The sequence below is a fragment of the Giraffa tippelskirchi genome, chromosome X, assembly GCF_054371585.1.
Source record: "Giraffa tippelskirchi isolate mGirTip1 chromosome X, T2T-mGirTip1v1.2.pri, whole genome shotgun sequence".
NCBI lineage: Eukaryota > Metazoa > Chordata > Mammalia > Artiodactyla > Giraffidae > Giraffa > Giraffa tippelskirchi.
Genome location: NC_137289.1, coordinates 17,634,866 through 17,706,954, shown reverse-complemented (window position 1 = coordinate 17,706,954; position 72,089 = coordinate 17,634,866). Strand labels below are relative to the sequence as shown.

The 72,089-nt window shown below is 40.6% G+C and overlaps 1 protein-coding gene across 10 annotated transcripts; it reads left to right on the top strand.

The window, feature by feature from the left end:
• Positions 1–15,839: 15,839 nt before the first annotated feature.
• SLC9A6 (solute carrier family 9 member A6) lies at positions 15,840–66,963 on the top strand. 10 transcript variants are annotated; one of them, XM_081564991.1, is made up of 17 exons: positions 15,840–15,877; positions 16,014–16,238; positions 25,120–25,319; positions 26,907–26,984; positions 27,259–27,335; positions 27,640–27,752; positions 29,993–30,098; positions 37,056–37,197; positions 39,054–39,159; positions 39,459–39,547; positions 41,869–41,982; positions 44,446–44,557; positions 45,490–45,643; positions 51,907–51,937; positions 54,158–54,237; positions 59,785–59,890; positions 64,279–66,963. In XM_081564991.1, the coding sequence occupies exons 2-17, from the start codon at positions 16,070–16,072 to the stop codon at positions 64,549–64,551; spliced, it is 1,950 nt and encodes a 649-aa protein (XP_081421117.1). In that variant the 5' UTR covers positions 15,840–15,877; positions 16,014–16,069; the 3' UTR covers positions 64,552–66,963. The 10 variants fall into 10 exon arrangements, 9 of the variants coding, with proteins under 9 accessions (XP_081421117.1, XP_081421120.1, XP_081421119.1 ...); XM_081564994.1 differs by adding an exon at positions 50,658–50,747 and having other exon boundaries at positions 15,840–16,238; XM_081564993.1 differs by lacking the exon at positions 51,907–51,937 and having other exon boundaries at positions 45,490–45,656.
• The last annotated feature ends 5,126 nt before the right edge of the window (positions 66,964–72,089 follow it).

Here is a 72,089-nt window from a genome sequence, read left to right as displayed (position 1 = left end):
GCCTTTGACTGTGTGGATCACAATAAACTGTGGAAAATTCTGAAAGAGATGGGAATATCAGACCACCTGACCTGCCTCTTGAGAAACCTGTATGCAGGTCAGGAAGCAACAGTTAGAACTGGACATGGAACAACAGACTGGTTCCAAATCGGGAAAGGAGTACGTCAAGGCTGTCTATTGTCACCCTGCTTATTTAACTTCTATGCAGAGTACATCATGAGAAACGCTCGGCTTGAGGAAGCACAAGCTGGAATCAAGATTGCCGGGAGAAATACCAATAACCTCAGATATGCAGATGACACCACTCTTATGGCAGAAAGTGAAGAAGAACTAAAGAGCCTCTTGATGAAAGTGAAAGAGGAGAGTGAAAAAGTTGGCTTAAAGCTCAACATTCAGAAAACTAAGATCATGGCATCTGGTCCCATCACTTCATGGCAAATAGATGGGGAAACAGTGGAAACAGTGGCTGACTTTATTTTTCTGGGCTCCCAAATCACTGCAGATGGTGACTGCAGCCATGAAATTAAAAGACGCTTACTCCTTGGAAGGAAAGTTATGACCAACCTAGACAGCATATTAAAAAGCAGAGACGTTACTTTGCCAACAAAGGTCTGTCTAGTCAAGGCTATGGTTTTTCCAGTGGTTATGTATGGATGTGAGAGTTGGACTATAAAGAAAGCTGAGCACAGAAGAATTAATACTTTTGAACTGTGGTGTTGGAGAAGACTCTTGAGAGTCCCTTGGACTGCAAGGAGATCCAACCAGTCCATCCTAAAGGAGATCAGTCCTGGGTGTTCATTGGAAGGACTGATGCTGAAGCTGAAACTCCAGTACTTTGGCCACCTAATGCGAAGAGGTGACTCATTGGAAAGGACCCTGATGCTGGGAAAGATTGAGGGCAGAAGGAGAAGGGAACAACAGAGGATGAGATGGCTGGATGGCATCACTGACTCGATGGACATGGGTTTGGGTCGACTCAGGGAGTTGGTGATGGACAGGGAGGCCTTGTGTGCTGCGGTTTATGGGGTCGCAAAGAGTCGGACACGACTGAGCGACTGAACTGAACTGAGTCGCTCAGTCGTGTCCAACTCTTTGCGACCTCATAGACTGTAGCCTGCCAGGCTCCTCTGTCCATGGGGATTCTCCAGGTAAGAATACTGGAGTGGGTTGCCATGCCCTCTTCCGGGGTATCTTCCCAATCCAGGGATTGAACCCAGTTCTCCCACATTGCAGTCAGGTTCTTTATGGTCTGAGTCACCAAGAAAGCTCAGTCCTCTGTCCATGGGAATTCTCCAGGCAAGGATACTGGAGTGGGTTGCTATGCCCTCCTCCAGGGGATCTTCCCAACCCAGGGATCAAACCCAAGTCTCCCAAGTTGCAGGCGGATTCTTTACTGTCTGAGCCACCGGGGAAGCCCACATTTCACATTAGGTTGAAATAAAAGGATGATAACAATACTGGCTCATCTCTCTTTCTCTCTGATCAGAATAAATATACTCTCTCGATTTTTATCTTTGTCTTCATCCCCTAAAATGTAGACATTTTACAGTGACCTCTTTACATTCTGTTCTCCTTTGGCCAGCTCACCTATTCCTCCTCACTGCTTTCAGCCATTGTCGATATTAGTGATTCCAAATCGACAGCTGTATGTCAAATGTCTCTCCTGAACTCCAGACTTGCATTTCCAACTCCTTGTTGATCATTTATTTCTGTCATGTGGCACTTGAAACTTAATATGGCCAAAATAGAATTCATTCCTTTTCCCAAACTCCCATCAACTCCTCCCATGCCACCTGACTGGCTGGCACAACGTTGTAAACTGCATATCACAGGGTAAATGCAAAGTATGATGATCACCATGCTTTCCCCTTAACGATGTCAGAATTCTACATTTTAGCTACTCAATTTACTCACCTCACTTACTATTAGAGGCCTATCCTGGCCACGCTTTTAAATTTGCATTCTTCCCATTCATGAGGCCCCTCGACTGCTCTATTTTCGTGTCACCTTTTAAGATACACTATAATTTACCTATTTATTATGTTTCTTTTGTTTACTATCTCTCTTTGCCCAGAAATGTAAGTTCTAAGAGGGCAGAAGTTTGTATCTATACTTAGAACATTGTCTGTTACATGGTAGGCATTTAGTGTTTACTGAAAGAACTAATGAATTGTGGGAAAGTGGAGGGGGGTGTGTCCTCCCTAGAAAGGATCTTTATAGAGCGTCCTGTTATTTTGAATTGGGTTCAAAAATCCCTCTGGACTTGCACACACACTTAAATTTGATAACACTTTGATGATAAGCATTTTCTGATGTAGTTGAGTTTCCTCAAAGCTAAAAAAAAATTAGAAAATAAAGGAAGGCATTCAGGAGTCATCAGATTTCCTCAAATTTACCTATATAGCTTTTGTCCTGGATCCCATTTTCCAAACATTTAATTATAGTCATTATTTTTCTCTGGCCCTCACCAGTTTCTTCACCTCTAAGCCAAGAGTTGACATAGTACTTGATCAATGTCAGTATGGTATATTATATTTCTTACAAATGTTCAGTTCAGTTGCTCAGTCATGTCCGACTCTTTGTGACCCCATGGACTGCAGCACGCCAGGCCTCCCTGTCCATCACCAACTCAGGAGCCTTCTCAAACTCATGTCCATCACTTTGGTGATACCATCCAACCATCTCATCCTCTGTCGTCCCCTTCTCTTCCTGCCTTCAATCTTTCCCAGCATCAGGGTCTTTTCCAGTGAGTCGGTTCTTCACATCAGGTGGCCAAAGTATTGGAGTTTCAACTTCAGCATCAGTCCTTCCAATGAATATTCAGGATGATTTCCCTTAGCATGGACTGGTTTGATCTCCTTTCAATCCAAGGGACTCTCAAGAGTCTTCTCCAACACCACAGCTTAAAAGCATCAATTCTTCAGCACTCAGCTTTCTTTATAGTCCAACTCTCACATCCATACATGACCACTGGAAAAACCATAACTTTGACTACATGGACCTTTGTTGGTAAAGTAACGTCTCTGCTTTTTAATATGCTGTCTAGTTTGGTCATAGCTTTTCTTCCAAGGAGCAAGTGTCTTTTAATTTCATGGCTGCAGTCACCATCTGCAGTGATTCTGGAGCCCAAAAAAATAAAGTCTGTCACTGTTTCCACTGTTTCTCCATCTATTTGCCATGAAGTGATGGGACCAGATGCCATGATCTTAGTTTTCGGTCTGTTGAGTTTTAAGCCAACTTTTTCACTCTCCTCTTTCACTTTCATCAAGAGGCTCTTTAGTTCTTCTTCACTTTCTGCCATAAGAGTGGTGTCATCTGCATATCTGAGGTTATTGATATTTCTCCTGGCAATCTTGATTACAGCTTGTGCTTCATCCAGCCTGGCATTTTGCATGATGTACTCTGTATATAAGTTAAATAAGCAGGGTGACAATATACAGCCTTGACGTACTCCTTTCTCGATTTGGAACCAGTTGTTGTTCCATGTCCAGTTCTAACTATGTATAAACCTCAAAATCAGGAAAAACCAGGAAAGAATCTCTCTGCATTTTATAGTTGATACCCAAAAAAAAATCCTTAAAACTTTGTTTTGGCTTTAATAATGGTTAAATTGATGTTAGTCTTTTGAGGTACCCTATTAAATTACCTCTGTTAATATCAATTTATCTGAAGCAGAAAATCATTGGGAGGTTTCTTTGAGGAGCTGAGATCTGGTGACTTTCTTTTGAAAAAATAAGGTTCTAGGGACTTCCCTGGCCATCAAGTAGTTAAGACTTTGCCTTCCAATGCAGGGGGTGTGGGTTCCATCCCTGTTTCAAGAGCTAAGATCCCACATGCCTTGCAGCCAAAAAACCAGAACATAAAACATAAGCAATATTGTAATAAGTTCAGTACTTTAGAAAAAATTGTCCATATCAAAAAATATCTTTAAAAAATAAATGAGGTTACAGAAAGAAGAGACAGTAAGTAAGGAATCTTGGTATTTGTATAAACCACCAATAGATTATCCTAATCTTTTGGGAAGTGACTTCTGTCCAGGCACTGAATTTTGTTTTCTCCATTATACCCTTAAAATGCATTCCCCACTCTCTTCTTCTGAATGTATTACACACTGAGTGCAAGAGAAACTAGGCTAGTTTTACATTTTCTAGAGATAAATGGTTAACTCATATTCATGGGCTAGGATTTTAATTGTCTTTAATTGTCTTATTTTTAGATTCCAATCTGAAAGGAAGCCAAGATATCAATAGTCACAGTTATTAAAGACTTCACTAAGTTACAGTTACTAAATACCTTGGGTCCAGTCATATAGTGTTCTGTACATTAGAGTTATTCCCAGAGGTGCAAGGTACAGCTAATGGAAGCAATGTTTTCACGAGCTCTTAGAGCAAGAGTCAAACCTCATGAGAAAGAGCATTTAAATTCTTGGGTGATGCAAGAAGTGTGTTTAGTTTTCCCAAAGAAATAGCCGTTGTCCATACGCATAGTGGATAAGTGATGAGGATGTTATTGAGGGTGGGGATAGCCATCTCTAAAGCATTTCCTATGGAGATAGAGATGCTTATGAAAGCTCATCACTGTTTCCCCAGGAGAGCTGGTTGAATAGAGAAAGCACGACAATCCCAGAATTGTTTTCAAGTTTATTAACCACCATCCAGCTGGAGGAGTAATTTCATGTACCATGTCCATGTATCCATTTCCCATGCAGATTCTCCCCCTACCTAGCGCATTCTGTCCTTTCCTACTTAGTTCAAAAACCCACTTTCCCTAGAAATGATGACCCCAAGTTTAGTAAACATGTCATTTCATATAGATATTTTAATAACCCTGCATTTTTGCCCCCTTCCTTCCACATTTACTGTTTTGATATCATATTTTACATCTTTTTGTTTTGTGTATCCCTTAAATAATTATTGCAAATACAGATGATTTTATTACTTTTATCTTTCAACCTTCCTATTAACATTGTACATAGTTGATTTACTACCTTTACTGTATTTTTGCCTTTACCAATGAGATTTTTCCTTTTGTAATTTTCATGTTTCTAATTGTGGCCTTTTCTTTTCCACCTTGACAAGTTCCTTTAGCATTTATTGTACAGTTTATTTAGTGGTGCTGAACTCTTTTAGCTTTTGTTTGTGTGTAAAACTTGTGATCTCTCCATCAAACCTGAATGAAAGCCTTACTGGGTAGAGTATTCTTGGTTGTAGGTTTTTCTCTTTCATTACTTTAAATACATCTGGCCTGTAGAGTTTCTGCTGAAAAGGGAGATGATAACTTTACAGAAGTTCCTTTGTACATAACTTGTTGCTTTTCCCTTGTTGCTGCTAATAGTCTCTCTTTATCTATAATTTCTGCCATTTTTATTACAGCATATCTTGATGTGGTCCTCTTTGGGTTCCTGTTTTGGATTCTCTATGCTTTCTGGACCTGGATGTCTATTTCCCTGTCTTTCAGATCAGGGAAGTTTTAGCTATTATATCTTCAAATATGTTCTCAGTCCCTTTGTCTCTCTCTTCTCCTTCCGGGACCCCTTTAATGTGAATGTTAGTATGTTTGATATTGTTCCAGAGGTCTCTTAAGCTGTCCTCATTGCTTTTTATTCATTTTTATTTTTGTGCTCAGCTTCAGTGACTTCCACTACTCTGTCTTCCAGCTCCTTGATCTGTTCAGTACTGTTGATTCCTTCTAGTGATTTTTCATTTTAATTATTGTATTCTTCATCTCTGTTTAGTTCTTTATGTTTTCTAACTCTGTTAAAAAAACTTCTAACTTCTCACTCTGTTCATCCAATCTTCCCCCAAATTCTTTGAATGGCTTTACGATCATTACTTTGAACTCTTTATTGGTAGATTGCCTATATCCACTTCACTTAGTTCTTCTGGGGTTTTATCTTGTTCCTTTGTTTGGAATAGTTTCTTTGTCACCTTGTTTTACCTAATTTGCTGTTTTTCTTTTTATGTATCTAGTAGGTTGGTTCAGAGAAGGCAATGGCAACCCACTCCAGTACTCTTGCCTGGAAAATGCCGTGGACGGAGGAGCCTAGTAGGCTGCAGTCCATGGGGTCCCGAAGAGCCGGACACGACTGAGCAACTTCACTTTCACGCATTGGAGAAGGAAATGACAACCCACTCCAGTGTTCTTGCCTGGAGTATCCCAGGGATGGCAGAGCCTAGTGGGCTGCCGTCTATGGGGTCGCACAGAGTCAGACACGACTAAAGCGACTTAGCAGCAGCAGCAGCAGCAGCAGTAGATTGGTTATATTTTCTGACCTGGCATAAGTGGCCATTTGTAGGAGATATCCTATGAGTCCCACTAGCACACCCCACTCTGGTCACCAGAGCTGTGTGCTGTAGGGGTGCTGCCTATGTGGGCTACATGGGTCCTTCTGTTGCGGTGGGCTGACTACTGTGGGTGGTGTGGTAGGCATGGCTGACACCCAGTCTGATTGGTTGCCAGGCTCTGCCTTGTGCAGAGGCTGCAGGCTACTAGTGGATGGGATCAAGTCATGAGGCTGCTGGCTTAAGAGCCCCAGTGGGTTCCAGGGATAGTTCTAGCCCACTGGTGGGCAGAACCAGATTCTCTGGTGGGTGGTTGGGGGGCCAAGGTTCCCAGATTTACTGTTATCCTGCTGATGGGTGGGGCTAGTTCCTAACAGGGCTGAGGGTTCTGAGGTGTCTCAAAGGTGGCACTGATCCACTGATGAGTTGGGCCAAATCCCAGGGTAACTGGCTGAGCCATCCAAGACATCTCAAAGCTTGTGTTGGCTTGCTGGTGGGAAGAGCTGGGGCCCATGGGGTCCCAGGACTAGTGCCAGCTTACTGGTGGGCAGAGCCATTTCCTAGGGTCTCTGTCTACAGGGCCTTGGAGGTCCCAAAGCTGGTGTCAGCCTACTGATGGGTGGGGAAAGATCCCAGGACCACTGGCTAAGGGGCCCAGGGTGTCCCAGAGATGATGTTGGCCTGCTGGTGGACAGGGATGGGACCCAGGTGGTCCTGAGGCTGTGTCAGCCTACTGGTGGGTGGGACCAGGGCCCAGGGGATCCCAGGGTTGGTGCCCACCCACTGGTGGGTGAAGGTGTTCCCAGGGCCAGTGCTGGTCCACTGATGGATGGAGCCAGGTCCCAGGATCTCTAGCTGCAGGGCCCTGGGAATCCCAAGGATGGTGCTAGTACACTGGTGTGCAAGGACAGGTCCTGGGCCCTGTGGTGAACAAGGCCAGGTCCTGGGGCAGCTGTGGGCTCAGGAGGTCTTAAGGCAGCAGGCCTGCTGGTGAGTGGGACTGTATCTCCTCTCAGCTATTTGCTTGGCCTAAGGTCTCCCAGTACTGGTACCCACAGGCTGGTGAGCAGGGCTGGGGGCAGGTCCCTGTGCTAATAAGCTAGATGGAGGGTTCCAAAAGGCACATGATAGCACCACTGTTCACATGGTAGAACAAGCTGCCCAAAATGGCTGCTGCCAGGGTCTGTGTCCCTCGGGTAAACTCCAGTTACCTCCTCCTTCTGTGGGAAGCTCTCCAAGATCAGCAGGTGGATCTGACCCAGGCTCCTTGCACATTACTGCTTCTGCCCTGAGTGCCGGAGTATGTGAGATTTTGCATGCAACCTTTCAGAGTGGATTTCTATTTCCCAAAGCCTTCTTGCTCTCCCCAAAGTAAGCCTACTAGCCCTCAAAGACAAACATTCTGAGAGCTTATCTTCCAGGTACAGGACCCCCGGACTGGGGAGCCTGATGTGGGGCTCAGACTCATTGCTTCTTGGGGAGAACCTTTGCAGTTGTAATTATCCTTCTGTTAGTGGGTTGCCCACCCAGCGGTATGGGTCTTGACTATACTGCATCTCTGCTCCTCCTACCTGTCTCGGGTTTCCTTCTTTATATCTTTAGTTGTAGAAGATCTTTTCTACTAGCCTTCTGGTCTTTCTCATCAATAGTTGCCACATAAATAGTTGTAATTTCGGTGTGCTTGTGGGAGGAGGTGAGTTTAGGGCCACACCCCCAGAAACAGATTAGGTTTAAATACTGGCAGATTGGACAAGTTACTTAACTTCACTGTGCCTCTGTTTCCTCATCTGTAAAGTGGGAATAATAATAGTACTTACCTGATAAGATTGTTGTCAGGATTGAGCAAGATGATGCCTACAAATTGTTTATAAAATAATCACAAACAGGAAGCACTCAGTAAATTTTAGCCATTATTATTGTTGTTGATGCTGCTATTGACTCTTCTAGCTATTTTTCCAGACTGAAGAGGTTCTTTATCCTTTTAGTCTTTTGTAAAACATCAGTTGCTCCACCCCTTTGATTACTTTAATTGCTCTTCTCTGGGCTTTTTCCAGATCCACTAATATTTCTCATGGGGTTTCATTACTACATCTGTACCAAGTATCCTAGGATACTTGGCTGAGGGTAATATGAGTGTTCATTTCACATAGCCTTGACACTGAAAATGACACCAAAAATCTTATTTGCTTTTTTAGCACATTGGGCTGGTTTGTTCAGGAAATAAACTGAAAACTCCAGCATAATTATATTGAGTCCTAACCAATATGTGTGACCTATTCTTTCTTCTGCTCTTTGAATATAGCATTCCCTATACTACTGGCCAGGACTGGCTCTCTTCCTTACCTTCTTTGGAGAACACATGACTCCCACAGCTTCAACATTGTGCATATAGCTCCCAGATCTATCACTGGTCCTGACTTCACTCCTGAATTCTAGACCCAAGCTTCTAACCACCCATTTTGATAACTCCACTTGGAAATCCCACCAGTCTCTTAAATCAGGAGTCCCCAACCTCTGAGATCTAATGCCTGATGATCTGAGGTGGAGCTGATGTAATAGTAATAGCAACAAAGTACACAATAAATGTAACGCTCTCGAATCATCCTGAAACAACAATTGCCCATGCCCTCCCCCCAAGTTTGTGGAAAAATTGTCTTCTATGAAACCAGTCCCTGGTGCCAAAAAAGGTTGAAGACTGATGCCTTAAATCCAACCTGTCCAGAGCTGAGCTCTACCTTCTGACTCCCATTTTAATGATATTAGCTGTCCTATGCTTTCCAGTTATCCAGGTTCAAAACCCTGTGTCATCTTTCCATCCTTCTTCTTTAAGCACTCCGCATCCACCCACCCCATCGGTTGACTATATAAAGCAGGATAATCCTACCTCGGCACTGGATTTCTCATTCAGCTTTCCATTTCCATTCCTACTGCATCATATAAATGAATGCCTCACTACTTTTCAGCAAGACTACCTTTCCAACTTTTTCACTGGTCTCCCTTGTTGCCCATCTCTCTGCAATTTGCTTATTCCCCTATCTGCTGCCAAATTAATATTGGAGAGGTTTTGAGCAGGGGAGTGAATGAGTTAAAGTTTTCTGTGGCATTAAGACCTTCCACAATACGGCCTCAACTTAGCTTTTCAGCCTTTCCCTCAACATGTGAATTAATTAATTCAGTGTTTATCATGCATCTCCAAAGAACCAAGGACTGCCACACACACTGGACTAAACTTACGTATACTTTTCAATCAGTAAGTCCTTCCTGAGCATTTACTATGTACCCGATACTGTAAAGTCCTCTTTCAGTTTGTCCTTGAACTGAATCGAGGTACTTACAGGAACTGAATGTCATCTGCAAACATGGAGATTTCCTTGGTACTCAAGGAAATAGAAGAGACATACACTGATGCTCAGATATGTTGTAATTGAGTACCTATTTTGGTTAGGTGTTGGGCTAGTGGCTGTCAGTAAAGAAGTAAGTAATACTTGCTTCTTGCCCTCAAGATACGCACGACGTGGTATAAGAAACATGTAAATCAAACATAATATTTCGGGAGGGCTAAGAGAGAGATTTTCAGGAGGCAGAGGGTGGTGCTCTGAAAGACCATACAAGGAGCCCCTAACTCAGCCTGAGGGCATCGTGGAAAGCTTGATGACCTTTTTTTTTCTAATTGGAGGATAATTACTTTACAATATTGTGTTGATTTCTGCCTTACAGTCAGCCATGAGTTTACATAGTTCCCTCCCTCATGAACCGCTGTTGCGTCCCCCACTCCATCCCACCCCTCTAGGTTGTCACAGAGCGCTGGGTTGAGCTCCCCATGCTATACAGCAACTTCCCACTGCCTATCTATTTTACACACGGTAGTGTATATGTTTCAATGCTACTCTCTCAATTCCATCCCACTCTCTCCTTGGGCTTCCCTGGTGGCTCAGACTGTAAAGAATCTGCCTGCAATGCAGAACATCCAGTTTTGATCCCTGGGTCAGGAAGATCCCCTGAAGGAGGAAATGGCAACCCGCTCCAGTATTCTTGCCTGGGGAATCCCATGAAGAGAGGAGCCTGGTGGGCTACAATCCACAGGGTCACAAAGAGTCGGACATGACTGAGCAACCAACACTAACTCCTTTCACCATTGTATCCACAAATCTGTTCTTTATGTCTGCATCTCTATTCCTGCCCTGCAAATAGCTTCATCAGTACTATTTTCCTAGATTCTGTATATATGTGTTAAAATACAATATTTGTTTTTCCCTTTCTGGCTTGCTTCACTCTGTATGATAGGCTCTAGGTTCATCTACCTCACTAAAACTGACTCAAATTTGTTCCTTTTTATGGCTGAGTAATATTTCATAGTATATATGTACTGTTAACTACAAATTGGCACTTGCCATGGGTGCTTGCCATCTACCTCTATCAAGGATTAAATCATGTGCTGCTGCAGCTGCTGACCTTCAACACCCCCAAAGGAATTCAGGGTGGAGAGCAGAAATGAGGTACTTTGTGCTCTGGGAAAACTGGCAGGACAGGTCCTCAGATAGATGTTCTCAGGAGGTAATTTTATGAGCCTAATTCTTGTATCTCTTCATATCGAGAAAAGCATTAAATCCTTCATGGTGACGATTGTTTCTCATGACTAGTGGAAACTTCACGAGACCAGCATAAAATTTTACAAAAAATATGTGCTTGATTGGATGTACTCTCCCTTTACCAAAATCACATGTATACTGTCTGTCCCCACTACCTCTTTGGAGCAGTTTCTCAGAGCTATCTGAGGTGCTGTCTCCTGGATTGTAGTCCTCATATTGCCTCAAACAAACCTTAACTCACGACCCTCACATTGTACTTTTTTTTTTTTAGTCGGCAGTACCATGTTTGGTGACCTTTAAACTGAGTTTCGTCAGATGAAAAGTTAGTTAGGTGAGGAATGGGTTGAAGGACTCTTCAATCAGAGGGAGAACATGGCAAGGCACATAGATACATGAGAGCACATAAAGCTTTCAGAAAACTAACAAGGAGTTCAGAAAGTCTGAAGCACAGTATATTTGTGGGAGAAAGGCAGGATATATGGTGAAGAAGCTGTCTGGAGTCAGGAAGTGTGGACCTTTGTGTGCCAAGCTAAGGAGCCAGAACTGAAAGCCATGGGGTCAGTAGAGGGTTTGGAGCAGGGCTGTGGTATATATAGGGCTTCCCAGGAGGCACTAGTGGTAAAGAACCCACCTGCCAATGCAGGAGACGTAAGAGACACAGGTTCGGTCCCTGGGTTGGGAAGATCCCCTGGAGGAAGGCATGGCAACCCATTGCAGTATTCTTGCCTGGAGAATCCCATGGACAAAGGAGCCTGGCGGGCTATGGTCTACAGTGTCCCAAAGAGTGGACATGACTGAAACAACACAGCACGCAGACACGTGGTATATATAATCAGACTTGTGCTTCAGAAAGATCCCTCTGATAAAAGTGTAATGATTGGCAGCAGCCAAGGCAAAAGTCAGCAAAATTTCCTGTAAAGGACCAAGTGGTAAATACTGGAGGCTTTGCAGACTATATACCGTCTGTTTTTCAACCACCCAATTCTGCCATGTAGTCCCACAGCTGCCACAGACAGGGGCTTCCCAGGTGGCGCTAGGGGTAAAGAACCCACCTGCCAATGCAGGAGACTTAAAAAACACTAGTTCGATCCCTGGGTAGGGAAGATCCCCTGGAGGAGGGCATAGCAGCCCTCTCCAGTATACTTGCCTAGAGAATCCCATGGACAGAAGAGCCTGGCGGGCTACTGTCCATAGGGTCACAAAGAGCCAGACATGACTGAAGTGACTTAGCACACACCCACAATGGTACCTGGCCCCTAGAATAGAAATAATATCAAAGCTGGTATTATGTCTGCAAAGCTGCTGCAGACAATCAGTAGACAAATGTGCATGGCCGTATCCAATAAACTTTTACTGGTGGACACTGAAGTATGAATTGCACTGGATTTCACGTGTCAGAAAACAGTCTTCTTTTGATTTTTTCAGCCACTAAAAAATATCAAAAGCATGCTTCACAGCAGGTCATAGCAAAACAGGGGGCAGGCCAGTTTGGCTGGCTGACTAGTGGATGGGAGTGTAGAGGACTCTTGAGAAACTCGGTCTGAATGGGAGGAGAGAAACATTGTGCTAGTACAGGCGGGTGTGAATGGGGGGTGGGGGAAGCTGTTTCCTAGAAGAGAAACCTGAAAGTGTGTGTGTGTGTGTGTGTGTGTGTGTGTGTGTGTGTGTGTGTTTAATTTTTGGCTGCATCCCTTGGCATGTGGGACCTTAGTTCCCCACCAGGGGTCGAACCCTGCACCCCCTGCGTTGGAAGGCAGAATCTTAACCACTGGACCGCTGGGAAAGTCCCTGAAAGTGGTTTTGGAGAACAGAAAGGGTGGTGAATAAGGAGCCGCTGAAGATAGTGGAGGAAGATGATTCTTGGAGTAGTTGACCCTGAAAGAGGCAGGAAGGGGGTGGCGGAATGCTGGGTGTAGACTGAGGCGTGCTTCCTAAGGGAGGAGGGAACACCACTCGCACTGGGGCTGGAGAGGAGGAGGAAGGCGTGGGCACTGATGGCATACTGAAAGAGACTGACTGCAGGGTGAGGACGGTGAAGACTGTATTTTTGAGGATCTTGATTTTCCTAGTAAAAATGGAGGCAGGGCTCGAATTCCGGGTGACTTACCTGTTTGAGCTTCGAAGGCGGGGAGCGTAGGCTTGGGGGTGGTGAGGGGAGGGAGGGGAGAGGAAGCTGTGAACCAGATACCCAAGTCCTTACTGAATATGTGAGTGATTAGGACCAGGGAAGGAGAGGGTGTTAGCGTTCAAGGCAGGGTGGGGCGGTAGGGAGCTTGGAATGCAATCAATGGGTAGTGAGTGGAGTGCCAGCTCCTCCTTCAGGCCACTTGATACAAGGCGTGAGATGTGTGTGTGTGTGTGCGTGTGTGTGTGTGTGTGTGTGCGTGTGTGTGTTTGTGTGTGTAGGACTGTGGCTGCTGCTGCTGCTAAGTCGCTTCAGTCGTGTCCACTCTGTGTGACCGCATAGACGGCAGCCTACCAGGCTCCCCCGTCCCTGGGGTTCTCCAGGCAAGAACGCTGGAGTGGGTTGCCATTTCCTTCTCCAATGCATGAAAGTGAAAAGTGAAAGTGAAGTCGCTCAGTTGTGTCCGACTCTTCGCGACGCCATGGACTGCAGCCTACCAGGCTCCTCCGTCCACGGGATTTTCCAGGCAAGAGTACTGGAGTGGGGTGCCATTGCCTTCTCCGGTAGGACTGTAGAGTGGTGAGGAAATAAGCAGCCTCCACTTGAAACAGCTGCAGATCATGTGATGTGCTGGGAGAGATTCAGGGACTGGGGAAAGGGGGAGATGTAGAGGGTGTCATGCAGCAACTGAGAGCGTTGGGTACTTTGTTCCTAATGGAAGGCATTCCAGAAGGCACATGACAAGGACTGACAGGGGGAGCAGCAGTGAGAGGAATAATGGAGGGCGAGAGTCACACCAGGCAGTGTTGAGTTGAGAGAGAAGTATACTCTGAGGGGAGCCAAGGGCTCTGGGGGGTTGGCCTGCCTGACAGAGTTATTGCCCTGTCAAGACTCCTTCTGGAGCTCTGCTATAAAGACGTTGCTAGGGAGGGGGTAGGGAAAGGACACTAAGTTGCTGGGCCCATGTAATCAGAGGTAGAGTCTGGAGCTTGGAGAAGTTTGCTGACTGTAGTCAGGCGAGCAGTCTGTGACTTTTTTTTTTTCTTAAGTTCCAAACACTAGGAGAATGAAAAATGGTTTTGTGCTGAGGCAAAAGAGCCTTGGATTGGGTGGTTAGGCCTGAAGAAGCTGGGATGCTCATTTGCTAGGTCTCCTGGGGTGACAGAGATAGGTCTGGGGAGGGAGGCAGTGGGGACACTGGGAATGATTCTCACTTGGGTTTTTTGTCTCTATACAGCCCAGCCTTGTGTGTACAGGGCAGTGTGGTTAGGCTGGAGGCAGGATATAGGGACAGGCAGCCATGAAATTGGGAAGACAGGGGCAGACCCTCAAGTACTAAAAGGAGAGAATGGGTTCACAGTCACTGGCACAGATTCTGACCCAATGGGGCCAGAAGTCTAAGGTAAGCACCATTCCAGCGCTTTCTTATTTTTAAGCTTACCATCTTAATGAACTGGTTAATGGGAGTGAATCCACATTGGAGCAGCTGGGAGTTGCCTGGATGTTGTTTGTGTTAGCAAAGAGGTTATAGGGCCATGAGATGAAAACATTTGAGAGTCATGACTTCTAGGCAGCATGATAGGAATTGGATGGATAGGTAGTATCATCAACAGTATGAACAAATTGAGAAAGAACATGTGCTGGTAGGGGTGAAATGAGCTCATTCCAAAACATTTCTAGGGGATTTCTCTGGTGGTACAGTGGCTAAGACTCCACACTCCCAATGCAGGGGGCCTGGGTTCAATCCCTGGTCAGGGAACTAGATCCCACATGCCACAACAAAGACCCAGCACAGCTAAATAAATAAATAATTTTTAAAAAGCATTCTTAATTTTGGCAATTGGTAGGAGTCTCACCAGCATATGCTCACAATCCAACAGGTAGAGGGAGAGTGGCAGGTCAGGTCTTGGAATTGGAGTTCATTCGTGCAGAAGTAGAAATTGAACATCTAGAGAAAGTCTAGAGAGAACAAAAAGCCCAAAAAGACTAATGAGTGATCTGAGAGGAAGGGAGAAAATAGAAATCCACTGTTCTCAGAGTGATGAGAACTGTGAAAATTCTGGTGCGCAAGGTTGAGAGGCTGAAAACAGAGGAAATACTCTTTGAAGAAGAGAGATGAGATATGGTGTTAGAGGTGGCTTCTGAGCTGGGGAAATCTCCTTTAAGATGGCAGAGGAAAGGAGAAAGAGGAAAAGGAGAAACCCATCACATCACAAAAGATTTCTTCCTGGGGAGGGAGGAGACTAGAGCACAGGGAAATTTGAGCACAAACCGACTGAATCTTTGCGAGATTGAGGAGTTTATCTGTAAGAGATGACTTACATAGAGTGTTTACGTGTAAAGAAAACCGAGCATAAAGACACACGCAGAATCCTTGCCTTTGAGTCAATTATTTATGAACTATTACAGTGCTATTTTTTCCCCCTTTGAGGACACAAAAAGGAGAATCCAATTTAAATTAAAGATGGGAGATTTAGGCCCTTCCCAAGAGGACAACTTCTTATCCTGTTAAGAGACACTGGGGGACAATATTGAGATGGGTTATGAAAGATCCGTTCCTCTGAGACCTTTAAGAATGGGATCAAACTAGACTGAGCACAATCTGCCACTGCTTTGATTACGCTGAACCCAGGTTTCTTTTCCAGAAGGCGGTGGACTAGATTCGACGGCCTTTCTTTTCCTGGCAGCGGAGCCTGGGGGGAAGCTGATGTGGCGGGGGACAGAAAGCCAAAGTCATAGGCCCCAGCAAGCTGGGAGTGGCGCGTCCGCTTTAAGAGCGGCGGCGGCGGCGGCGGCGGCGGCGCGCGCTCCGACGGCTTCCCTGGGGCCCCGCCCCTTTCCCGTGAGCCCTCGGGGAGTGGTCCGACAGCGGGCGGCTGCGGGTGAGGAGCGGGGCGGCCGGTGGGGGGGGGGTCATGGCTCGACGCGGCTGGCTGCGGGCGCCCCTCCGCCGCGGCGTTGACGGCGGCGGCCCCCGGGCCCGCCGCCTCACGCGGCCGCTCTGGTTACTTCTCGCAGTGGGCGTCTTTGGCTGGGCCGGGGTTTCGGACGGCGCTGGCGGAGAAGCGAGAGCCATGGACGAGGAAATCGTGTCAGAGAAGCAAGCTGAGGAGAGCCACCGGCAGGACAGCGCCAACCTGCTCATCTTCATCCTGCTGCTCACGCTTACCATTCTCACGATCTGGCTCTTCAAGCACCGCCGGGCCCGCTTCCTGCACGAAACCGGCCTGGCTATGATTTATGGCAAGTGTCTCAACCCCGTGTCTGCCCCGGGCGCTCCCCCTTTCTCTGTCCGCCGGCTGCCTCACCTCCTCTCCTGGCTGTACTCGGCCTACGTACGGCTCCCCTTACCATTGCTTCCATTTTCCGCCTCGCCTTTCTCCCGGATCTCCGTTTCTCTCCGTCGCCCCCTTTTTTTCCCTGCCTCGTCTCCCGTTTTCTCGGCCTCGCGTCCCCCTTTCCTCTTCCAGTCCACCCTATTTTCCCTCCGACCCCACCTCCTTTTTCTTCCGCACCGCTCCTCTCCGCCTCTGCCTACCGAGCTCGGGACCCGGGACTGAGGATGGGAAGGGAGTGGGTGCGGTGTCTCGGATTGGGTTGAGGACTGGGGGAGGGGAAGCCAGTCCAGCTATCCATTTCTCTGGGATGTCAGCTCGTTTAAGGTCCATTGAAGCTGCAGCGGTATCTCTGCTGCTCAGCATCTGGCGTTCTGTAGGAGCCAGAGTCCACCTTTCCCCATCACCCAGCTCTTGCTACGCCCTGTCTTTTGGAGGTTGAGAATGAAAAGCTGACTCCCCTGTAGCCCAAGTAAAAACCTGAACAAGAAAGAAGCCGAAGGCGGCTTAGGGCAATTTTGATAACATCCTGATGTATTGTACTAGGCTTGTGATATCTGATATGAATACGTATGGTTGACTCTTCTAATTCAGGCTGTGCCGAGGTAAGGACAAGAGATAAAGATCTTCCAGCAGCGTATTGTACTACAGGATGGTCAGAACAGTTCCACCAAACAGTAATTAGGAACACTGCGCATATGCAGTGCGATGGGTGACTTGCTGGTGGCATAAGGTTATTGACAGATTGTTGAGTAAATGGCTTCAGTTCTTGTGTCTTAGTGTGCTTTCTTTTTGAGATTTCTTATTTATCTTTATTTTTTGATCATAAGGGGAGAAGGGCAAATCAAACCACAGACTCAGGCAATTTGGGCTCTGCTGGGGCCTCATGAGAGGAAAAGATGCATATTGCTGTTTTAATCTAGGATGACCACGAGGGCATATATGGCTGGAGAGATGAGGGCAGATAAACAGTCCTTTCTCTGCAGTTCATGAGTGAAGATTATCTTCATTTGAAACAGGCTTAAACTGATGAGCTTGTTGAGCTTTGTGTCTCAGACTTGCAGATAGGTGGGAGAAAGCCTTGGCATAAAAAGACATTTCTCCACGTACCTCCCCACCCCCATCCCTTTCCAGTAACTACAGACTTCTGGAATGTGCAGCTCAAAGATATCATAGCAAGGAAAGGTAGCTGTGTGTATCAGGAAAATGCAGGAACTCAGACTTATTTTTCATTTGTAAGGTAATAAAATTCTAAGCCTGTGTGCAAAATATCTCTGCTTCCTAAGATTCTTAGATTTTAGATATATTGGGTGGTGGTTTTCATATTTCATGTTTTTGTATTCTATTTGCATCACTCCTTAAGCTGAGTTAGTGAGATAAACTGTGTATCTGTTTAATTTCTCTGTGTAACAGTGTGTGATTTATTTACTATCCTCAACAAACATTTGCTACTCAGCTTACTACGTTATGCACAGAAAATACAAAGAAATATATGATCCCTACCTTAAAAGAACTTACCCTTCTTGGGTAGACAAGTCATATAAAGAAAATAAAGGATCTTAAATTCCATTAAATGCCAAATGAGTATATGGTGTTAAAATAAGGAAACGATGACTGTAACCTCTTTCCTATAGAGAGAGAGTATGATAAAGTGGTTCAAGATGGTTAGATCACAGGTCTGCAAATTGTTTCTGTAAAGGGCCGCAGAGTAAATATTGTCTGCTTTGTGGATCACATCAATTTCTGTGTTGTGAAAATGTTTGTTTTGTTTTTTTTCTTTTTGTAAACCTTTAAAAATTTAAAAGCCACTCTTAGCTCTTATACCATACAAAAACAGACCATCACTGTAATTTCCAGCCCATGCTTTCGAGTCAGACCTGGGTTCCTATCTCACTGTGCCAATAGCTCTGTGATCTTGGGCAAGTTCACCTTCTTACACTGTCATCTATAAATTAGGAACAATGATAGTAGCATTATTGTGAGGAAGAAATCTTTTTAGCTCAGTATCTGACCCCTAAGTAAATGCTCATTAAATGAGAGTTTCAATTGCATTATTATTGCTGTTATAACTGCATTTTCTCAGGTTAGGCTCAGAATGATTCTTTTAATTGACTCAGTCTTGTAAGTTAAGAGGCAGACATAGTATTTTTTACAAAAATCAAATAGGGACTTAGAATTGCCCTGACAATATTTGTTCTTTGGTAGTTGATATCATTAACCTCCTCTAATTCTTGGGTAAAAGGAGAAAAGTGGGATTACTGATTTCCTTCCCTGATGTTTCTAAGTTAATGAAAAGTGATGGAGTACCTTAGTGTTGGTGTTCTGTGAAGTAAAAATAAGAGTGTCTCTTGTGGAATATAAAGCAAAAGAGATTTACCTGGGTGTCAAATCGGGTTGATTTGCCATGACTTGGCATTCTTTAGCCTGTCCCATTTTCTCAATATGGGCGATGAGGGGCTGTGGATGAACAGCCTCCTGACCAACTCCCAAATCCAGTTTGAGAATAGGTGGGGCTCAGTCAAAGTACTTTCAGTGCCATGAAAATTAGGACATTTTCTAGTCATAATTACCATGTGTCATTTACCTTTTCTTACAACTCTTGTACCATTATAGCTATTATGTTAATATAGTACTTTAAGACCTTTATTTTTTAGCTTTACTTCCAGATGAAAAGACTTCTTACTCTGGGAATGTCCAGATCGCCAAGATTCAGTCCACTGATGATTTAGCTACCTAAATCCTGGAAAAATGCTACTTAAAGTAAGCCTCTCCTTTATCTTTTTGAGAGGCAAGGGTAAAAAAAGAAAGCGAGATTAAGTTGCCAACGTGGTCACTTTCTAGATTGTAATATAGCCTAGTTACAAACGCAATGTTGAAGCACCCAAGTGTTCTGTTCATTGGGCTAGTTTGCTTAAGAAGCTTCAAAGTGAGTCACCGTTAGTAAGTCTGAAAACTGCACTGTGCTTTTAGGTGGTGTAAAAAGCAAAAAGCAAGGAAGCAGTACTTATTATGCCTTAAACTACAGCATCCGGAGTCCTAAGTTTAACTAATGTGATTCATCAATAAATATTTATTGTCTTTGATGTTTGAGACGTGATGGGAAATACAGATGAGTCATCATTCCTGCCCACAAAGCACTTACAATCTAGTGACTGAATAGGAAGTGTTTACTGAGCATTATAATGTTAGACACTGCTAGATGGTCTCCAGATATCTCATTTAAACCTTGTAACGACCCTGTGAGATGGGTACTATTATCTTTCCCATTTTACAGATGAGGAAATTGGGGCACAGGGAGGTTCAGTGACCTGCCTGAAGTCACATAACTTGTAAGTATTAAGTTCAGTCAGTCAGCCTCAGAGCCCCATTCTCTTAGCCCCTTAAACCATATTACCTCATGTCGAAGAGATAAAATTTATCTATGAAAGCAAACTATGTTAGTATTATCATCACTACATGTGAGGAAACTGAGGTTCTATGAGAGATTATCTACCCTAGAATCACAGACTAGAACTTGATGGAGCCAGAATTGATACTTTTATCTGCCCTCCAAACTTGTGCTTTTTCTCCTTCACTATGTTATATTAAATTTCATAAGATCAGATATGAAGGGAGTTAATACTTAAAGTTACAGAGGTTTTAAAGTGAGTTGTGAGGGAAACCTGTGAGAGAATGGAGGCATAACCACCAGAGAACAAGTTAGTGACATGAGAGCCAGGAGGCGATGAGAAAATTATAGAGACTTTGGAAATAGAAAGTGCAGATTTTTAATTCTGGTTTTGTCAATGCCAAATAATGTTGGGAAAGTCATTTATCCCCATTTTATAGATGAGAAAATAATGACTGAGATTCGTAATAGTTGGGTTAGCTTTTAAGACCGAATCTAACAGCATTCTTCAAGAAGCAGATAAATATTATATACATATATACACACATATGCAAATATTTTTAATCTGTAGAAATCTTTATCAGTTTTGGCCATACTTAATACCCCAGTGATGTTCCTTCCATATTTTTGACTATCAGAGGCTTCTAGTATGATAAGCTGGAAGGATGTGCTGAAATCCATTAAAAAACCAGTTTCCACTATGGGACTCATACAGTGGTTGGGCCTTGGGTCCAGAGGGCCTGAGTCCTCAGTCCTTGGGAGGATCTCCAGCACAAGAGGGTCAGGAATGTGTAGGAGGGGAGGGACTTGTCTCTTGTGAAAGATATCTCTTTGTGGTTGTACACTTTGTTGCTTGACAGTGGTAATTTTAAATGTCATGATATCAATATTTTTTGTGCCTCTGTGTAGGAAGCGAGAATTTTCTGCCTTACTCCCTTAACAAAGCACTCCTTTTGTGTATTTTCTCTTTACTGAGAATTGCCTTAACTCCATGATTAGGATTTGACCTTTCACAGAGCCCAAGTTAACTTGATCTGTCAACTTCATTCAAAGAAATTCTAATTGTTCAGCTGTCTGATGCTGTAATAAGATCTGATTTTTTTTGCAACCTAAGTAATTATTCTCCTTGCTGGTGTTTTAACTGCCAGGGTATAAAATTTGTCCAAGTGCTGAGCACTCCTCAGGACACCCAGTGACATTTCAGCATTGAGTTGGGGTGCAGTAGAACCTGTGGGTACTCTTCCTTACACAGTTAGGCTTGGGGATAGGGGAAGAATTTATGCTGATATTATTGCTGCTTGTAATGGCTTGACTGTGATTTTTTGCACATCAATGTAAGGGGACAACTTAGTACTACTGAGCCTCTTAATTAGGAGGTCTTGTGAGGTAGTAGAAAAAAGAGCTATTTCTATATCATATAGACAGGATGACTGTGGGGCGATAACCTTTTCTCTTCCAGGTTATGTTTATCAAACACAGTTGATATCCAGCCATCACTTTTTAATTTTGTTTTTTGGAGGTGAGATATTTTCAAAGTGTATCTTTTCCTGGTAGCTTAGTGGGAAAGAATCTGCCTTCCAGTGCAGGAGACATGGGTTCGATCCCTGGGTTGGAAGATCCCCTGGAGAAGGAAATGGCAACCCACTCCAGTATTCTTGCCTGGGAAATCCCATGGACAGAGGAGCCTGGTGGGCTACAGTCTATGGGGTCACAAAACAGTTGGACACGACTTAGTGACTAAACAAATATTTATTAAATTTTAAATAAATTTATACCCCTTTACCCATTTCTCCCATCCCTTTCCACGTGCCTCTGGCAACCACCAGAGCTTGTATCTATTGAGCTTGTTTTTTGTTTTATTCTTTTTAAGATTCCACATAAAAGAGAATACAATATTTGTCTTTCTCTGTCCAACTTATTTCACTTAGCATAATGCCCTTAATGTCCATCATGTTGTTTGAAATAGCAAAATTTTCATTCTTTTTTATGGCTCAATAATATTCCATGATGTATATGCACCACATCTTTTTATCCATTTATCCATCAATGGACACTTAGGTTATTTCCATGTCCTGGCTATTGTAAATAATGCTGCAGTGAACATGGGTATGCATATATCTTTTTGAGTTAATGTTTTCATTTTTCTTGGATAAATATCCAAAAGTAGAATTCCTGGATCATATAGTACTTCTATTTTTAATTTTTTGAGGAACATCCATACTGTTTCCCATAGTGGCTATACCAACAATTTACATTCCCACCAGCAGCACATAAGGGTTCTTTTTTCCCCACATCCTCCCAATACTCGCTGTTTTTCGTCTTTTTTAGAATTGCCATTCTAACAGGTGTGAAGTGATACTTCATTGTGGGTTTGATTTCCATTTCCCTGATGACTAGTGATGTTGAGCATCTTTTTATTGGCCATCTGTGTGTCTTTTTAATATTTATTTTTATTTATTTGGCTGCATTGGATCTTAGTTGCAGCTCGTCGGATCCCTGATCTTCCTTGCAGCATGTGAGATCTGGTTCTCTGACTAGGGAACAAACCTGGACTCCCTGCATTGGGAGCACGGAGCTGAAGCCACTAGACCACCGGCGAAGTCCTCCTGTCTGTATGTCTTTTTTGGAAAAATGTCTATTCAGGTCCTCTGACCAGTTTTTAATCAGATTGTTATTTTGCTAGTGAGTTGTATGAGTTCCTTATTTATTTTGGATATTTAATCCCTTATCAGGTATATGATTTGTTAACATTTTATCTTTCATTTATTTTAAATCTGAATCTTTGTTAAAATGTTTTTTTTAGAGTCGATGTCATTGTACTGTTTACCAGTTACTCATTGCTGCTCATTTTTAAAAAATTACATGTGACTATAAGTTGACGAGAAGGATCCTTCATCTCTGCTGCTTCCTCCAACATTCCAAGCAAACTACTGCTCTGACACTCCCCATTTCTGCTTTATCACTTCCCACTCTGGCCTAGCTTCTGCCTCCACTACTTCACTGAAATTGCTCTTAGCAAGGTCACCTGTGACCTCCTTGTTGCCAAACCCAATCGACACTCCTTAAGGCTTGTCTTCCTTGACTTTGCTGCAGCATTTACTAGTTTTCATCACTTCCTCCTCTGTTCTTCCTATGTCTGTGGCTTTTCTTTCTTAGACTCCTTCATCATCTTCTCCTCCTTAATTTTGCTTAAATCTGCTTCCCCTTAATTTTGGCATAAAACTCTGGGCATATATCCATAGTCCTCTTCTCACTTTGTTTGCTCCCTAGGTAATCCCTTCTGCACTTGACTTCAACCATCTTATGACTGCCAAGTGTATATCGCCAGTCCAGACCCTCCCCCTTCCTTGAGGTCCAGATCCCACATACTCAACTGTGCATGTATCACAGGTACATCAAACTCAACATGTCCAAAATGGAGCTGTACATTTCTCCTAGAAATCTGTCCCCTGCCTCACTCACTGGCCCAGCTTATCCACCTACTTGCCAAGTCACTTTAGGTTCCTCTTAGTTTTTCATCTCTCTTGCTCCCAGTCTTCTCAGTCACCAAATTCTTCTACAAGATAATACTTTCTAAAAAATCCCCCTCTCCCCCTATCTCTGCTGTCTTAGATTAGGCCCTGCATTCTTAGTGCCTGAATAACCTCAGTGGCCTTCTTATCTGACCTTCCCAAACTCTATAGTCTAGATCAGTCATGCTAAAATAGAAATCTGGTGTCAAGCCCCTGCTTATAGGCTTTCTATGGCTTCATTTTGCTTTCAGGATAAAGTCTAAACTCCCTTCCCCAATATGCAAGGTCTTTCATGATTCAGCTCCTGCCAGTCTTTCACACCTCAACTCCTGGCACTTGATATCCCAGCCATCCTGAACTATTTATGATTCCCTGAATGGGCTATGTTTTCTCACTCCTCTTTGACTGGATATGTACTGCTAGTCCTCCTACCTGGGAAACCATTTTCTCTTACTTTGTTACTTGCTTAGATAACACCTCTGGAAAGACTTTCCTAATGTCCCACTCCCTCAGAGTTGCTTAGGTACATCTTTTCTGTTTTTATAATACCTTGTATACATATATATCATGTTATAATTGTTTATTCAGTCTGTTTTTGCCAAGTGGACTGAGAGCTACTTGAAGGAGGGACCTCGTTTTCATTTATGAACCCTATGGGCCTTCTTAGCATAATAGTCCATTCACATATATTAAAAGAAAGACTGACCAGTTAGAGTGGAAGGAGACAGGAAGGTAAAATACCATTAAAGCAGAGTTAAGGAAAGTTCCAGACGTTTGAGTTCAATTTGCAGTTGAGGTATATCTATTCACTGAAGCATTATTTGACCATAAAAAGAAATGAAGCACTGATACATGCTACAACATGGATAAACCCTGAAAACATTATGCTAAGGAAAAGTAGCCAGACATAAAAGGTCACATATTGTAGGATTTCTATTTACATGAAATATCCAGAATAGGTAGATCTATCTATAGAAAAAGTAGATTAGTGGCTGGCAGGGGATGACAGTTGGAGTGGGGGAAATGGAGAGTGACTGCTAATAGGTCTAGGGTTTCTTTTTGGAGCAATGAAAATGTTTTTGGAATTGGAAAGTAGTGATCAGTATACAACTTTGTGAATATACTAGAAGCCACTGAATTGTAGTTTAAAAGGATAAACTTTGTGGTACTTGAGTTATATCACAATAAAGTCATTTTTAAACATTTTTGATGAATCTAGGTTTATAGTACCTAGAACATTGTGCATAATTGAATATCAATATGATGATCCAGGTAAAATTCTAATAATACGTTGATATCATAGTGTCAAAGTCAGGGCTGCTGTTCCATGTTTTCATTTTGAAGCATATTTTAAAATTAAAATCTGAACTTTTAGTATTAGAAGAACTCAATCTACAAACATTGACTTTCCAGTTTGTAAAAATTGTATTATTTGGCCAGCTGTGTGCTTTAGGAATAACTTAAGAAAATAACAAGAAGTTAGGACTTGTGAATTGGTATTAATAGATGGAGGTGGTAAACACATTTCTAACATTACACTGTCAGGTTGGGACGCCTTGGAGCATGTACTGCGTACAGATGATCTGAAGGTATTTCCTCATTTTGTTACTTTCCTAATCACTTATTTATATCTTGATCTAGGAATGCAATATGCATTGTTACCCTCGGGGATATTTTCCCCTCCTGTCACTGGAGTTATATTGGGCACTTAGATTTGTGAATTTAGTAACACTTTAAAATGTAACTGCATTTGGTCTAAAAATGAATTTTGAACTACAGGAAACTATCATAAGAGATTTTCTGTTATTAGTCCAGAGGTATGTGTGGGGTACACAAGAAGTAGTCTCTGTATGAAAGAAGAGCTTATATTATTCTTTTATCATTCCCAGGTCTTTTGGTGGGCCTTGTGCTTCGATATGGCATTCATGTTCCAAGCGATGTGAATAACGTGACCCTGAGCTGTGAAGTGCAGTCAAGCCCAACTACCTTATTGGTAAATGTTAGTGGAAAATTTTATGAGTATACGCTGAAAGGAGAGATTAGTTCACATGAACTCAATAACGTTCAAGATAATGAAATGCTTAGAAAGGTAAGTTCTTCATTAAAGAGAACCTTTGGATTTTTAAAAAAGTATATAAAGCAGCAAAGTGATTCAGGAGAAAAATAATGAATTTTTAGTGATATTTAGAATAATCAGTATTTTCAAATGCAGTAAAACCTCAACTAATGAATGTAATGCAGTGCTAAGGAAATTGTCATGTCTACAGTTTGATTTTCTGATTGAAGCTAAATACTGTAACTGTTTTTGTTTCACTCTGCAATGTTTACAGTTGTAATAAGTGGTGACCAGTATTGAGTTAAGCAGAATTTATAAATGTTTCTTTCAATTTGCTTATGGCCCTTGGAGTTTTATAGTACTTTAGCACATAGCATTTATTTGATAATACCTAAAATATTCCATGAATATTTTTTTGAATTCTTTCTTGCCTTGATTGTGTTGTAGAGTGCTTAGTCACTCAGTCCCATCTGACTCTTTGCAACCAGTAGGACTGTAACCTGCCAGGCTCCTCTGTCCATGGGATTTTTCAGGCAGGAATACTGGAGTGGGTTGCCATTTCCTCCTCCAGGGATCTTCCCGACTAGGGATTGAACCTGCGTCTCCTGTGTCTCCTGCATTGCAGGCAGATTCTTTACCCACTGAGCCATGAGAGAAGCCCTTGGATTGTATACTGAGCACAATTTAATCTTTCTTTGATTCATAAGGGCCTCAACCTGAGTATCAGGTACTGTACCATGGTGTGCATGAACCTTGATGTAGGTTGGGTTTCAGTCTTACTGGCTCCCAGACATTCCTGGAGCTGCTTTCTCCTGACCCATTCATAGTTCCCATCCTGACGTGTCTCAGGGCCTCATGTCTCTGTTTTCATCCACCCTTGACCATTTGCCTCCACGTCTGCTTTCTACATTGGCAGGACTTGGCTTTTACAGCTACTTGGTTGTGTTCTTGACATCTTTAATGCTTTTCAAAATTTCACACAAACTTAAAATTTACTTTGCAGCTAGAGTTTTTTTCTACCTGTGGAAAATTCTAGTTCCTTAAAAGCTCTAGGAAATGAAATTTTAGCATGGCTATGTGTATAGCTGCTCTGTGTTCATGTCAAATCCTACTGCAGCCTTATGAACAGAAGGGGACATCTGTATTATTATAGGGAATAGATATTAAAAGGAATGGGCTGTCAGGACTAGAAATCTGATTTGTACAGAAACTTTTTATATTATGTCATATACCTTTAGAGATGTTGCCTATACAAGAAGTCTGTTTCCTCTTGCCAACAATAATTCTGTACTCCCAAATTTTATGTTAACAGTTTGGGGCCTCCTTTATTTAAAGCAAAGACATGTTCATACTTTCTCTTATTGTAAAGATTTTTGCTATCATTTTAACCTACTTTGCATAGATAGAATGTAACTGATTGTTCCAGTGCTATCTCCTTGTCATTTGGTTGAGAAGTGGAACACCAGCTATCCTGTATGAAATATTTTTCAGTTACCACAATGGTAATATTCTTGCCTTTCACCAGTTTAACATTTAATCTTTTTTTCTTTTTGCTCATTTCATAATGTAATAAGAAATCTTCTGAGGGAATTCATCTAAAAGAACTCTTTATTTTAACAGGTTACTTTTGATCCAGAAGTATTTTTCAACATATTACTTCCTCCTATCATATTTTATGCGGGATATAGTCTGAAAAGAGTAAGTGCTTTTGTATTTCATATGCTTTTAACAGCCTTATGCTCCATGGGCTTTATCATCGTTGACATTCAGAAATAGGCAGTTCATCCCTCACTTCTCTCTCTCCTTATCCTTTTGAGATGCTGAATTTAATGCCTATACAAAAATTCTCTCTTAGTTATTTCTTTTAATGAATAATGCATTTAATATTAGCATAGTACACTAGAATAGAAAACCTTTTCTTTTAAAAATAATTGGTGAATATTCTAACACAGTAAAACTTTTTTTCTATCAGAGACATTTCTTTCGAAACCTTGGGTCAATCCTAGCATACGCTTTTCTTGGAACCGCAATTTCTTGTTTTGTAATTGGGTGAGTACTTGAAGCTTAAAACACTTTTAGCCTCCCGATTATAATTTTAAAATAATGCATATTTGACTTCTGCAGTATTGTATTCTTGAATGTGTCTAAGGACTTTTGCAGTAAAATGTATTCATACAGGTGATAAGGTCTTTGAATTTTCCTTAAGGCTAAGGCATTATGATATTTAAATGACATGCAGTAAATTTGGGATTAGTCACAAAGTACTAATAGTAGACCCATCTTATTCTTACTGTATTCTAACTTCTTTTGCAGTTGATGTTTTTTCTAAAGTAGGCATATGTTTGTTGAACAGATCAATAATGTATGGCTGTGTTACACTGATGAAAGTAACTGGACAGCTTGCCGGAGATTTTTACTTTACAGATTGCCTGCTGTTTGGTGCCATCGTATCGGCAACTGATCCAGGTATGTTTTACATGAATGTGGAGCTTAAGTACTTAAGGTGTACAGTGTTTTTCCAGCAACACATATGCATGTGTTTCTTGCTTTGAGGTGTAGAATTCAGGATTAGATATTCCCCATCTTGCTATACTTTCCAGTTGTGGAGGGAAAAAACAAAAGTCATGGCTCCTTTTGGCTTACACACACAATTTTTTTCCTCTTTATTATATGTCCTATTACTGGTCCACAATTTGATCCTTTTTAGATGAGGACTGTAAAGCATTTCCTTCAAGAATTTTAGGTTGGTCTCTATCCCAGGTGACAGGGTATAGAAGATGAACTGTATTAGTTAAGAATGGGCAATGATGATACATTTCCTTTCAAGCTTCTAGAAAACAGATCCCTAAAAATCTGTTTACATTTAGCTAATCTGCATTTAAGAGTAAGAAAAATTGTTTTAAAATGACTGTTAGAAGGCCATTATACTAGAACAAGTGTGATTTGGGGCCACTGATGAGTTGTAATATATATTAAAGAACTATTTTTATAAAATTTGCTTTCTGATTATGGAGTAGTTTTGATATTATCATGACTTGACAGTGAATTTTGTTGTATTGAGTTAGATGAGTTAGACTGTAGTTTTCCTGATGTAATATTGGTGATCTTCACAGCTACATTCAAATTAAGAATTTAGAGACTGTTTAGGCTGAAGATGTAGGGGCAAGAGACTGCATCTTTTGAACTAAGGACACAAGTTTTCTTTTACTAGATTTTGGATTCTTGGTAGAGGTTTGTTTCGTTTTACCCTTTGACCTTGTAAGTTAATAATCTTCTTTAATTATCATCCACCATAATCAAAGTTTATCTCTGAATTCCTGTGTTAACTCTGATAACACAGGGCGTTATAGAAAGTAGGAAAATATGCTGTATACTCTGTAAGAAATGATTTTAAAAGCTCAGAGGACGTTTGAGAGAGGCATTTGTGTAGTCTGGCATTTTTAAAACTGAGAAGCAAATCACCTCCTTAAAGACAGTCGAGGCTGCCCCCTTATTGTTTGTAGCTGTTCCCATTATCAGTATGAAGATGGGATGGTTTTTGGAAGAAGCTAGTGGTCTCTGTTCTCCATGTTCTCTTACTGGAAGCAAAGTCCTCAACTTTTCAAAGTCTAGGCGAAATCTCAGTCAGTTGGACTGGCTACATTACTTACAACTTCTGGTTTTGTTTTAGTGGGAGTATTGCCTGGATGGCTCAAGCAGAACTGTTTTGCTTATATAAAGCTGAATGGTTATATTTCTTCTGAGTTATATAGGTATTTACCCCATAATAATTCTATTATTTTGCAGTTGTTCACTTGATAGAAGGAGGAGCCATAGGTTCTTTTTAAAATTTTACAGCATTACTCCTGCCCTCCTTTTTGCCTTCTCTTGGTTAGCTTTGGTATCAGGATATTCCGGATGAAATGCTTTGCAGTGGACACTTTATCTTTTAAAGTACAAGCTTCCTGTTTTTTAGTTGGCATTTGAAGAGGTTCTCCCAACTCTGGTTGTAATAATCTTTCATGTCTGCTTGAGTATATTTAGCAAGTGAGCTGTACGTGACTCAGCAATTAAAGTTACAATGCAACTTCAATCTCTGATTTTCTAAGAATTCTCATGTAATGGTTTTCTAAGAGAAGGGTTTTTTTTTCCTCTCAAGCTGAAATAGCCTGATTGTTGTCTTCTTATTAAGTTAAATATAGCAGCTGTAATTCTGGTCATAAATTTTATGCCAACCAGAAACCAAACTCGTGTTTTCATTTCCTACTGTCTTTGCTAAGCTGGTATGCTTGAAATTTGCAGTCAAATAGAAGTGAGTTATAAGGCTCCAAGGGAAAAATGAAGTTTGCAGAAGGAAATGCTTTTTGTAATAGTCTTCTTTATCAAAGATTAATGATCACCTGGTCTGTAAGAAATTCTGAATGTATTTTTTTATGGGAAAGAAATGTACAAGGGAAGATTATTAGCATTTGCATAAAGAATGTAGGCCAATTCAGTCCTCCAAGGTTATTTTCGACTGTTAGAGGAAGGAGATATTACAGGTACACAGTTAGGGAAAAGAAAAATATTGACATAAAATTACTGAATCTTTAATATGGTACGAATGTTTATTAGGATTGAATTCTGAGATGAAAGGAATTTCCAAATAACTAGTGTGATCATCTATGGAGGGAAATATGTTATATTTGTAATGTCTTAATATTCCTGTGACTCTTTCTACTTGCTAGTGACTGTTCTTGCCATATTCCACGAGCTTCAAGTTGATGTTGAACTCTATGCACTTCTTTTTGGTGAAAGTGTCCTCAATGATGCTGTTGCCATAGTGCTATCTTCGTAAGTGGTTTTTTTTTTTTCTTATTTTATTCTGTATGTTGAACATTAGGATTCTAAGAACCAGAAGTCACTTATTGAGTAGAGTACATTATGAATAGAAACATTTGAAAAACTGAAGCATTTTTCCCCTGTGAATAAATATATACTTATAGATAACATGGAAAATTCATAGAAACCAAAAAAAGAGGGGAATATATGTATATGTATGGCTGACTCAGTTTGCTATACAGCAGAAAATAAGACAACATTGTGAAGCAGCTATACTCTAATAATTTTTTTTTAAAAAAATGCACAGAAGAAAAGGAAGGAAAAGTGACATGTATCCCTGACACCTAAAGACAATTACTGTAAGCATTCTAGAACATTTTTTAAAATTCTTTTCTTCTATGCATATTTTTACATAGTTGTGATTGTAGTGTATGTATAATTTTGCATTCTGTTTTAACATTATAACATGGACATTTTTTCTTCAAATTGAATTTTTTGGCATAGCTATATATTCACATGGTTCAAAATCAAAACTATATAGAAAGGTATACATTGAAAAGTCACATTCTCACTCCTGTCCTCATCCACCTATCCCCTCAGTCCCTTATAGGTAACCATTTTTATTAGTTTCTTGTGTATCCTAGTGTTTCTTCAAATGCAAGCATGTATATGAATAAATATTCTTAATTTGCCTCATTTCTTATTTTAAAAGTAGCATGCTGTATGTGTTCTATACCTGACTTCCTCTCACATAACTACATTCTGGAGATCTTTCTGTATCAAAGCAAGGAGTTTCTCATTCTTCATTTACAGGCACATAGTATTCTATGTACAATACTATGAACTGTACTATAGTTTACTTAATCAGTTTATTCCTGGAAACATAAAGAGTTTACAATTCTTTGCTATCTCAAATAATGCTGCTGTGATTAACTTTGCACTTGCCTGTTTTATATGGGTATTAGTGTATTGGTTATTGGTAGGATAAATTCTCAGAAGTGAGATTAGTGGGTTAAAGGGTAAATACATTTGTAATTTTGTTACATTGCTAAATTGCCTGTCAATTAGCTGTTTTGCATTTTAGCCACCAAATTATGAGAGTGCCTGTTTCCTCATAACTTCACCAACAGAGTATTTGTCAGACTTTGCTATTTTTGCCAATTTGATGATTAAGAAATACTTCATACTTTAATTCATATTTCTCTTATTTAACATAATCATTTCAGAAACTTAATTTTTAGAAGTGCTAAGTAGTATACTTTTTTAATTTATTTTTTAATTGAAGGATAATTGTTTTACAGGATTTTGGTAAAGAATCCGCCTGTAATGCGGGAGACCTGGGTTCAATCTGTGGGTTGAGAAGATTCCCTGGAGAAGGGAATGGCTACCCACTCCAGTATTTTGGCCTGGAGAATCCCCATGGACTATGTAGTCCATGGGGTCACAAAGAGTTGGACACTTTTTAAAGACAATGAAAATGAGCAATATTTTAATCTAAGTATTGAAATCACTATATATGCTACTAGAAGATATTTGCAGGTGAAAGAATGGATGTGAACCTCTGAGGAGCCTGCCAACTTACTCCTACTAAGCAAATATCTAACCCTATAGACAGTTGCCTTTACTCTACACCAGACCTTTCTACAAGAGAGAAGTGAAACTCCCTCACCTTTCCTCCTTACTTTTATTTCTCTCCTTAATTTCCACTTCATTAACCATAAAAGAGCAGTCAGTCACTGACTCTGGTTTACACAACTTGATTTCCCCCATTGTCTAACTACAAAGTAGAAAATTATCCTTTCTGAGATGTAACACTAATTCCTTAAATGTTGTGTATGAAGATGTGCAAAAGATCAGATCTTCTTTTGTGAATGTAGTGCATATAAATTCTACCCCCTCTACCATATTTAGAAGAAGGCAATGGCAACCCACTCCAGTACTCTCGCCTGGAAAATCCCATGGACGGAGGAGCCTGGTAGGCTGTAGTCCATGGGGTCGCACAGAGTCAGACACGACTGAAGCGACTTAGCAGCAGCAGCAGCAGCTACCATATTTATTGCCAGAATTTTTTGTGATTGTGGTGGCTCAGATGGTAAAGCATCTGCCTTCAGTGCAGGAGACCTGGGTTTGATCCCTGGGTAGGGAAGATCCCCTGGAGAAGGAAATGGCAAACCACTCTAGTATCCTTGCCTGGAAAATCCTGTGGACAGAGGAGCCTGGTGGGCTGCAGTCCATGGAGTCGCAAAGAGTCGAGCATAAGTGAGCAACTAACACTTTCACTTTCGTAGGAGGTTACTAACTGAAGTGCTTGGCATTACATTTTTCATCATCTTTTGTTTGCCTTTAAAAGTACATTAGATAGCTCAGCTGGTAAAGACTCTGCCTGCAATGCAGGAGACCCTGGTTTGATTCCTGGGTCGGGAAGATCCCCTGGAGAAGGGAACGGCTACCCACTCGAGTATTCTGGCCTGGAGAATTTCATGGATTGTATAGTCCATGGGGTCACAAAGAGTCAAACACAACTGAGCGACTTTCACTAGATGTAAATTGTCTACTCTCTGTTGACTTCTGTTTGGTGATTTTCTAATGTGTATATTCTGTAGAAACAGCCTTGTGGAAAGAGGGGGACCCATTCCTGAAGGACTCCTCTTTGGCAGTTAACAAATTAAGATATCCATTCTTGAAATTTATGTTGGAAGTTGTTTTTGTTTGTTTTTTGACCTGTTAGATTGACAGTAACTTTTTTTTTTGTTAATGTGAGTACTTTAATCTGGTGAGGGTGGAGTGAAACTGATTCCCTCATTGCTGTATGAGGTAGAGCTGTATGTACTGATATAGTGTTTTGTATACCTAGAGATGGTCTACGTTGAATAGTATTCCTCTGAATGGGTATACCATGATTACCCTAGAGACCTAAGTTCATACTAATTTAAAATACGTTTTGGGGGTCATTTACATTTTATAAAATGTAAGTATGAGTAAACAAACATGACAGACAAACTGTTTAGCTTTACTAGTTACCAGAGATATACACATTAAATTAGTGGCCATTTTTACCTATTCAGTTAACAAGAACAAAATTGTTAATGAAAAATAGTTACTGCTGGTAATGGTCTACTATAGTCATTCTTAACTGGGGACAGTTTTGCACCATTACCACTCCCCAACCAGGGAATATTTGGCAATGTCTAGGGACATTTTGGTTATCAAAAATAGGAGGACGTTGCTGTTGGCATCTAGTGAGTAGAAGCCAAGGGTGCTGTTAAATAAATAATCCTTCAATACACAGGACAGCACCCACTACCCAACAAATAATTACCTGGCCCCAAATGTCAGTAATGCCAGGATTGAGAAACCCTGATGTCGTTTTAAAACTATATCACTTGTACATTGTTGTTGACGTTGAAATTGGTATTACCTGCTCTTTTGTATTTTATCTTTTGTCATTTATGATAATAAATTAATACATGTTTTTAACAAAAATTTAAGGTATTTGACTTAGTAGAAAATTCCTGAAATTTCAGCTCTCAGAAATAACCACTTATTAAGGTTTTCATGCAGATTTTTTCCATTAGGATATTAGCGTACATATAAATAATATTAATTTTTAAACAAAAAGAGGCATAGCACTATACATACTTTTCTGTAACTTCCTTCTTTCACTGGAACATTGTACTACATTAATACCTCCTTTATCCCATTGTATGGATGCACTACCAATGTACCTCTGCAGTTCCCCTGTTGATTAATATTTAGAGTTTTCTAACAACATTCAGAAAACTAAGATCATGGTATCCGGTCCCATCACTTCATGCCAGATAGGTGGGCAAACAGTGGAAACAGTGGCTGACTTTATTTTTCTGGGCTCCAAAATAACTGCAGATGGTGACTGCAGCAATGAAATTAAAAGACGCTTACTCCTTGGAAGGAAAGTTATGACCAACCTAGACAGCATATTAAAAAGCAGAGACATTACTTTGCCAACAAAGGTCTGTCTAGTCAAGGCTATGGTTTTTCCAGTGGTCATCTATGGATGTGAGAGTTGGACTATAAAGAAAGCTGAGCATCGAAGAATTGATGCTTTCGAACTGTGGTGTTGGAGAAGACTCTTGAGAGTCCCTTGGACTGCAAGGAGATCCAACCAGTCCATCCTAAAGGAGATCAGTCCTGGGTGTTCATTGGAAGGACTGATGTTGAAGCTGAAGCTCTAATACTTTGGCCACCTGATGCGAAGAGCTGACTCATTTGAAAAAACCCTGATGCTGGGAAAGATTGAGGGCAGGAGGAGAAGGGGACGACAGAGGATGAGATGGTTGGATGGCATCACTGACTCGATGGACATGGGTTTGGGTCGATTCCAGGAGTTGGTGATGGACAGGGAGGCCTGGCATGCTGCGGTTCACAGGGTTGCAAAGAGTTGGACACGACTGAGTGACTGAACTGAACTGAATATTGTATTATTGTGAATAGCACTGCAGTGAATATATTTATATATAAATCTTTGTGAATCCTTGAGAGTATTTCTGTAGGATATTTTTGAAAGTAGAATTTCTAGGCCATTGGGTATCATCACTAAAAAATTGAGAGAGATAGCCATATTTCTCTCTTAAAATGTAATACAAATTTAGGTGAAAGCTATTGCTCAACATGTAAAAGCAGCTATAGGTATAGTTAATACCTTGTTTCTAGGAATGTAGAATGGGAAAACAGTCCAAAATTTGTAAAAAGCACAAATGTGTTCTTTCACACTGTTATTTATAGTAGCAAAAATATTAGAAGCAACTTTAAAATGTCCAATGGTGAGGAAATGGTTAAATAAATTATGTTCTATCCATTTGGACCATTTTGATGTCTTAAAAAACCATGACTAGAGAGACTGTAGTCATTCTTACGTCATTGTCAGTTGAAGAAGTAGAGTTCAAAACTGTATGTTCACTATGATTACATCTAAACATGAACTAGCATGCATGTAACAGAAAGATTGAGGAGAAGGGGGTGACAGAGGATGAGATAGTTGGATGGTATCATTGACTCAATGGACATGAGTTTGAGCAGACTCTGGGAGATAGTGAAGGACAGGGAAGCCTGGTGTGCTACAGTCCATGGGGTCGCAAAGAGTTCGACACAACTGAGTGACTGAACAACAACAAAAAGAGGGGGAAGAAATACAGAAGGAAAATAAGAGATCTGTCAGGGTAGTGCAATGGCGGGGTGATTTTCCCCCCTAAATTGTACATTGTATTACTCTCAGGATTTTTTTTAAGTATTCATAAAAATGCTGCTGCCTCAAGTTAAAATGTTGACTGATGTAGAAAAGATAAGTTTTCAATCCAGAGGCCAGCATTTGAAAAGGAAGAAGACAAACCTCTCATTTGTTCTCAGCCCACCATGCTTTTCCTGTACCTTTTAGTGATTAAAGAATAAAATAATGATTAATGTGAATCTTGAATTTCTATGAACTACTCCAGGGAAAGCAATCTCAGAAGGCATTGCATTGATATTTTGTTCCTGTCAGCATTTTGAAAACTATGGCCAGAGAGAAAGAAGGTTGTTGTAGCAGTATTTCTTTTCTCCAGCCAGCTGCTATATTTTCATGCTGTAATATAGTCAACTCTCATTTACAGTGGTAGGGTCCTTTATGTGCAGGTAAGATAGTATGACATGAAAAGCCATTTCATATTCACTAAAACAGTATCAAATCTACCAGTCACAAAATGATCTGGTCACTTTGAAGATTTAAATGTAGATGTTTAAAGTTCTCAATTCAGATTGAGTCTCAGAAATTTCTAGATGCCATTACCAGAAATTCATATTGGAGTTATACTTCAATAAGGAAATGTTAGCTTGGTCTTAGATTTTGTTTTGTTTTTTAACTTAACTAGGGAGGTGTGAAGAGAACTTAGTGTACATGGTATAGTAATGTCATTTTTTAGCCTCGAATCAGAAAAAATATTGCAATAACCACAGGGAGAATTCATTATATTCTTAGGAATGTGTTTTTTCTGCTTCTTTTCTTTGACATGGCTTGTGTGATGTCTTTGAATCTGGATTTATTATACAAACACTGGTACCTCAATTAACTGTGATGAAAACTGATTTAGTGATGGTAGGTGCTTTTGCCAGAGACCCACTAGCAAGAGTGATTTTCTCAGCTGTGTTTATTTCCTGGGGTGACTGTTTCAAAAGAAGTATTTTTAGACCAGGTTTGGACTGTGAGTTCAAGATGGAGAGTGTCCCTTCTAATTACCTGTCTTGGCCTCTTACAGAGTGACTTTTCTTTCAGAAGTTTAGGTGAAGGATTTTTAGGGTATGCTAAATGTACTGTTGAGTGGACTCTAACTCCTTAGAAGGCCTTTCAAGCCCTTCTATCTATAAAAGTCCATTTCAGTGAGTGAATAGATAGGAGATACTGGGCCCATCTGGTATCCTAAAAGTTGAAAGGGTTCTTTAGTCATCTTTTTTATTTTTCCCTAGGAAAAACAAAATGTGACCAGGTTGAGTATTGAACAGTGTTCTTTATATTTTTATGCATGCTCTGTTGGAAACGTGGGGAATTTTTCATTAGTTTGTTCACATTATTAGTACATTAGGGCTTTCAGGCACTCAGTACCAGTAAGTAAACAGAGTCACAAAAGAAATAGCGCTGCATGGTATCTTGAGACTGGAGGAAAAGGCTTGGTTCAACCTTCATAAAGAGGATCTTACTGAATAAAATGTTCTACCTTCTGAAATTGTCACTTAACAAAAGCTGAGTTTTCTTGTTAGCTGATCCACTGCAGCGTGTTTTGGTAACCTTTGGTCCTTATTTTGGCAATTCAGATCCAAAGTTTTGGGTTTTTACCCCCTCTTATTTCATCATCAAGCTCGACACTAGGTAATTTTTAAATTTTTATTTTATTATTTTTTAGATAATGTTTTAAAAGTAAAAGTTGCTTCTCAAAGAAAGAGCCGTTTCTTTCTCTTTTGTAGCTCAATAGTAGCATACCAGCCAGCTGGAGACAACAGCCACACCTTTGATGTCACAGCCATGTTCAAGTCTATTGGGATTTTCCTTGGAATCTTCAGTGGCTCTTTCGCGATGGGTGCTGCTACTGGAGTGGTGACAGCTTTAATATCCTTTTATTATATTTATCTTTTCTTGTTAACTTTACAGAGTAATGTAATACTGTGTTCCGTGGTCTCCCCTACTTCTGCAATTGACATCATGTTATAATTATTAACCTTATAACCAAGTACTTGGTTTGAATTAGGCAATCATCTTTACCAATAAATAAATAAAAGAATTTCATTGCTTTGTGTAGGGCTTCATGCCCTTAGACACTCACTACAGAATTCTATTTAGACATAGTGACGCTTTGGGGGTGAATTTTAAGGTTGTAGACTGAATTGATACAAAGGTAGGTATTTTCCAAAGAGCCTCTTGGGTGCTCTATGTGGCTGTTCAGCCTGGCATCCTTTTGCTCTTCATTTAATAGGACGAATAAGAATGTATGATCTTGATACCAATTGAACAAAATAAAGTTCCAAGGTTAGGATAGATGGGAGTTCATCTTAGCTCTCACCGATTTTAACCTTATGCTCTCAAGTCCTACACATTACCACTAGTTTGCTTTTAGAAACATTGAGCCAGTCATTCTTGTATTCATTCAAAAAAATTTCTTTTTTTCTTAGTCGTTGCAGTTTCACTTTCGTAAGTTAAAATATAATAGAAAATGACAGTTTAATAAATGGATCTAAATTTTCTGTTATTGGATTCTTTAAGTGCAAGTATACCTAAACGTCTGGAACTTCAGTTTTTTGTTTTATATCAAGCTTTTCATTCTTAAAAAAATTTCTTGATTACCTGTTATATACCACATGCTATGCCCTGTGTATCACAGATAAACAAGACCTCTTGTGTCCTCTGCCTTTTGGAACTCCTAATATAGAAGAATTGCTGGCACTGCACTTCATGGGACCTCAGTGTAGGAAGGTAGAGGGTGAGGAGAGCGGGGAAGATGAGTGGATTTGATCTCTAAAGAGCTTCCAGCTCCAGAACTTTCAAAGTACTTTCATAGAAAACAAATACTTTTCCAAGAATATATTCCTTTTCTGTACTTCAGTTTTGTGCTGGAAGAAGCTTTTCTTAGGGCTTTTTCTCAGGCAAACTGAGCCCTAAAGGGACAGTGAAAACAGTTTTGAAGAAGGACCATACCAGCTAGTATCTCTTTCCTAACCTAAGTTCCTTGTGGAACTTTATGATTGTGTTGTAGTACACATTTGTTGAAGGGAATGTAGACTACAGCCTGAGATTTGCCACAGCTTGATACAGGCCCTTCCACTGGCAACTATCAAATACTTGTTGTAGACTAGTATGAGTGAGTGACATGCCTCAGTTTCCTCATGGGATACTCTACATCACAAAGAGGATTAAACATCAAATCTCATGGAAATGACATTTTAATAGGTGTAAATTGCTATTATTATGGAAGCTGTCTTGCTTTGGGCCTCAAATTAATAGAGTTGGCATGTTGTGTATCTGATCTGTCACTCCTGTCCTTTACCATCATGTCTGTTCTTTACTTGGATTAGGAAGGCAACGCACCCCAGTATTCTTGCCTGGAAAATTCCATTGACAGAGGAGCCTGGTGGGCTATAGTCCATGGGTCTCAGAAGAGTCAGACACGACTGAGTTACTGAGCATGCACACACACTGTTCCTTACTGCATGGTTTCTAACAAAGCATGTGATACCCATAAAACAATTGGATGGACTAAGCTGTAGAGCTTCCTCATGGAAGGGGGGACTGCTGACTCCTTAGTACAATGCTTGTATTCAGAATTTCACTTTGGTGCCTCCTTATTCTGTGACTTTTGTGTCAGAGACTGGAGAATCCTTCTGCTTTCAGGCTTGCCTTACTTCGACTATTTTTTTTTCTAGTAACACTTCTGTATTATGAGATCTTGTTATCAACCTTGACCGTCTTACGTGACAAAGTTTACCAAATTACGAGAGTTCCAGCTGTTGGAGACAGGCCTGTTCTTCTTGATGTCCTGGAGTACCTTCCTCTTAGCTGAAGCATGGGGTTTCACAGGTAGGTTACTTTCTCCTTTTAACTGTAAATCCTTATAGGGAGTGACTTGGCCAGTGATTTTTTTTTTTTATATGTGTGTACCAACTCCTCTGGTGTTTGAGCACTCTTGTTAGGGTTGGCATTTATGTTGTCATTTTAGAATGTAAAAGATTTTCAATGGAAGCGATTCCTCTCAACAAAGTAAGTCACAACTGAAAAATTTAACACTAAACATCTAATTTACTTCTATGAATAAGATCCTTAGTATAAAAGTTGGGAACACGCTTTTGATGTGAACTTGGAACTCATTGTCTTTATAGGTGTGGTTGCAGTGTTGTTTTGTGGCATCACACAGGCCCATTATACGTACAATAACTTGTCCACAGAGTCTCAGCATAGAACTAAACAGGTAAGAGAAACTTGATAGTTTGTCAATAAACTTTTTTTTGCAGCAAAACAATTTTTTTATTGAAAAATAATCTTTGTTCTGTTCAAAGTGATGTCTGATCATTTCAGTTCCTCTTCTGTTGGCTCCAGAAATAGATGAGACTGGCAGATTGAAGGGTGACAGCTTTTAGGGTAGAGATAGATCATCAGAGTAGCCAGGGGCTGTTACTATTGTGATTCCAATGGTCAGTTAGCTTCTTTTCCTTGTTTTCCTCTAATGGCTTTTTTTCTTCTAGTTTTATTGAGCTATAATTGGCATATAGCACTGTCTTAAGTTTAAAGTGTACAGAGTAATGGTTTGATTTATATACTTCATGAAATAATGACCACATCATGTCATATAGATACAAAATTAAAGAAGTAGAAAAATTTTTTTCTTGTGATGAGAACTCTTAGGATTTACTCTTAACAACTTTCATATATAACACACCACAGTGTTAATCATATTTATCATATTGTGCATTACATCCCTAGCACTTGTTTAATCTCATAACTGAAAGTTTGTACCTTTTTACTTCCTCTATCCAATTCCCCTTTCCTCACAACTTGCGTTTGGTAACCACACATCTGATGTCTTTTTCTATGAGTTAGTTTATTTTTGAAGTATAATTGACCTATGACACTGTGTTGTATGTGTATGCTCAGTCACTTCAATCATGTCTGACTCTTTGTGACCCTGTATACTGTAGCCCATCAGGCTCCTTTGTCCATGGGATTCTCTAGGCAAGAATAATGGAGTATATTGCCATGCCCTCCTCTAGGGGATCTTCTTAACCCACAGATTGAACCCATATCTCCTGTGGCTCCTGCATTGCTGGTGATTCTTTACTGCTGAGCCACTGGGGAGGCCTGTAATACTATGTTAGTTCCTGTTATACAGCATAGCAATTTGGTTTTTATATACATTTCAAAATAATCACCATGATAAAAGATAATACCTTATTATTGACTATATTCCCCACACTGTGCCTTTCATCCCATGACTCATTTATTTGGCAACTTAAAATTTGTACCTCTTAATCTCCATCACCTATTTCTTTCCTTCCCCCAACTCTATCCCCTCTGGCCACCATCTGTTTGTTCTCTGTATGTATAACTCTGTTTCTGTTTTTTTTTTCTTTGTTTTTAGAATTCACATATAAGTGAGGTCACATAATATTTGTCTTTCTCTGACTTATTTCACTTAGCATAATACCCACTAGGTCCATCCATATTGTTGCAAATGGAAAAATTTAATTCCTTTTTACGGTTGAGTAATATTCCAGTGTGTGTGTGTGTGTGTGTGTGTGTGTATACACCACATCTTATCCATTCATTTATTAATAGGCAGACAGGTTGCTTCTATATCTTGGCTATTGTTAATAATGCTGCCATGAACATTGGAGTGCATATATTTGCTGATCTCTTAAGTTCATATGCATTTCCCCCCTTGCCATGTTTACTGTTTTTGACATCATATTTTACATCATTTTGTTTTATTTATCTCTTATTGCAGATATAGATTATTTTACTACCTTTGTCTTTTAACCTTCCTACTAGCTTTATATATGGTTGATTTATTACCTTTACTGTTTATTTGCCTTTACAAATGAGATTTTTTCCTTTTATAATTTTCATGCTTCTAGTCGTGGCCTTTTCATCACAGTGATGTAAACAAGTGGAGGTGGGCAGGTAGCAGGGCAGGGAACAGAGCACAGGACTATAATGTGTAAGCTCTCACTCTCTTAGTGAGGGCTGAGACCCATGTAAAAAGTGAAATCACATGGCAAGGTGGTGTGAGAGTTGTCATGAAGCACTCTGTGCCAGGATAAAATGATTTGAACTGGGTCTTACAGCCTATAAAGAGGGAAGTGTCTGGGACCTGCCATATTTAGGGATTAATTGAGTTGGGGTGTAGAAGACGAGGGTGGCAGGGATACCGCTTAGGGTCCTTCCCCAGCATTATGGATGGGAAGTAATGAAAGTTAGACTAACGCAGTGGCCGAGATAGCCAAGAACATTCCAAAAGAAAAATTGGCAGGGTTTGGAGGATGAGGGTGAGAATGACTAATTATGGGAATTGAAGAAGGGAAGTTGATTGGGCAAGTGAAGGGGAAACATTTATGGCTTTTTCTGTGGGACCAGAAATGTCGTCTCTACATTTGCTTCCCTCTGAATCACATGTTTTGGAGGATATACATGAACATTACATATTTGAAGTATCTGTTTCAATATCTTAGTAATACTCATCTTTTCAAATTATGTAGATTTTTACTGGACTAACCTTTTGAAATTTCGTTTCAGTTGTTTGAGCTTCTCAATTTCTTGGCAGAGAATTTCATCTTCTCCTACATGGGACTAACACTGTTTACCTTCCAGAACCATGTCTTTAACCCAACATTTGTAGTAGGAGCATTTGTATCCTTTATTATGTATTCTGTTTTGGAAACTTCTTTTTAAATTGAGATTTGCACGTGTTTTCTTGGGGGTGGGATGATTGATAGAATTGATAAGATTGATAAGAATTGGTAAGGATACATATGTTTTTAATATAAATGATATGTATAATAATAATATATATAATATTTTCCTCTGAGTAAAGTAAATAAGGATTTCAACTCTTTTATCTAGTCTATTCTATTTACGTTTTTGTTTATTGCACAAATAATACTGACAGAATGAAATGACAAGAAAAAGTCTCCTACCATTCTGCCGACTCCAAAAGATAAAACTGTTTGTCTGCTGTTACTGAAGGGAAGAAAGAGAGATTGGATGATGGAGAACAGTTTGCAGTCTGTGCCACAGGGCAGTAGTTGAAAGATGATGAAAGATGGAAGGAGGCTTGCACACTCCTTCCCTCTCCACCACCCTTCTCTTTCTCTCTCTCATTGAGTTTTTAAAACCTAGTTGAAAAGGAGAAGCTGATTGCATGAAAGAGAGCAAGCAATAGTGCCAACCTTACAAGAAGGTAGGAAGAGATGGAATCCAAAGCACATGCGGAGGGATGGGCCTCCAGTGGGTGGAAGCACAGCTCCGCCATTGTTCCAGGAGAGGGTAGAGTGTGTAGAGATGAAGGTACATTTGCAAGATGGCATTTCTCTGATTAATTCTATTTTTATCTGTAAAGTAGGAGGTGAGATCATCTGCTGAAAGTGAGATAGGAGCATGTGGCCTATCAGTTATCTATTATATAACAAATTACCCTAAAATTTAGCAGCTTAAAACAACAAACATGTTATTTTGCACAGTTTCTGAGAGTCTGGAATCCAGGAGCAACTTAACTGGCAGGTAAGTTGGCAGGCTCCAGTATCCCTCATGAGGTTATAATCATGCTCTGGGCTGGGACTGTACTCTCTCAAGATTTGACTGGGGATGGAGGAGCCACCCCAAGCTCACTGACATGGGTGTTAGCTGGAGGCTTCAGTTCTTCTCCACGTGGACCTCTCCATGGGGCAACTCACAACATAGCTTCCCCAGGGGGACAGAGTGAGATGAGAGAGCACCAAGATGGAGTGCAAAGGGCCTTTTATGACCTAATCTTGGAAACGATGTACCATCTCCCTTCTGCTGTTTTTCTATTGGTCACACACAAACCCTGGCAAAGTGTGAGCTGAGACTACACAAGGGTGTGAATACTAGGGAACCCTCTAGGAGGCTGGCTCCCATAGATGATAGGAATTTTGAGGAAATAGTTGTTGCAGAGAGTGAAAAAGTGCATTGACCAAAGAAATGCAGTAGAATTGCTGAGCGATGTTAGGGACCCATTTGAGTTTGAGGAATAAATGTTAACAGTAGAGTCAGTCTGCCCTGTTGTATGACTTTATCCAGGACTATTTAGCTATAAGCATGGAGAAAATAGATAGCTGAGTCCACCTGAGTTTGGAGTTTTGTCAAGTTGGTGCAGTGAAAACAGAGGGGAAAGGGATTGCTGAGTATTGGAAAGAGTTTTATTAAGATGCGGCTAGAAAAGGAAATGAAGAGGGGAGAGGACTGACTGATGGAAAAGCAGAGGGGTCTTTGGACTGGAAGTCCCAGTGAGATGGAATAATTATCTGCAATAGATGGATGTGAAACATGGAAAGAGAAATTGTGGTCAGAGAGTGGGATGTTTGAATTAGTGATTTTCAAAAGAAGTAGTATTTTAACAAACCACCTCAGAATGAAGATTCTGTCAAAAGAGATTGTCAGAAATATTTTCTTAATTAAAACTCTAAGTAGGATCTGTGTTAGAAACTGAAGTATTACTGAAATACCATTCTACCGAGTCTTAGTCTTCTGAGAATGAACTTCAGGCAGAAAAAGATAAAGCCTTATTCATAAGAGAAGAACCTTAACTGGAAGACTCCCATGAGATCAGTAACTTCATATCCTGCTAGTCTTTGAGAAATTTTTAAGTAGTCAAGTGGCTTGAATCCACAGTACTTACCCAGAACCAAGGCTAAATATTTTCTGTAGTTTTTCAAGTCTGTTAGGAGTTGAAATTCCTCAAAACAGAATCCTACCATGGAAATTGACTCTTAACAGGAAATACTTGTTCTCTTTCTGGCTGTATTTGTTAGGATATAGGTTTGGTTTCATGTGGCAATTACCAAAGCTAACCAAGGTTTAAAAAAGATAGAAATATATTTCTCTCTCATGTAAAAGTCTGGACTGATGTAGCAGGCTCTGCTCCACAAAGTCACCAGGGACCCACACAGCCTTGTAACCATCCTTGTTGTTAGGGAGTTGTCCTTGTTCTTGGGGACCCAGGTGGCTCCCCCCTCAATCGTTAGCCATAATAGCAAAATCCTAGGAACAGTACAAAAGTCCAGTGGTAGGAATGTATGGTCTAAACAATGTTAACAATAAAAAGAATTATCCTTAACCTATTAATAATTTTAGATTGCTATTTTCTTGGGAAGAGCTGCCAATATTTACCCCTTGTCCCTCTTACTTAATTTGGGTAGAAGAAGTAAGATTGGATCAAATTTTCAACACATGATGATGTTTGCTGGTAAGTTTTAACTCTCTCGTTCTTGCCTCCTCCAGGAAACAACTCACAGTGCATATACCAGTCTGGTTTTAGATGGAAATAATATGCCGATAATATATTAGACTCCCTTGAACATTGAAATCGCAGCCTCCAATAAAACATCCTTTTTAAAAGTGTCCCATTCCTTTCTATGGGAGTTTTCTCATGTTCTGGTTCCAAATTCCCAGTTCAGAACTGTGTTAAGTGTAGTAGAGGAGGTAAAGATGAACACATTTTCACACAAAAAATCTGTATGTGCATGTTTATGGCAGTTCTCTTCATAATTGCCAAAACCTGGAAACAACCCAATTGTCTGTCTTCCAGTGAGTGAGGGAGTGTGCAAAATAATGGCACCTCCATGCCATGGAATATTCCTCAGTGCTAAAAAGAACAAACCAGTGATACACAGAACATATATGGACCTCAGAGGCATTGTGCTGAGTGAAAGAAGCCATGCTCAAATGGTTTCATTCTGTATGTTCCATTTACATGACGTCCTCAAAAATACAAAAACCCAGCAATGCAGAGAAAATCAGTAGTTGCCAAGAGTTTGGTAGGATAATGAGAGGTTAGACCAAAAAGAAGGTAGCACAAAGGAATTTGGGAGAGGGGTGATGAAACCGCTGTGTTTCGGTTGTGGTAGTGGTCACACACCTCTATACATTTGTCAAAACTTATGGAACTGTACACCCGAAAGAGTGAACTTTAGTGTAAGTACATTTTAAAATAGAGTTTAAAAAATTATTAAATGATCAATGCTTGTGAGTATCATCTACTATTTTTTTTTGTATTTGGTTGTATATACCTACGTATGTTGAAATATGTATTTGTTCATGCTATTCTAAGATCTCAGAATGTACCTTATGTCTTTGAATTTATGAAGTTCATGTTGTCCTCCTTCTGTTCCCTTGTAGGCCTTCGTGGCGCGATGGCGTTTGCCTTGGCCATTCGAGATACGGCCACTTATGCCCGGCAGATGATGTTCAGTACCACACTTCTGATTGTGTTTTTTACTGTGTGGGTATTTGGTGGTGGCACCACTGCCATGCTGTCATGCTTGCATATAAGGTATGTATTGACTGTGGACCTCATTTTAGTATTAAAATGTAACTTGGGTTATTTTTCTTTTAACCATGAGAGAATTTTAAGCTTAGATAAGTCCCTAATATTTCATTTCTTCTTTATAATAAGTATATAACATGTAGCACAGAAAAAATGGAAAATATGCAAAGGAAGGATTAAAAACTATTGTTAACACTTGGAAGGATGTCTTTCCAGACCTCTGGCTCTGCTCTATGTATTTTTTTAACAAAAAGAAGCAACACTATAGGTACTCTTATAAACTGATTTTTAAATATAATATACCATAGACATTTATTTTAGTAAATATCATTATTTTAATGGCTGCTTATATTGTAATTTATTAACCAAATCTCTACCATTGGACTTTTGTGTTGTTTTTAGGTTTTTGTTATTATGGCTAACTGTGAATTTTGCTCTTACTATTATGATTAACAGTGTGAATGTTTGGAAATGCATATACCATTGTGCACTTGGCTGTTTCCTTAGGATGCATTCCTAGAAGTCGAATTGCTCTGGTCAAGGGATATGCATATATTTAAGGCTTATTATTTGTATCTCCAAACTGTATCAAAAATTTTTTTGTATCTGCAGCATATGAGACAGTCCGATTTATCCCAGCCCAAATCAACAACTAGGTATTATCATTCTTTCTTATCTTCATGATCAGCACTGTTTCTGACCTGACAATCCAAGGCCAAAGTTGTAAGATCTTAGTCTTGAATGCACACTAGTTAATGTATTCAATTGGAAAAAGCTTCCTTGTATCTCAGGAGTTCTGCATTTGTTTCCATGGGTACAACAGTCTATAGTTAAAGCTGTTGTAGGTTTTACTTCTGTGTTTGCTGTAACTTCATAGATCTTGAGAGCTACTGAGCTTCCAGAATGTGTAAGGTTCATTAGAGAAAACAGTATTTCTTTCACGTCTTATAGAGTCCATTCTTGATTTTATGCCTTTCTTTTAATACTCTAAATTGTAACCAGCCCTAAATCAGACTTTGAATGTTGTTATGATTGTCTTTCTCTCTCTTTACTGTTCAAATCCTTTTATTACAATTCCTGTGCTGTTATTGTGGATAATTGAAAATACATCAAAATAATATTCTTGACCTGGCATTTGTTGAACACCTTCTATGTGCTGGGCATTGTGCTAAGTGCATTTTGTATATTTATCTAATCACAATCACTCCATTTTACAAGTGGGGAAATAGAGGCTTTAAAAGTTTCTAGTTGTTCAAGCTCATAAATACCATTAATGGTGGACAGAGGAGCCTCCAGTCTCACTTGATTTGTCCTAGACCTCTGCATCAAGAAATGAGGATGGTCCGTTTTGGAAGGATTAAGGTCCTTTTTTTTCCTCAAGAGTTTTAAAATGAAGGTTCTTCTTTATTCTACTAAGGAGAACAAAGCCAAAGCTAAATGTAAGATAATTTAGAAAAAAATAACACTCTTAAGTGGAGTCTCAGTATTTAAGTAGAATCAGTTCTCTTCCCTAGCTGCCTTTCACACATGCTAAACCAAATACCCACGCTTACCCCACCCCCCAGAAAAAGCTCCGTGACAACCTACCTACTTACATAAAGTTGAATCCACCTCACCAGCTTTGCAAGCTCTTTGGCCCCATCTTGCCTGTCCTGTACCATAGTTTGGCATTCAGTTGTATACATTATCTTACAGTCTTAGGTTAACTATTATTAATGTTGTTGTTTGGGGGGGTTTTTTGCCTCTTTGCAGAAACTGGAATTTAAATTTCTCTTACCTCCCCCCAAATTTGTTGAGTATAATTGTGAGAATACTAAAAAGTCCTTCAGTTTTAACATATATGCAGGATTAGCCTTGACTTTAAGTTCTTGCCCCTTTGTTTAGTAATTCTGTGATCTTGAGCAAGTTCTTTAACCTTATTAAGCCTCAGCTTCCCCGTCGGTAACATGTGTGACAGTACTTTCCTCCAGGGTTGTTGTAAGGATTCCTGAGCTCATGTCTGTAAAGCTCTTAGTATAATACTTCAAATGTGCCTTTTATTCATTTATTCAATGAATACTAATTTAGCACCAACCATGTTCCCGGTGCTGTTTTAAGGTAAAATTTAGTGGCTGTCAGCTGCAGCGATTCCCCACAGGTGCGTTTGGCAATGCCTGGAGACATTTCTGATTGTCACAATCAAAGAGAGGGGCTGCTACTGGCATCTTGTTGGTAGAAGCCAAGGATACTGCTGAACATCCCACAAGTATGCAGAGCAGCCCCCACAACAAAGAATAATCTAAGCCAAAATGTTGGTACTGCAAAGGTTAAGAGACCCTGATCTGGAGAGGTACAGTGATAGTGACAAGATAGAAAAGGTCTCTGGTCTCATAAAGTCTGTAGTGTAGTGGGAGAAGACAGATAGTAAACTAGCAAGTAAGTAAATGAAGATGGCATCACCGACTCAATGGACATGAGTTTGAGTGGGCTCTGGGAGTTGGTGTTGGACAGGGAGGCCTGGTGTGCTGCAGCTCATGGGGTCACAAAGAGTCGGACATGACTAAGTGACTGAACCGAACTGAAATGAAGATGACTATTTTAGATGATGTTAAATGCTCTGATGGCAAACAAGGTGCTATGATAGTAGGTGGGCATAGAGTGTATTTTATAGATGGAGCTCAAGAAAGGTGTCTCTGAGGTTACATTTGAGCTTAGGATACCTGAATGACAATATAATGCCAGGTAAGCAGTGAGCAGGAAGAATAGTGGTTCAGGCAGAGGGGAGAGCAAGTACAAAGGTCCTGAGGCAGGAACAAACAGCCTGTTGAATGAAAAGGAAAAAAGCCCACCTAGCTGGAATATAGTAACCAAAAGGGAGGTAGGAAACAAGGTGGGCAAGATCCTTTAGGGGCAGGGCTTGACAAATGTGTCCTATCAGGGGCCAGAGAATAATATTTTAGGCTTTGAAGGCCATATGGTCTCTGTCTCAACTACTCAACTCCATCATGAAAGCCCCATAGACAATACGTGAATCAGTTGCCATGGCCATACTCCCACAAGACTTTATTCACAAAAGCAGGAGGTGCACCAACTTGGCATGATCAGTGGACCCCTGCTATTGGTTCTAGTAGGACACAGTAAGGAGTTTGGATTTTATTTTATTTTATTTTATTTATTTATTTTTTTTGTATATTTAAAATATTTTTTTTAATAAATTTATTTATTTTAGTTGGGGGCTAATTACTTTACAATATTGTAGTAGTTTTTGCCATACATTGACATGAATCAGCCATGGGTTTACATGTGTTCCCCTTCCTGGACCCCCCTCCCACTTCCCTCCCCATCCCATCCCTCTGGGTCATCCCATTGCCCCGGCCCTGAGCATTTGTCTCATGTATCGAACATGGAATGGTGTTCTGTTTCACATAATGATAATGTACATGTTTGGATTTTAAAATCCACTGGCAAAACCAATACAATATTGTAAAGTTAAAAAATAGGTAAATAAACTAATTTAAAAATAAAATCCACTTGGAACTTCCCTGGTGGCCCAGTGATAAAGAATCTGCCTGCCAATGCAGGAGACATGGGTTCGATCCCTGGTCTGGGAAGATTCCACATGCGTTGGAGCAGCTAAGCCTGTGCACCACAACTACTGAGCCTGGGTGCCCTAGAGCCTGTGCTCCACAACAAGAGAAGCCACTGCATGAGGAGCCCGTATACTGCAACTTGAGTGTAGCCTCCACTCGCCACAACTAGAGAAAACCCTCACGCAACAACGAAGACCCAGTGTAGCCATTAAAAAGAAAATGTATAAATAAAATAAGAATATCTTAAAAATAAGCTTTTCTGTTTAAAAATAAATAAAATCCAGTTGGTGGTCTTGTAGGATTTCAAAGCAAGAACATGATGTGATCTGTCCTGTTGTGTGGACAGTGGCTCCTCAGCGAGTGAGAGCCAGCCAGCTCTTCCTCTGTCCTTTTGCATAGTTTGTGACAGTCACCTTTGGCTCCTTGTTGTGTACCACACATAGTTTGCACTTCTCCATCTCTGAGCCTTTGCTCACACTGTTGCCTCTGCCTGGAATGCTCTTCCACTCCCAGGAAATGACATAGCTCAAACACCTCCTCCTTTCACCCTCTTCTTTTCTCTCAGAACCACTCTTCTGTCTGCTTACTGTAGAGTACCTCTGTTATAGCACTGTTTTCAGTCAGCCTTGTAATGATGATATTATAAGAGCTACCATTTAGCAAGTGTTAATGATGAAGGACAGGGAAGTCTGGCGTGCTGCAGTCCACGGGGTCAGAAAGAGTCAGGCACAACTGAGCGACTGAACAACAACAATGATGTATCACTGTTTTAAAATCTTTAGACACATTTTCTTGTTTAATCCTTGCAGCAACTCTGCATGGGGGCCATCACCCCCATTTCTCAGGTGATAGAACTGTGGTTCATAGGGCCGCATAACTTGATTAAGTTCAAACAGCTAGAAAGGAGCTAAGGTCAGATTGGAACCCAGCTCTCCTGGACTGCAGAGCCCTTGGGGATTGTGCTCTGGTTGTGTCTGTCTCTCCCACCAGTCTGTGAACTCCTGGAGGGCAAGGCTGTGTGTAAATCGTGTCTATTCCCTGTGCTTAGCACAGTGCCTGGCAGGTAATAACTGCTCTGATAAATGTTTATTACGTTAACTTGGCCTCCAGTACTCTTCCATCTGAGAATTAAACATTTGTTGTCAAGACCACTAGATGTCACTTGAGATACACAAATGTGGTTAGAGTTTAATATGGCGAAGGAGGTATTAAATAGCTTCTTAACAAAGAAAAAATGAGCATTTCTTGGAATTCTGAATCTGGTTATGACCATCTGTTTTTCAAGTATTTGGCCCTGATTCTCTTGCCTTCCAGATAAGGTCGTGCATCATTTTCCTCCCTTTGGTGTTACTAGGCTGCTCCTGCTGCAGCTTCTCACACTGCTATTTTTTCTGTGTTGTCTGTAGTAGTGGCCTTAATCGATAAACATTTGAGCACCTATTGTGTGTCAGGTACTATGCTAGACTCTGGGGATACAGAGATGAATTGGGATATGACCTTTACCCTCAAGGAGCTCACAGTCTATCTGGGGAGACTGACAGGTAAATTACTGTACTAAGTATTATAATAAAGGAATTAGAAAGTACTATAAAAGCCCAGAGGAAAAATGATCCTGACTGAAGGGGTCATAGAATGGTTCCTTTGGAACTCAAAAAAGGAGAACAAAATAAGGGACCATACAGTTCAGATAGAGGGACCAGCACAAGCAGAGGCATGGAAGCTCAGGAGAGGACAGGGTCTGGGGTGAGGAGCAGTCGGGTCTCACTACCAGTGGGTGTTTGGGCGAGGGGGCGGGGAAAACTGGGCCAGAGTGGCGGGGGTGGCTAATTTGAAGAAAGTCTTGAATGCCACACAAAGGACTTTAGACCTGACCCTCTGGGTTACAAGCTGCTCTCAGGGACTTTTGTAAAGGTAGTAAGCCAGTGAGCTCTCTGCTTGAGATGGCTAACTATCAGGGAGAGCCTGGCAGCTGGGGCCCCTTACAGCCAGTTGCTCCAGATGCTGTGAGTCAGAATGAGGCCCCAGCTTGAGCAGTTGAAATGGAAAGGAGAGAGGATCTGAGAGACAATTTAGAGAGAGAATGAACAGAGATGGTGAGTGCTTGGATTGAGGAGATAGAGGAGTCAAAGAGAGCTTCTCATAATGAAGCTGTACCCTGAGATATGGAAAGCAGATAAAAAAGAATCATGAAGGACGATGGCTAATGGCTATCCATTCGCCTATGGAAAAACACCCTGGAATTGGGCCTTCTCTTCAGTCATCATAACAGAATGTTGCCAGGAGAGCTGAGAGGTCTGAAAACATGCAGCTTCCTCCCGGAACTGCACTGGGCCAGCCTTGTTTGTAGAACTGCCATAGAGTTCTTATTCAGCCACTGGGGCAGCACTGCTTGCCCTGACTCCTGCTTATTGTGGACTTGGTCACAGAAGAAAAAGTTATTTTTTCTGAAACTGGTAAGTGGAATTGGCTTGCAGGAAGAGAAGGTTAGTAGACCCTGCTTGCCTTAGGAGTCAAGCTGTTGCTAAGGAAAGTGGCAGGAGCCAAAAGTCTACAGCAGAAGCCGTTGAGAAGCACAAAAATATTAATCATTTCATAGCTTCTGTGTTGAGAAAAGTAGTTGCCTAAGAGTGCTCATATGTGAATAGGCTTTTTTTTTTCTTGGCTTCAAGATTTCATTTGCCTTTTGTGTTTTTCTTTTAGGGTTGGTGTTGATTCAGACCAAGAACACTTGGTAAATATGCATTTGTGTTGTCCTGGCATTTCTGTCGAATGTGCGGTTGCTTGGAAAGAAAACAAATCTACTGTAGACTTCATGCCACTGTTATTTACATCCTGTCCTATTTGCATCAGCTTTTAACTGACCTCATATCATTCCTGGCTTTTCTCACTGCTCGATAGAGACAAAACTGAATTTTAGGCCGCGTGTGGTTATCAAGGGTGACAGCTCCCCTATCTGTGGGCAAGGCTTGGCTTTGGCCACAGACAAGAACAGTCCCTTAAGCACTCCTGGGTTTTCAAGTGACTGCTCTGGCACGGGGAGCCTTTTTCCATTTTGGTTTGCGCATGAAGTCTTGTCTCTGATGTAAGCCCCACTCCAGCTGCTTTTCCTGTGCAACTTTCAAATTGGATGACCAGCAGCTGCCCTTGAGAACTGCCCAGAAGCCTTGGACTCTTCAGCCAGGCTTCCCTGCCTGTTCAGGAGAATGTGCTTTCTTACCCTCTGCCTCAGCCCTGCCCATGTTTCCTTGCTTACACCCATGTGTCACTTTCTCTGTTGTTTCCTTGAACCAGAACTTGGTAGATGGAGTGCATTGTAACTCAGTGCTTTCTCTAGACTGACCACCTTTTTCTGGCATTTTCCTTCCACCTTTTAATGCTTTCTGAGCACAGCTGAATAGGTGCCTCTGCCCTAGACATGAGATGGGAAATCATAGAAATGAGATTTTTGAAAATGGAAAGCAACTCTTTGAAAACAACAGTTCTTTTTCTTGTCTGAAACAGGCCCTGGTCTACTTGTCTTCAGAGTGTAATTTTAAAAAAATTTTTTGTCAGATTCATTTCCTGAATGCTAATTTTGCTAGCTATTGAGTGATGACTTTGTATGTGACCTAGGACACACCTGCCTCTTTTGTGGTCAGAACCTTAAGGTATAATTTCATGGGTTTGAAATAATTGCACAAACCAGGCTGGATGAATTCCCATGATGATGAGCTCCTGGGGTAGTTTCCAAAGGGTATTAGCCCCTCAGTGCCTCCACCCCCATGTCGAAACAAGAGTAGTGATCAGACAGCTCCCCAGACAAATGCTTGATCACCATCTATATATGCCTCTACCTGTTATGTCCCCTCTGTCACCACAGAGGACAAATGGAAACGGAGTGACAGGGAGAGAACCAGGTAGGTGAGTACCAACTGTGACATCCAGAAAAAAATATCATTTTTACTTTGCCCTCAAAACTGTGGATGCCTTGGCTCAGTATATTGTTTACTCAATATTTCGAGTGTCCACTGGGAAGCAGAGAGGAAGATTTGAGTAACTATGGAGCATGTAGGGGTTAGGTTTACAGGTGTTCATGTGGTGAGGGGATCGTGAGATTTGTAGATTTGTTGCTCTTCAAAAAGTGGAGATATACAAACTAATGCCTCCTGATGTGAAAAGAAACACTGTAAGCCTGTGCAGTGTTCTCAGACTTTTTGTATTGTGTTTTGCTACCTATTGAGAGGAAGATTCACTTATTTTGAGGATCAGGAAAAACAGGAACCAAAACCCAAAATCTAAACTGTACTCTTCGAAAATCATTGAAACAGAACATTCATGCTGGAAAGAGCCTTTGAGTAAGGTTTGCATTGTATTCATGAAAAAACTCAGGCTGGGAGGGAAAGGGACTTGCCCAACTAGTTCACATCAGAGCCGAGATGAACCAGATGGCCTCACAGCGCTACTGCTGACTGCTCCGTGTTACACATGAGGATGCAGTTTATGTTTTGGGGGGAGCTCTTTTTGAGAGATCTGCTTGCTGTGTTAGTTTTCCCTCCTACCCATCCTGGCTTACCATGGAATTTCCCTACTTACTTAAATTTTGCTAGTGTCCTAACAACATAGTAGCATCTTTGAAAATGCCAGTTAATTTTGGGACCCATGACAACTCCCAAAGATCAGAATGTCAATGGAATGTTTTCCACTTAAGGTGCAATTCACATTGTGGGTGTAAGGCTTTCAGATTTAGGGGGTGGGTTATCCCACATTAATTTTTCTAAGTGCCAGTCGACTCATAAATCAGGAAGCAGCCTGAGTAATAGAAGTGTTGAGAAAAACACTTCAGTTTCTTATTCCTAAGCTGCAATATACGAGCTCTTAAATTAGGCTATATTTGTAATTCTACAAAGCAGTGACTCTTAAATGAATGTGTTTTTTGTCTTTATGTATATATTGACTTATTTATTGTCTGCAGGGTATTCCTGAAAGTGAAAGAAGAACTACCAAAGCAGAGAGTGCATGGCTCTTCCGGATGTGGTATAACTTTGATCACAAGTATCCTTAATTGAGAAAACAACAGTATGGATATGAATGATTCCAATTTAATGCAACAACTGTTTTGACTACTCTCTTCCTGAATTGGAATATAAAACATACCTTTGGTCTTCCTTTTCCCCTTCAGTGTAGTGGAGAAGGTTACCCACACACTCGGATGAATTCCTCTGAAAACCCATGAAGCCAGTAGGGACTGGTTATTGCAAAAGCTGGCTGTGTGCAGGGACTGAAGAGCCTGTATGGTAGACTTGCTTTGATATATTGGTTTATTTATGGAGTAAACTTTGATATTTATTGTCTTTTAGCTAATTGAGTGAATGCTGCAAAAGGGATTTGTTGGTGTTTGTCAGTGTGCTTGCTAGGGTAATAGAGGAAAGGCAGGCTTAGGAAGAAACATGGGAATGAGAAACTCAGCGATGCTGGATACCACAGTAGTCATTGATGTTTTTTCTCTGACCTTTCCGAAGACTGGGAGATTCTCCTCTCCATTCAGAATGCCAGTGCTTCACCAGATTTCTTTCTTGTCCTATTGTAACAGTCCTCTTCATAGCAATACTTTGTCAGGTTATATATAATAACCTGTTTAAATCATGCTTTTTAAAAATTTTTTAAAAAGATACTTTTTATGTGAACCATTTTTGAAGTCTTTATTAAATTTGTTACAGTACTGCTTCTGTTTTTTGGCCAAGAGGCATGTGAGATCTTAGCTCCTGGACCAGAGATCAAACCCAAGCCCCTGCATTGGAAGGTGAGGTCTTAATCACTGGGCCACCAGGGAAGTCCCAAAATCATGCCTTTTAAAAAATTTTATCACTCACTATTTATTAAAATTAATTTCTTATTTGAAAATTGAACTAGATAAAGGGACTATGGAGTTCTTTCTGGCTGAGACTTTAAGTGAATCAAAACCTAGTTTATGTTCCATTGAAGTGAATTTGGGACAACCATGTAAAATCCTTTTCCCTTGCTTTTGACTTTCTGATCAAAACCTTCTATGTTTAAGAAAAATGCACTTGACACTTATCACTAGAAGCTACTACTTACTATATTCTGTTTGCTGGATTTTTACATTCACTTTCTGGAAGGACTCTAATATATGGAAACATGAATGAATGCGTATCTATGGTATTGTTGTTCAGTTGCTAACTTGCGTTCAGCTCTTTGCAACCCCATGGACTACAGAACGTCAGGCTTCCCTGTCCTTCACTATCTCCTGGAGTTTTCTCAAACTCATGTCCGTTGAGTCGGTGTTGCTATCTAACCATCTCATCCACTGCTGCCCCCTTCTCCTTTTGCCTTCAACTTTTCCTAGCATCAGGGTCCTTTCCAGTGAGTCAACTCTGCACATCAGGTGGCCAAAGCATTGGAACTTCAGCATCAGTCCTTCCAATGAATATTCAGGACTGATTTCCTGTAGGATTGACTGATTTGATCTCCTTGCTGTCCAAGGGACTCTCAAGAGTCTTCTCCAGCACCACAATTTGAAAGCATCAGTTCTTTGGTGCTCAGCCTTCTTTATGATCCAACTCTCACATCTGTACATAACTACTAGAAAAACCATAGCTTTGACTATTTGGACCATTATCAGCAGAGTGATGTCTTTGCTTTTTTATTATGCTGTCTAGGTTTGTCATAGCTTTCCTTCCAAGGAGCAAGCATCTTTTAATTTCATGGCTGCAGTCACCATCCACAGTGATTTTGGAGCCTCCAAAAACTCTGTCACTGCTTCTACTTTTTCCCCTCTATTTGCCATGAAGTGATGGGACTGGAGTTCAGATCACGAACTCCTTATTGCAAAATTCAGACTTAAATTGAAGAAAGTAGGGAAAACCACTAGATCATTCAGGTATGACTTAAATCAAATCCCTTACGATTATACAGTGGAAATGACAAATAGATTCAAGGACTTAGATCTGATAGACAGAGTGCCTGAAGAACTATGGATGGAGGTTCATGACTTTGTACAGGAGGCAGTGATCAAGACCATCCCCAAAAAAAAGAAATGCAAAAAGGCAAAATGGTTGTTTAAGGAGGCCTTACAAGTACCTGAGAAAAGAAGAGAACCTAAAGGCAAAGGAGAAAAGGAAAGATATACCCATATGAATGCAGAGTTCCAAAGAATAGCAAGGAGAGATAAGAAATCCTTCCTCAGTGACCAGTGCAAAGAAATAGAGGCAAACAATAGAATGGGAAAGACTAGAGATCACTTCAAGAAAATTAGAGATACTGAGGGTACATTTCATGCAAAGATGGGCACAGTAAAGGACAGAAATGGTATGGGCCTAACAGAAACAGAAGACATTAAGAAGAGGTGGCAAGAATACAGAGAAGAACTATACAAAAAAAGATCTTAATGATGCACATAATCATGATTGTGTGATCACCAACCTAGAGCCAGACATCCAGGAATGCGAAGTTGTGTGGGCCTTAGGAAGCATCACTATGAACAAAGCTAGTGGAGGTGATGGAAGTCCAGGTGAGCTGATTTCAAATCCTGAAAGATGATGCTGTGAAAGTGCTGCACTCAATATGCCAGCGAATTTGGAAAACTCAGCAGTGGCCATAGGACTGGAAAAGGTCAGTTTTCATTCCAATCCCAAAGAAAGGCAATGCCAAAGAATGCTCAAACTACCACACAGTTGCACTCATCTCACATGCTAGCAAAGTAATGCTCAAAATCCTCCAAGCCAGACTTCAACAGTATGTGAACCGAGAACTTCCAGATGTTCAAGCTGGATTTAGAAAAGGCAGAGGAAGCAGAGATCAAATTTCCAACATCTGTTGGATCATAAAAAAAGCAAGACAGTTCCAGAAAAACATCTGCTTTATTGACTATGCCAAAGCCTTTGACTGTGTGGATCACAACAAATTGTGGAAAATTCTGAAAGAGATAGGAATACCAGACCACCTTACCTGCCTCCTGAGAATTCTGTTTGCAGGTCAAGAAGCAACAGTTAGAACTGGACATGAAACAACGGACTGGTTCCAAATTGGGAAAGAAGTACGTCAAGGCTGTATATTGTCACCCTGCTTATTTAACTTGTATGCAGAGTACATCATCGAAATACCAGACTTGATGAAGCACAAACTGGAATCAAGATTGCCAGGAGAAATATCAGTAACCTCAGATACATAGATGACACCACTCTTATGGCAGAAAGCGAAGAACTAAAGAGTCTCTTGATGAAAGTGAAAGGAAAGAGGAGAGTGAAAAAGGTGGCTCAAAATTTAGCATTCCGAAAGGGAAGATCATGGCATCTGGTCCCATCACTTCGTGGCAAATAGATGGGAAAACAATGGAAACAGTAGCAGACTTTATTTTCTTGAGCTCCAAAATCACTGCAGATGGTGATTGCAGCCATGAAATTAAAAGACGCTTGCTCCTTGGAAGAAAAGCTATGACAAACCTAGACAGCATATTGAAAAGCAGAGACATTGCTTTGCCGACAAAGGTCCGTCTAGTCAAAGCTATGGTTTTTCCAGTAGTCACGTGTGGACGTGAGAGTTGGACCATAAAGAAAGCTGAGTGCTGAAGAATTGATGTTTTTGAATTGTGCTGAAGAAGACTCTTGAGAGTCGCTTGGACTGCAAGGAAATCAAACCAGTCAGTGATAAAGGGAATTAGTCCTGAATATTCATTGGAAGGACTGATGCTAAAGCTGAAGCTCCAATACTTTTACCACCTGATGCAAAGTACTGACTCATTGGAAAAGACCCTGATGCTAGGGAAGATTGAAGGCAGGAGGAGAATGGGGTGAGAGAGGAAGAGATGGTTGGATGACATCTCCAACTCGATGGACATGAGTTTGAGCAAGCTCTGGGAGTTGGTGATGGACAGGGAAGCCTGTTATGCTGCAGTTCATGGGGTCGCAAAGAGTTGGACACAACTGAGCAAGTGAACTGAACTGATAGTGGCTAGACCTTCCCAATATAGTGTTAAATATAAGCGATGATAGTGGACATTCTTGTCTTATTCCCGACCTTAGGGGATATTTTTTAATATTTCACCATTAAGTATGATATTAGCTGTAGGTTTTTGAGATCAATTTAAGAAAATTCCCCTTTTTTCTAGTTTGCTTAGAGTTCTTATCATAAATAGGTATTGAATATTATCAAACCCTTTTCCTGCATCAATTGAAATGATCACGTGTCTTTTTTCTCCTTTAGTGTTTTATCTTGCTGATTTTCATCAATTGTTTGAATGTTAAGCCAATCTTAGATTGGTGAAACAAATCCCATTTGATCATAATATGTTATTCATTGTGTGACACTGGATTTAGTTGCTAATATTTTATGTCTATTTTCATGAGAAGTATTGGCTTGTGATTTTTTTCTTCTAATATCCTTATCAAGTTTCTATAATAATTGTACTAATTGTATAAAACAAGTAGGGAAGAATTTTTCTCTTTTTCTGTTTTGTGGAGGAGTTTATGTAAGCTTGGTGTTGTTTCTTAAGGGCCAGGAAGATTTTAACCAGTGAAGCTTTCTGGGCCTGGAGCTTTTTGTATGAGCAATGTTTTAGTTTGTTTAATAGATACTGGACCATTCAGATTTTTTGGTTAATATTTGATAAGTTTTAGTTTTTAGGGAATTTGTTCTTGTAGAGTTAAACACCAAGACTTATTAGCCTCAATACTAAGTATCCTGTTAAGTAGTTTCTGTACTTGATGCACTAGTACAATTCATCATTCCAGATTTTCAGTGATTTTGTGTGGCAAGATTTTTTATGAACTATGTAAGTGTGTTTATACAAAGTACTTTAATCTTAGAGTTTATGAGAATTTATGTAAATTTCTTTGGCCTCCTCATTTTTAATTGAGAACAACCTTAGGTTGTAATTTTAGAAAGTAGGGAATATGTATATGTGTCTTTCTCCCTTTCTCTGCTTTTTCTCATGATTCTCTGTTTTTTCCTTTCACGTATCAAATATATTATTGCATCTGTTTTTATTTTTATTTTTGGAGAATAGATGAATACTAAAATGAGAGTCTGTGACAGAGGAACTCATGATGCGTAATTTTTAAAAAATGTTTTTAGAATTGCATTTCCTTTGATACTAAAGTTTCACCTCATTGAAGAGGCCAGCTGAATCCATAGTAAATAATGAAAACCATTTTTTATTACTGTATTCTCCTACTGGAATGTTTAATCGCTTTTAAGGCTCTTTAGTATTCTTTCTTCTGTATCTCCTTCGGTGCTAAATTGAGGGTGATTTTGGCTTTAGTAAAATCACAAAGGCAATATGATGTAGTGGTCAAAGGGCATAAGATCTGGAATCAGATTGATATGGATTTGAGTATTGGTCCTCCATTTACTTGTGTGACTTTAGGCAGATCATTGACTTCTGTGAGCCTGAGTTTCCATATTTGCAAAACAGAGATAATATTACAAAATTTTTATAAAGTTGCTATCTCACTGACATAACAGGGTCATGAAATGGGACATTTGCTATCTGAAGTGGTAGGTACACTGTGACAGTGATTGTAATCAAGCAGGGTGTTCTTTTTAAATTGATAAAGGAACACAGCTCTCCCTTAACCAGCACAGCTATCTGAAGCCTCTGTTGACGCACAGTGGGCCTCCTCTTACTACTACCCTGCCTGCCTGCTGCGGCCCCATTGCGAGATGCCTGACCAGTCCCCAGGCCTATGAGGTAAGTTGGTTTCATCCAGAACCTCAGTTCTTCATTAAGTTAAATTTAAATGTATCTGCTCTGTGGATGGGTGACTGCTTTTTTTGTTTTGTTTTGTTTTGCTTTGCTTGCTTTTATGGTATAAAATCCACAAGCAGGAATATAAACATATGTTGCTCAGCTAGAAAGTGCGATGAAATCTCTAAATTTATTATATATATAATAATTTATGTATAAATTATATATGAAATAGATATAATTTATCTCTAAATTTATTATAATTCACACTGTTTGAAACATCATTTGAAAACAGATATGGAATATCATCTTACTATCATTAATTTTAGTAAAAAATATTCTATTTCTGTGCTGGTTTTCATTTATTTGCAGCATGTGGTCTGAGCTCAATGCTAACTTTATATATTTTAGTCTGTAAATTTGGATCATCACAGTCATGTTGAGAGGATTACTAAAACATTTTTTGATGCTCCTAAAGTGTAACAGATGATCTTTTATTTCAGATATAAGGGCAAGTTTATCTACCTGTATTCTATATCTCATGGGAGGCATGAACATACCTAGATATAATCTAGATTCCATATTTTTTCCTTAACTGCCAACGTAAGATTGGTGATTTAGCAGGTACTGCAACAAAGAAAGAAATGACAAATGCTAACCAGTTTTTATTTTAAAATATGAGCATTTAGTTTTTCAAGTTCTTTCTTAAAAAAACTTTACTTCCAGGAAGGGGAACACATGTAAACCCATGGCTGATTCATGTCAATGTATGGCAAAAACTATTACAATATTGTAAAGTAATTAGCCCCCAACTAAAATAAATAAATTTATTAAAAAAAAAAACTTTACTTCTAACCCAATCCTTCAAAAATGATCTGTGACATCAAATAAAGTGCCCATGTTAACAAAACCCACCAGTTTTGACTACTCTGATGTAACACCTTGAGAGGCAAGGGTGTGGTAAAACAGTATAGATGTGTGTGTGTGTGCACACACACACACACACATACACACTTCCTTATGACCTCCTCCATGGTGTTTTAGAGAAGATCTCATGGAGAATGGACGGGGAAGGGGAGACTTAGCTGGGGTGGCACCTGGGTCAGGGAGGAATACCCTGCAGCACTATGTTATGTTGAATCCACACACTGACTGCTGATGGGGTGGGGGGAACACCCCATGTTGTCTTGTCCCTCCCTCCCACTTTACCCAGGCTCCCGTATCAAGCACAGTGCCCATTCCCTCTTTACCCTGTTAGCCCACATGGCTCTCTGCTGAGGGGCCAGCCAGCTTTGTCAGCTAAGTCAGTGAGGCCTGGCTCTTGGATTCCAGAGACCCACTCACCATTATGAAAAGCCAGAAGAGTCCCACAATGCCTGTGTGTTCTGTGAAATATAGCAGAATACAACGTTGTTCTGTTTGCTTCCTTGGGCTGAAATTTACTGTCTCATAGTCTGGAGGCTGGAAGTCTGAGGTCCAGGTGCCAGCAGGGTTGGGTCCTAAGGGCTCTGAGAGTCTGTTCTAGACCTCTCTCTAGCTTCTAGTGGTTTGCAGGCTATCTTTGGCATTCCTTGGCTTGAAGATGCATCACCGCGATCTCTGTCTTCATCTTCACCTGGCATTTTCCGTGTGTGTGTGTGCAGGTCTGTGTCTCCAAATTTCCCCCTTTTATAAGGACACCCTCCAGCCATACTTGATCTGGGCCCACACTAAAGACCTCATCTTAACATGATCACCTGCAAAGTCTGTACTTCCAGATAAGGTCACATTCACAGATACTGGGAGTTAGGATTTCATATTTCTTGGGGGTGGTGGGGAATGCAGTGTAACCCATAACAACCATAAAACTTCACTTTTAATTTAATTTTTTGTTATGCTAACTCCTTATTAAATTACAAAAGAAGCATACTTACAGCCAGATATTCAAATAGTATGGAATGTACAAAGTGAACAATAAAAGTCACTCTTTCTCCCACCACATCCCCTAGAGGCAGTCTTTTTAAGAATTTATTGTGGATAGTCCCAGATATATTTTATCTATACAAACTTCCATGTGTGTATATGACTGTCTGTTATTGTTTTTCACAATGGGATCATAATAGTATTGTGCTGCTACTTGCTGTTTTTCACCTAATGATCCACAGCATGGATACCTTTGTAAAAGTCCACGAGAACCTTCTCTCTATTGGTGGCTGCATAGTGTAGCTTTACTAAGGTTGATCTAGTCAGTCTCATTCCTTTTGTATTTTTGTTACTACAAACAATGTTCATAGTGAATATCCTTGTATATATGTTTACCGAATAATATAAAGTTATAAAAAATAGATTTTAAAGGTTAAATTGCTGGGTCAAAAGGCGTATGCATTTTAAAATTTGGTAGCTATTGCCCCAAACCTCAAACTTAATAAAGGCAGTCGAAGGTGCTGAAGAGCCCCTGCTGATGTGTGAAGGCCCCACAGAGCTTTGTTGTGGGCATTGCTGAATTAAGTGATAGACAGGCTCCTTAGACTTACAGCTTAGATTTACAGCTGGATTGGCTTGGAAAGGATTATGGCTGGTTGGTGGAGCAGGTTTCTTTGGTTTTTAATTTACAGGTCTTTGTCTAAGTATTGAGGCAAATCTCTAGCAACAGGAAAGAATTTAAAAATTTACAGCAACAGCAAATTTGAAATTTTAGTCTAATAGTGTCCTCAGTCTATTTGACTATCTTAGACAAACTTAACATTTTTAAATGCACAGGATAGGAGAATTGGGTGTAGGAGGATTCTATCTACTTCCCTCAAGGAGTGTTAGTCACCGACTTTTTTTGCTGTATCAGCATGAGTATTTACAATGATTCCTACTCTACATTTAAATACAATGACTTTCTGATTTTTAAAAGTAATAAGTAGTCATTATAATAAAATTTCAGGTAATACAGAAACATAAAGAAAACAATAAAAACCATTAGCAATCCTATCATGCAGAGCTCACTATCATCATTTTGTTGAATACCCTTCTAGACTTTTCTGTTGTTGACTGAAAAAATAGTCACAACCTCAAAGTTGGAATTTTGGCGACTTCAAGTCTGGGAGGCCGCATCTCAAGTAACCCTGAGAAAACTGCTCCTTGGAGATGGGGGTAGGGGGAGTGAGGTGGATTGGAGCTGAGGTGTAGGGTGGGTGGAACCAGGTTATATAGAAATTTTGCAACAAAGGGTGGGAAGTCTGAATGTCAAAAGTTTTTGTAAATTAAAGAAAACCAGATATCCCAAGTTAAGAAATCTGGCGCTTTTGTATATGTGGGAAGATGGCACAGTCTGGGCTCACTGAAAGTATTCCTTTGATATGCACCTCAGCTGTGTGGGGCAGGTATCCTGTGTTTTTCACACCCTGAGCTCCCTTGGGGCCCACTGTGGGCTGTGGCTGCAGTTTGATGGCTGCTGGATGGCAGGTATTCTTTCCTTCCTGAGTTTCCTCAGACTCAACCAGCTCACATTGGAGGGCTGCAATCTCTTGCTGACTGTGACATCATTGTTTACTGATATGTGGTGGTGGTTTAGTTGCTCAGTTGTGTCTGACTCTTTGCGACCCTGTGGGCTGTAGCCCACCAGGCTCCTCTGTCCATGGGATTCTTGAGGCAAGAATACTGGAGTGGGTTGCCATGCTCTCCTCCAGGGGATCTTCTGGACCCTTTCTCACTATGCACATGTACATTTTTTAATTAACCAAAATGGCACCATATATCCTAGACGCTTTTCCCTCTTCTGGAACTTTATGTAATTATATTCTTTTTGGCCCCCAAATTTCCATTAAAACAAAAGCTTATTGAGCTGCTTGACAAGTATGTAGTGAGGGTAGTGAAGGTTCAATATTTCTAGGCATTGTTGATACGAAAGTAAGCACTTCATTTATTTAAACCTGTTCAGCAATAAATTGAACTTACATTTAGTGAATACTTTCTGTGTGCCCCAAATTGTTGTGTGATTGAGCTACAGCATACAAGGGATTTAGAGTCTAGTGGGGGGAGATGTGATGCAGACCCCTGCATGTGCAGCTATGAAAAGGGGTAAGTGCCACTCTAGGGAGAGGGCTAAGTGCAAGCTGCTAGGGAACAACACAAGAGGGCACCTAAGCTAGCCTTGGGTGGTCAAAGAAGACTTCTGGGAGAAAGTGACTTTTAAGTGAAAACCTCAGTGATAAGTAGGAGCTAGTTACCTGAACGAGGGGAGAGGAGATAGGAGGTAAGAGAAAGCACTAGAGATTTTGGCAGCTGTCAAGCACTTCGGTCTGCAGGCACACAGTGGGGCGAGTGGGGTCAGAGAAAATACAACATCCTTGAAAATTCAGCTATTGGAAGTGTTTCTTTAATTTTTCATAATAATTCTCAAAACTTGTTTTACTTGCATTTAGAACCAGGAACAGTTGAAAGATGATGACTCCGATCTCATCCTCAATGATGGTGATATTAGTTTGACGTATGGCGATTCTACTGTGAACACTGAGTCAGCATCATCCGGTGCCCCTAGGAGACTTATGGGAAACAGTTCTGAAGATGCCTTTGATCGGGAACTTGCCTTTGGGGACCATGAACTGGTCATTCGGGGAACACGCCTGGTTCTACCTATGGATGATTCTGAACCCCCCTTAAATTTGTTAGATAATACAAGACACGGTCCAGCCTAAGCTTACTAGTTACTCACTTAGTGATCTGTAAAATTTGCACATGTGATTGTGAAGAAATTCGTACTACCTAAAAAGTTCCAGTGCATGTCTCTGAATGTTTAAGCTGTATAAATGCTATTTATATGGCATTGAAAGACTATAAATACCCTGTACAAGGCAGATTGTGAACAAATTCTTCTTTTTACGTTTTATTGGCCGCACTATGTAAACTGGATCTGTTTTAAAAAGTTAATTTCACAGTGATGTCTTGTGTTCTGTTAGCTTTATGTCTCAGTTCAGGTATACAAGGTGACAGATTTACTCTTTCTTATATTTACCTGCCACTTAACCAGAGTACCAAGTTCTTGTGATGTGAATTAATTTTGTCTTGTGGGAGGGGAGGGAGAGGAAGGAGGGAGCACTGTTTCTGGGGGAGCCCAGGCAGGAGAAGTTGCTTTGTTGAAAAGTTGTGTTGATTGCTGCTGCCTTTGTCGTGACCTTTTTCTTTCCTTTTTGTCTGGTGACCTGTTGTGGTGCATGAGGCCAGTGGCTTCAGATCTTGCCCATTCAGGTTGGGGAGTGAAGTGCTGGGGCCCCTTTTGCCCTTTGCCATGAAAGAATAAATTTGTTGGCTCCAGTACACTGCTACTCAGAAAAGAAGGCTGTGCATGACTTCCAAGACTTTGTTTCTTTTTTCCAGACCAAGACCTTGGAAAGCGTTGCACCATCCAGCCCACTTAGCCAAAGTGTAGTTGTATATAGTTCAGAACACTTGATTTTGATTTGGAGGGGCTGGGGTGGGCAGAGGCCAGGAGGGGAGTAAGGAGCGTAGTGGTTTCAGAGAGCTCTCCCCCCAAATCTGTAAATACTCTATATGAGATAAGTATAAATGAGAAATTCAATTGCTGCTTACTTTTTGATTATGTACTTTATCTGTATAGCAAGCTTTGTGGTCAGAAGTTTTTATATCAATTTAAATCGCTGCTGTTTAGCAGCCAGACAGGAGCAAAATGTAAAATTTTGAACTTAATGTGTCTACTTGTCATTTGTTAGTCTGTAGTTGATGTTAATTTATGAATCCATGACCGTTCCACAGTACACCACAGCCAGTCATGAGAGAATACAGTGCTCCAGAGCTTGTTGTGAGGACGGTTCTGCCTTTTTGTGTACCAGGTGTAGTTGTCTTCATGTTCATGTGACGTTTTAATATGAAATACCTAAGCTGCCATGTTTGTTTTGTTTCTTACAGTTTTCAAGGAAGAGTGTGTAACAATTGCCCATTTCATATTCAGAGTATGAAAGTGGATTCTATTTTGTAATGCTGCAAATACCTAACAGTGCATTGAATGCTTAGCAGAGGGGATCCTTTCCAACGTTGATTCTGACCTGTCAAAGTTTCAGAAGAAAAACAAACTTCTGTAGGTTTCTTCCCCCCTCAGGTCTGAGTAGCATTGCCTTAAATCTTACCCAATTTGAAAACGGTTTTCTTTATGTGATGTTCAAATTGTCCAATGCAAAATATCTTTCCAAACAAAATATACTTATTTTCCCAAAGGTTTTCTTGCTGTGATGCAAACACTCCTTGCGGTTTTAAGGGAATTCTACTGTTGGACCCTTGAGTGGCAGCTCTAACTGTTGGCATAGCCATTTGTTATGTAGTGGTAGCGACTTTCCTGCTATGCAGGAACCCGTGAAGTGTGCATTTTCTATAATGTGTGCCTCTTCATGCAGTCAATAACTTCTTGTTAACATGTTTGAGGGGCTTTGAACTTCAGCGTCATTTACCCACAAAGTCATTCACGCTGTAAAAGGTTATACAAGAAATTCACAACTACCTTTTTTATCCTGTCAAGTTACTGAGCTCACTTTATGAAAATGACTGTAAATACTTAGCATGACAAATTCAGTAACTTGTCTGTTTCAGCATGCATAAGACTTTTTCTTAGGGAAACTGATAAAGCTTGAGTCAACTGAATCTGCCTTCGTACTTTATCAAAGGGGAACCAAGCCTGCTGTGCTTAAATCAGCATCTGGAAGATTCTCCTCTCCTCTAATCTATGTGTGCATCTCCAAACAAAGAAGAAAAAAACAAACTCTGCTCATCCATCTATGGGTTTAAGACACCTGAATGAACTTGGATGAGGTACAGTCAGAATTCTCATCATGCACAAGTAGAACTGTTCTCGGACTTGTTTTCCTGTTCTTTGTGGACCCTACACGTGTGAATGACTTGAACGTTGTATCTTTTCAAGTTATTTTTTAAGGTTCCTTGGCATTGTATCCTAGTTGTCCGTGTTTGGCAATGTGCTGTTAAAGTAATAGACTTTTAATCTTTATGTATTTTTTTTTCCCTTGGAGGGCTTGGACAGACGTTATAGTGGTTTCTTTTAGGAAAATCTGTCATTAAAAAAATTATAGCCTTGCAAATAACCATTCACGGTGTTTGAGTCACAGTTTATTCTAGTAAGAGGTAAAGAGTGCTGACTTCATTTATTTTTCTACCTATATACCTACTGGGAAATGGGGAAGACTGATGTTTTTTTTAAAAGCAGCAAACAGAAACCTAACAGAACATAACTTATGGGGTGGCAAATTTTTGGTGCTTATGTGTAAGGCTGGATGTGTTTGCTCATGGGCACAGTTGGACCATTTAAGAAATATGATTCAAAGCAGTTGAATTCTGTTATATTGATTTGTAGCCTGTTAGCTCAGTAATGGATAATGTCATGAACATGTTAACTTCCATTATGTGAGGAGAGTAAATTCTGTAAAAAGTTAGGTAAGATAGTTCCAAGTTGGGTTGAGAGTACAATCACACAAATAGTCCTTTTTCCAAGTTAAAGACAGGACTTTCTTATTGTGTGTAAGAAGTTCTGTAGGTTGGGGTTTACTGACAGTCACTTCACCTAGTCCAGTAATGGCATCAACCACACCATGATTGTCTTTTGGTGCCACCCACTCCAGCTTCCTTGCTCGTGGTCCTTGAGAGGCCCAGGTGGTGGTGTCCACAGCACAGGCTTGTTTCTTGAACAAACTCATGTTTTCTAATTCACAAATAAAACCTTAACATTAGATTTGAGAAAGTATATTTGTTTACCTGACTCAATGCACAAGTGTTTGGAGATGAAAGTGTAGATGGCTTGACTTAATCAGAAAGCCCTTGATAGGAAGTACTTCACACAAATGATGCAGCATTGATGTGTGAGGCTTGAAATAAACCAGGAATGATAAAAATAGTCATTCAGTGACTAAGTAGTTTGCATTTTTGAGCCCCCTTAAGTCTAGGCAATGTGTACAGGAGGTATTTTTTTCATTTACATTTTAACTTAATCTTCATAATGCCGGGAGGGTATATTCCATTATTCTCTTTTCACTGATGAGGGAACTTAGGTGGAGGGAAGTTGATACACTGCTAGTAAGTGACAGATTAGAAGAAATTGAGTAGCCATCATAGTCAACAAAAGAGTCCAAAATGCAGTGCTTGGATGCAGTCTCAAAAATGACAGAATGATCTCTGTTCGTTTCCAAGGCAAACCATTCAATATCACTGTAATCCAAGTCTATACCCCGACCAGTAACACTGAAGAACCTGAAGTTGAACAGTTCTATGAAGACCTACAAGACCTTCTAAAACTAACACCCAAAAAAGATGTCCTTTTCATTATAGGGGACTGGAATGCAAAAGTAGGAAGTCAAGAAATACCTGAGTAACAGGCAAATTTGGCCTTGGAGTACAGAATGAAGCAGGGCAAAGGCTGACAGAGTTCTGCCAAGAGAACACACTGGTCATAGCAAACACCTTCCAACAACACAAGAGAAGACTCTACACATGGACATCACCAGATGGTCAACACCGAAATCAGACTGATTATATTCTTTGCAGCCAAAGATGGAGAAGCTCTATACAGTCAGCAAAAACAGGACCAGGAGCTGACTGTGGCTCAGATCATGAACTCCTTATTGCCAAATTCAGACTGAAATTGAAGAAAGTGGAGAAAACCACTAGACCATTCAGGTATGACCTAAATCAAATCCCTTATGACTATACAGTAGAAGTGAGAAATAGATTTAAGGGACTAGATCTGATAGACCAAGTGCCTGATGAACTATGGATGGAGGTTCATGACATTGTACAGGAGACAGGAATCAAGACCATCCCCAAGAAAAAGAAATGCAAAAAAGCAAAATGGCTGTCTGAGGAGGCCTTACAGATAGCTGTGAAAAGACGGGAAGCAAAAAGCAAAAGAGAAAAGGAAAGATATACCCATTTGAATGCAGAGTTCCAAAGAATAGCAAGGAGAGATAAGGAATACTTCCTCAGTGATCAATGCAAAGAAATAGAGGCAAACAATAGAATGGGAAAGACTAGAGATCTCTTCAAGAAAACTAGAGATACAGAGGGAACATTTCATGCAAAGATGGGCTCAATAAAGGACAGAAATGGTAGGGACCTAATAGAAGCAGAAGATATTAAGAAGAGGTGGCAAGAATACACAGAAGAACTGTACAAAAAAGATCTTCACAATCCAGATAATCACAATGGTGTGATCACTCACCTAGAGCCAGACATCCTGGAATGTGAAGTCAAAGGGGCCTTAGGAAGCATCACTACAAACAAAGCTAGTGGAGGTGATGGAATTCCAGCTGAGCTATTTCAAATCCTGAAAGATGATGCTGTGAAAGTGCTACACTCAGTATGCCAGCAAATTGGGAAAACTCAGCAGTGGCCATAGGACTGGGAAAGGTCAGTTTTCATTCCAATCCCAAAGAAAGGCAATGCCAAAGAATGCTCAAACTACCACACAATTGCAGTCATCTCACACACTAGTAAAGTAATGCTCAAAATTCTCCAAGCCAGGCTTCAGCAATATGTGAACTGTGAACTTCCAGATGTTCAAGCTGGTTTTAGAAAAGGCAGAGGAACCAGAGATCAAATTGCCAACATCTGCTGGATCATTGAAAAAGCAAGAGAGTTCCAGAAAAACATCTATTTCTGCTTTATTGACTATGCCAAAGCCTTTGACTGTGTGGATCACAATAAACTGTGGAAAATTCTGAAAGAGATGGGAATACCAGACCACCTGACCTGCCTCTTGAGAAACCTGTATGCAGGTCAGGAAGCAACAGTTAGAACTGGACATGGAACAACAGACTGGTTCCAAATCGGGAAAGGAGTACGCCAAGGCTGTATATTGTCACCCTGCTTATTTAACTTATATGCAGAGTACATCATGAGAAACACTGGGTTGGAAGAAACACAAGCTGGAATCAAGATTGCTGGGAGAAATATCAATAACCTCAGATATTCAGATGACACCACCCTTATGGCAGAAAGCAAAGAAGAACTAAAGAGCCTCTTGATGAAAGTGAAAGAGGAGAGTGAAAAAGTTGGCTTAAAGCTCAACATTCAGAAAACTAAGATCATGGCATCTGGTCCCATCACTTCATAGCAAATAGATGGGGAAACAGTGGAAACAGTGGCAGACTTTATTTTGGGGGCTCCAAAATCACTGCAGATGGTGATTGCTGCCATGAATTTAAAAGACGCTTACTCCTTGGAAGGAAAGTTATGACCAACCTAGACAGCATATTAAAAAGCAGAGACATTACTTTGCCAACAAAGGTGCATCTAGTCAAGGCTATGGTTTTTCCAGTGGTCATGTATGGATGTGAGAGTTGGACTATAAAGAAAGCTGAGCACCGAAGAATTGATGCTTTTGAACTGTGGTGTTGGAGAAGACTCTTGAGAGTCCCTTGGACTGCAAGGAGATCCAACCAGTCCATCCTAAAGGAGATCAGTCCTGGGTTTTCATTGGAAGGACTGATGTTGAAGCTGAAACTGCAATACTTTGGCCACCTGATGCGAAGAACTGACTCATTTGAAAAGACCCTGATGCTGGGAAAGAGTGAAGGCAGGAGGAGAAGGAGACGAGAGGATGAGATGGTTGGATGGCATCACTGACTCGATGGACATGGGTTTGGGTGGACTCCCGGAGTTGGTGATGGACAGGGAGTCCTGGCGTGCTGCAGTCCAGGGGGTCGCAAAGAGTCGGACACAACCGAGTGACTGAACTGAACTGAGTAAGTGACAGAGCCAGGACTCAAATCCAGTCTTGACTCCAAAGTCTAGATTTCTTCCCTGCTACTCTAGTAGCTCCAGTGCCAGGTGACAGGCTACTCCATCTTGAGTATTAGTAGAAGGATGATGAAGGGAATTACAGATGTCTGTCCTGCTGCCCACCCACCACTTGCTTGTCATCAGGCCAGGGTAGGGCATGAAGTCTCAGCTCTGTTCCTCCATTTGATGCACTGTTGGGTGCCAGGCACACGTTCCCCTGGTTGGGAAATTTCTTGAATTTTTAGTGAAGTGCCTCTTGTATCTCTGAGTCCGTGGACAAGGCAACGTGGCTAACACCATGCCTTCACAGTGTGCCTGCCAATATATTCACTAAGTAGCCCACCTTTGATGGCAGAGTATGAGGTCCTAAACAATGGCTGTGAACCCACACAGAGTTTGGTGTAATATTGATAGAAAAAGCCCAGGCTCTGGAGTTACACAGACCTGGGTTCAAATCCAGACTCTGCTGCTTGCTTATAGTGTAACATTGACTTACATGTTGCCAAGCTTTTGCAATTTCTTAGCTGTAAAGTTAACTCATTTAAGAAATATTTGTGTATTTACTGTGCCCCACATGGCGGCTATAGCAGCAAACAACAACAGTCCCTGCCCTCACAGCAGGGGATGCCAGTGACCATCTCACAGCGTTGCTGGGAATTATTCAGGCAAGAAATACCAAGTGCCTTTTGGTAGAGGAATATGTACCTCAAATAGCAGACAACACCAAATACAATCATCACAGGATGGAAAAGTACAGGAGGCTCTGAGCAGGACTGTCATTTGGTCATGGGGGATAGGGAAGCTTTTCCTGATGATGAGATATTTAAGGTTAGACCATGGAGTAAGCAGAGGGTCAAGCAGATGACAGGGTGAGGGTGAGGAATATTCCAGGCAAAGTGAATAGTGACAGCCTCTACCTGTAATTCCCACACAAATTCATTCAATCAAATAGATATTGAGTGAAACCATACCAGGTACTGTGCTATCTACATATAGTGAGGAATAAAATAGATGCAGGCTACCCTCTTATACTCACACCTGAGTGTGCAAGACAGAAAGTACCCAGCACTCATAATGAGAAGCACCTTGAACCCAAACCTGTCCCTGTAACTTCCTCCCCTTCAGCCTTCTCCCACCACCCCTCTGAGGCAAGTCCATGGTCCCCTTCAGGGTCACAGCCTTCAGTTATTGGAGAAGAGAAACTGCTGTGTCTTCCCTGAGTCTTTCTGCCCCCGGACTGACAATCTCATGCCTTCCTGTATTTCAGATGCTCGCACTAGGAGTCCATTGTTTTAGACATATTTGTGGATTCACCTGAGACCATGTTGGCTTTTTGTTTTAGTGGCATTGTCTCCCTCATTTTAAGTGTCACCAGAAAGTCTGAGCTGGCTTCCTGCCTTCATGGAACTTCCAGTTGGGGAAGGCCGACCATAAATAAATA

Bases quoted from the DNA above. Each gene is read 5' to 3' on its own strand.
- SLC9A6 (XM_081564994.1), top strand. From the start codon at position 15,911: ATGGCTCGACGCGGCTGGCTGCGGGCGCCCCTCCGCCGCGGCGTTGAC. The intron at 41,983-44,445 runs GTATCCTTTATT...TAATAATTTTAG, and splicing joins CATTTGTAGTAGGAGCATTT to ATTGCTATTTTCTTGGGAAG. The intron at 59,891-64,278 runs GTAAGTTGGTTT...ACTTGCATTTAG, and splicing joins CCAGTCCCCAGGCCTATGAG to AACCAGGAACAGTTGAAAGA.